General features: G+C 37.5%; 2 protein-coding genes across 2 annotated transcripts; one reads left to right on the plus strand and one right to left on the minus strand.

Annotated features, from left to right (window-relative positions):
- Positions 1-23,436: 23,436 nt before the first annotated feature.
- Positions 23,437-30,231, plus strand: LOC107807680 (uncharacterized). Its single transcript, XM_016632111.2, has 13 exons — positions 23,437-24,342; positions 25,749-25,886; positions 26,146-26,227; positions 26,372-26,448; positions 26,576-26,682; positions 27,975-28,092; positions 28,208-28,324; positions 28,430-28,521; positions 28,795-28,861; positions 28,960-29,038; positions 29,188-29,279; positions 29,693-29,836; positions 29,930-30,231. Exons 1-13 carry the CDS (start codon positions 23,998-24,000, stop codon positions 29,960-29,962), a joined length of 1,491 nt encoding a protein of 496 aa, XP_016487597.1. The 5' UTR covers positions 23,437-23,997; the 3' UTR covers positions 29,963-30,231.
- Positions 30,232-31,778: 1,547 nt separating this feature from the next.
- Positions 31,779-35,363, minus strand: LOC107807679 (xyloglucan endotransglucosylase protein 2-like). The gene is made up of 4 exons (XM_016632110.2): positions 35,067-35,363; positions 34,303-34,403; positions 33,418-33,611; positions 31,779-32,344 (listed from the first exon to the last, which is right to left on the minus strand). The coding sequence occupies exons 1-4, from the start codon at positions 35,242-35,244 to the stop codon at positions 31,918-31,920; spliced, it is 900 nt and encodes a 299-aa protein (XP_016487596.1). The 5' UTR covers positions 35,245-35,363; the 3' UTR covers positions 31,779-31,917.
- Positions 35,364-72,089: the final 36,726 nt, after the last annotated feature.

Below are 72,089 nucleotides of genomic sequence, written 5' to 3' on the forward strand. Positions count from 1 at the left end.
TGACTTCAACTTCACTAAAATGATTGAGATACCAGCGGAAGAAAGGTCTGGTGGGATGGTCATCCTTTGGGATCAAACATGGTTACAGTTCACAAATTTACTCGAAGAGATCATGTCATCCATGCAATAGTTAAGATACTTTCTAAACGCATTTTTGGGTTATTTAGTGTCATTTACGCAAGTACTTGTAAGACTACTAGAAATATTATGTGGGAAAATTTAGAACATATGTCTGCTACCTACGATGGACCATGGCTAATTGGAGGTAATTTTAATGATTTTTTTAGCTCTAATGAAAAGTTCGGTGAAAGTCTGTTAGCCTAAATAGATATTCAAAACTTTTGTCTAGTATTAACAAGTGTAATTTAATTGATTTAGGCTTAAAAGGGTGCAAGTTTACACGGTCAAACCACAGGAAAAGAAGAAGGGGCCTCATTATAGAGAGTTTGGATAGAGTCTTAGCCAACGAAGAGTGGATTAAGTTGTTTCCGCATAGTTCCATTGTTCATTTACCAAAAACCTACTCCGACCACAACCCCATATTAGTTAAACTTTTTCCTAACACCTATAGATCTTCGATAAAACCTTTTAGGCTAAAATTTATATGGTGCTCATACCCTGAGTTCATTAAAGTTGTTACTAGTAGTTGGGAAAATAGAGACATAAATAGTGTTATTTATAGGTTCAAGTATAATGTCAATATTTGGAAAAGGGAAGTTTTTGGGAACATTTTCCATAAGAAAAAGAAAGATATAGCAAGAGTGAATGGTATTCAGCGATCTAACAATTAATCCACTATTACCTTCTTCCAAAATTTAGAAGCCACCCTCAAATCTGAGTATAACAATGTCCTCAAGCTCGCTTGAGGATTATTGAAAAAATCGATCTAGGGTGTCTTGGTTAAATGATGGCGATGCAAACACAAAATTCTTTCATCTTATTGCTACGAACAGAAATATAGTTTCTTTCTTTAAGGATGAGCAAGGCAATTTGATTGATGACCAAGAGGCCATTATGAGTAATACTCTAAGTTTTTTCAAGGATATGTTCACAAAATCTTACATGTATACAAATTGGAGGAGTATATGTACAGACCCAACGACTTTTGACCACCTAGATTTATCTATCTTAGATAATCACCTATAAGATAGTGAAATTACTATGACTCTTTTTTCTTTTAAACCTTTTAAGGCCGCAGGACCGGATGGTCTCCACCTCTTTTTCTTTCAAAAATATTGGCACATCGTAGGGAGATTAGTTACGGATTTTTGCCATAAGATTTTTGATAGTCAACATGTCCCTGAACCTGTTAATAATACTTTCATATGCCTCATACCAAAAGTTTTCAATGCTAATAATCTTAAGAACCTTAGGCCAATAGGATTATGTAATACTATTTATAAAATTATTATCAAAATTATTGCCAATTTAATTAAACCTTTCCTAAACAACTTAATTGGTCCTTACCAATCAAGTTTTATAAAGAATAGAAGGGCTAGTGATAATGTCATTATTATCTAGGAAATTATCTCTAAGTTTAATAAGACGAAAGGGGCAAATGCTAACATGCTTTTGAAAATCGACCTTGAGAAAACATTTGATAGGCTTGAATGGTCTTTCATTTATCGTACCCTTCGTTACTTTAAATTTACTCCAAAAATTACGAAACTTATCATGTCGTGATCTCTAGTAGTAATATATCTATGCTGGTAAATGATTCTAGAACAAATTATTTCTCCCCTTCTAGAGGCATTAGGTAGGGCGATTTGATGTCACCGTACGTTTTTATATTGTGCATGAAAATAGTTTCTCGTCATATTTGCCATCAAATAAACATTAAGGTTTGGGACCCTATCAAACTCACCACAAATGAGCCCTATTTTCCTCACCTTTTCTTTGCGGACGATCTGACTCCAATGACAAAAGCTAATATCAAATCTAGCATGTCTATTCATAGATGCCTTAATTATTTTTGTGAATTATCTGGTCATAAAATTAATTACTCCAAGTCAAAAATCATGTTCTCCAAAAATTGCAAAGATCATATAAAAAATGATATTACAATTATCTTTAATATGAAAGTCAGTAACACTTTTGGAAAATATCTTGATTTTTCAATCCTTGATAAAAAGCCTAACACTACTGATTTTCAATATATTATAGATAATATGCGCACTAGACTCACTAATTGGAAGACAAACTGTTTGAATATTGCTGGTAGAACTATTTTGGCTATAAGTACTTTAAATAATATACCAAATCATGCAATGCAATATACCCTCTTGTCGACAAAAATCCACAACCTTATTGATAAAATTCAAAGGGATTTTATATGGGGCTCCACCTTATTCACAACAAGTCAAATTTAAACATTTGAAATTTGTGTTGGATTTCGAACACTCCAGCACTCCAGAACCTTATCTATGGCCCCTTAAATATCTCCGATCACAATCTAACAATCAAAGACCTCAGGCTCAATAATAACTGGGACTTCTCTAAGTTGTCTTTCACTCTTCCAAACAATATTATTGACCTCATCAATACAATTTCTCTATCCATGAAACCTACTAATTGTAACACTCCCTTGTGATCTTTAAATAATAGTGGAATGTTTACTACCAACTCTTGTTATGAGTTAATTGATAATAATAATAATAATAATAATAATAATAATAATAATAATAATAATAATAATAATAATAATTGTGAGCAAAACTTCACTTGGATCTGAAAGTTACATTGCCCAAATAAAATGAAATTCCTTCTATGGCAATGTTATCATGATAGACTTCCTGTCGTGCTTAGTCTTGGGAGTTTCCAACCTATCGCACTTGAGCAACAACCACTGGCTCATTGCCCTAAAAAAATATGTTTATTACCCCCTCGTATACGCTTATTAACTAGGAAAACATGTTTCTTTTTGTAATTTGGAGGTTGTGGATCAATAGAAATAATAATAACCAGAACAATATGGTATGTTCTCTTACTCCCTCTAACGTTATCAGGCATGTCATTGAATATAAATTACTCACAGAAAGAGAATCAAACTTGTCAAAAATAAGAACTCTGAATGTTAAGTGGTGTAAACCATCTCCTGGTTGGTACAAACTGAACATTGATGGTGCTTATAAAGGAAATTTATTGTATTGTGATCTTGGTGGCGTTCTTAGAAATTATAATGGCAACTGGATAGTTGGTTTTTCTAAATGTGCTTATGCAGGTTCGGTAACTCAAGCTGAATTACTGGCTCTTATGAAAGGACTCCAGCTAGCAGTGAATTTAAATCTCACACCTCTTGAGATTGAGACAGATTCCACGGAGGTAATTAGAATTCTTGAACAGGGTTATCCCACTCTTGACATATTAATTTGCGATTGCAGATCTTTAATGTTCCAGTTGCATAAGGTGGTAATCAAGCATAACTTTCGAGAAGGCAATAAAGTAGCTCTTTTTTTGGTAAAAAAGCTTCTAGTCAGTCCAACATCAACAAAACAACTCACTTTATAGTTCCCCCTCCACTAGTAGAATCTATAGTTCGTTCTGATAGAGAAAGAACACATACTGTGAGAACAATTAAGGATATTATATGCACCAAGTTGGCTGAACTTGGTAATCAAAATGCTTTATAGCCTGTTTGGCCAAGTTTTTTTGGGCCAAAAGTGTTTTGTTTTTTGCCAAAAACACTTTTGGCCAAAAAATGAGGTGTTTGGCCAAGTTTTTGGAAGGAAAAAAGTGCTTTTGAGGAGAAGCAGAAGCAGTTTTGGAGAAGCAGAAAAAAATAGCTTCTCTCCAAAAGTATTTTTTTGAGAAGCACTTTTGAGAAAAATACATTTAGAAGCAGTTTTTTAAAGCTTGCCAAACACTAATTGCTGCTCAGAAGTGCTTTTCAAACTAATTAGACAAATACAAATTGCTTCTCACCAAAAGTACTTTTGAAAAAAATAATTTTGAAAAAAAGTACTTCTCAAAATAATCTAATTTTTTCAACTTGGCCAAACGGGCTATAATTATAAGGCATTTCTATAGTTTTGTAATATCTCTGACATCTTTAAGCATTAATATAAATATTTCTTATTCTGTCAAAAAAAATCATTTTCAAAGTAAAAAGGATAGCGATTTTCATATAAATCTCTCTTAGAGTGGGATAAGAAAATAGTATAGCTTCTTTTTTATCTTTTTTTAAATAGCTACATTAAACATATCTCTTCTGGATAAGAAACAAGAAAGCGTTACCTTTAGAATTCCCCAAGGGGCAGTCGTGCAATCATCAAGGGCAGAAAATATCAACTTTTCAGTTTCGATGTGTATACGTATATACAGTGGTGTAGCCACAAATTTCGTCAAATATATTTAATTTTTAAATAATTCAATAATTGTTTTTATCAATGGTGTATCAAAATATTTAGATCAAACTATGCAATATTTAATTAAATAATAAAAAAACTTTAAGTAGAACTATACTTTTATAAATCAAAATTAAAATAAAAAAAAGACAACATTAGAAATTTTACAAATAAAAGCAAGCATAAAATCAAAACAAAGAGAGAACAGAGGATTTGTAATTTGTAGAGAACTTTTATTGGTTTTTTTTTTGTAGAGCTTGACTTTTAAAATATAAAATTTATTTAAGAAATAACTTTTAAGTACAAAATTACTTTTAAGATTATTTGTTTATTTGTACACAAATTTTAAGTTTTAAGAGCTATTTTATTAGAAAATTAATTTTTTGATTGAAAAAGAATCAAATAGACAACGATCTCCATTTAACTTTGACAAATAAAATGGGAAGAACTTTAAATTCGTAAACAAAATGTTATTTTGAACTCCCTGAAACATTGGATTTGTTCACTCAGCGGTATTAAGGGTGTTCAAAATATAATATATATAAACCATATAAAGTAATGTCTAACTTATATTTATAGTATAATTTTTAAATAAAGAGTGTGCACTTGACCACATCCTAGGCATAGGGTGGCTAGGCCACTGCCGCCATATAATATTAAAGTTATTGTCTAACTATTGCAAATTGAAAAACTAAAAAAAAAAAAAAAAAAAAACACTTTCAAGTGTTATTACATGCTTTCTATTTAGTTTTAACAAGTTTTAATGCAAATAGATCTTAACCAAGTTGTTTTTATATATAATTACCACGGGTGATGATTTAATTAAGTGGAAAGCACGATCATTATAAAACATTGAAATTAATATGGAGTGGCTACGTCATCTCTGACGTTAACCTGTTTTTGCACCTTTTTTAGGGGTAGTTTTTTATTGTATATTCATTATTTTGTTCCTGGTTTTTATTATTTAAGTATTTTGTTCCTTGTTTTTATTACGGAAAGGGCCAAATATACCCGTATACTATCAGAAAATATTTAAATATGTCATTCGTTATACTTTGAGTCCAAATATATCCCTATCGTTATATTATTAGTTCAAATATACCCTTTTTCCGTTAAGTTTGTCCAAATTGGACATCTAATTCTACGTGGCACTAACATTTGATGAGGTAGATGCCACATGACTTGCCACCTCATCGCCCCTAACCCATTTTATCCCTTCCTTTTTATTTTTTTCACCACTAAAATTTCCTTCTCCTCCACCACTATTGCCACCATTATCGCTAGCATAAAATATATTATATTTTAAATTTTAGTCTTTTATATATGGATTAGGGGCGCTGAGGTGGCATGCCATGTGGCATCCAACTCATCAAATATCAATGTCACGTAAGATTGGATGTCTACCTTGGACAAACTTAACAAAAGAGGGACATATTTAAACCAATAATATTATGGCAGGAATATATTTGAACCCAAAATTTAACGAGTGATATATTTAAACTTTTTCTCATAATATAAGGGTATATTTGGCTCTTTGCCCTTTTTATTATTTAAGAATATGAACATACATATATGTTTAGATGAATGATGTTACGTTTCTACTAAACATGCTTGTGTTTTGATATTTGAAAGTACTTTATTCACTAATGAAATAATAGATTATACACTTTAAAAGTAATTTAGAGGTAATGGTGTATACGGTCGAAATCGGGTTCGTCTATTAAGTGACCAATCGAGGCTGAAACATGGCAGGTCAAAGCTCGAGCTCGGGTTATATCGAACCAAGGCGCAAAATTAGATCGTCAAGCTCGTGACCCCGGGACCGAACAAGATCTAGAACGAACAAGATCGAGAGAAACTTGCCGAGCTAAATAACGGAAGGCCGAAACATCTGCAATCGGTCAAAGATTACAGCGAAAATCTCGGCACGTATCAAAAAGTGGCCGATTAATTAGCAAATCATGAGTTTTTTTTTACCTTGTATAGAATTATACTAAGAGTAGGACACCCTTACTAAATAAAGGGGGGTTTTGATCATTTGTAGGACACGTCATTTCTAGTTCTTATCATCTTGTTGTTCTGTTATAACATTTGTTGAGGTATTTCTTAGCTTGAGGGTGATCAAACTCAAAGGTTAAGACTGTTCAATTTGTATAGTTTGCATTTATTTTCTTATCATCAATTTCAATATTAATCTGTTTGTATCAAGTTATATCACGTATTCTTAAAATCGCGTATAAATTCCACTGTTATCTGATTTTGAGGGTGCACGATTAAACAAAAATCTATAGGCGGTGTTGATTCAGAAGAAAACTAACTTTCCCAGAAGAAGATAAAAAATAGGAGTAATATTTATTTTAGAAACCAAATTATCCAACTTAAAATAAACTTCAAAAACATGTTTCATTAATATAAACCAACTATTCTAGAGAAAATAACCTAACCGCAATTCCCCCCCCCCCCCCCAATAATTAATCAAAAACAAATGGCACCAAAAAGTAAAAGGTTCAACATGAAAATGACACGACATCGTCATGAAAAAGAACGATGTTTAGGCAATCCAATTTAGGTAAAAAAAAGAAAGAAGATACATCTAATCATAGAATAATGCACGAACTTTACAAAAGTTCATATTTACGTGTATAAAATGTATGGATCTTTTTATTTACTTGCACCCTACAAGTTGTCTTTTGATTTAAGGCTTTAAAGCTTATTAAACCACATACTCCATATCCTCGTATCGAAGCACCTCCACTATAACATGGTGGGAAATAAGTATTCATTAGTCACCACATAGTACAAAAAACTTCTCCAATCTTATTTTTGTTTATCTCGTAGTGTCTGGTGTTCGTATTTAGGGGCGGAAGGGTGTTCACTCGAATTCCCTTCATCGGAAAATTACATTATAAATATAAGGTAAAATTTAGTTTGTACCTCTATATATTATATTTTGAATCTCCTTAACACAACCCAAAAGTATAGCTCAATGGTCAATCAATACTAAAAATCCGGGCAAAACCGGCCAAAATTGGTCGGTAATGGACAATAACCGTCCAAAACGCGACCATTTACGTGTGGACGGTATTTTGAAGGCCGGAAGGGTATACCGATCAAAGTTGGTCGGAAATTACCGACCAACTTTTGTTGGTCAATTAAATTCAAAAAAAAAATGTTGCCGAAAAAACCGACCAATTAATTATGTAATTAAAAAATATACCATCTAGGAATCGAACCGGGGTCTGTACTGTGGCAAGATACTATTCTGCCACTAGACCATTGGTGCATTTTGTTTTAAGACTGTCATTTATTTTATTTATACTCTTTAATTGTATGTTCGCACGAAAATAACCGACCAAAGTTGGTCGGTTTTAAAACAAAATAAAATAACCGACCAAAGTTGGACGGTTTTTTAAAATGACCGACCAAATTAACCGATCAATTTCGGTCGATTTTTTTAATATTAATTTTAATTTATTTTAAATTAAAAACCGATCAAAGTTGGCCGGTTTCGTAAAAAAAAACTAAAAACTAAAAACTAAAATATTTTGAAAAATCGACCAACTTAGTCGCTTTTTTGGCCCGTTTTTTGACCGACCAAAATTGATCGGTCGACCGTGATCGGTTTTTGTCGAATTTTTAGTAGTAAATGAGGTTTAAAATCTTTGTTAGGTTCCTAGTTCGACTCCCACTAGCCATAGATTTTTCTAATTTTTTCAACTTTTTTCTTTTTTTGATTTCCTTTAGCGAAAATTTTGCCTCTGCCATTGTTCGTATTAGAGCTCGACTAAATCCAAATTCACTCTAATAAAACTACAAGCAACTTCTCCAATCTCATTTTTTGTTTCCCACGTGGTGCTTGGTATTCGTATTGAAGCTGGACTAAATTGAAATTCACTTTAATAAAATCACATCGTAGGTAAAGTGCTCTCTAACAATGTTACACACACTTTTGTCCTTAGCGACAGAGAAGCTATAATATTAAATATTATTATTATATCGTTATCGTATTACCTATTCTTTTATTTTTATTAATACATGTTATTTCTTGCTTTAATTATCTTATTTTTTTACTATTTTACTGTTATTATTGTTCTTGTTTTCATTATTTCAATACAGCTCCTTCACTATTGTCTTTCAACATGACTTTTCTTTTAATTCTGCTTAGAAATTCTTTTCTTGAGCCGAAGTTTTATTGAAAATAACTTCTCTACATCTTGTTTTCTCTACCTTCACAAGATAGAGTAAAGTCTAGGTATACACTGTTAGTAAACTATATTTGTAAAATAATTTTGGAAAATATAAAATAACATAAACAAAAATATAAACGGAACAAAAGTTAATCTGAGCCCACTGAATTCACAGTATTTCCTTAAGAAATTTAATCCCTTCCTAGTCCCCAAAGTTATGGATTATTTCCTCCCAGGATAGAATGAATTACACAATGGTTTAGTGGTACTTCAAACCCCCAGTATTTCAGCGAACACAAAGTTCGGTAGCAAATCACACTTATTGTTGCTTTCTTTGAAGTTAAAACAATGCAGAAGAAGGAGGAGAAACTCAGAAAATTATATGGAAAATCTGAAAGAATGGACTTGTATTTATAGCCAATGTTGGGCTGAAAACTGAAGAGGTGCAACTCTTCAGAATGACTGTTTATGCAAAATGGTCATAGCATAAATGCCATAACATAAATGGCTATTTACTCAATAATAAGCCGGGAGAATTGAAGAGGGAGGTTAATTTTCAATTACAAAACTGAAAACGAAAAACTAATAACGGAATTGGATTTAATATTAATATTGTTGGATTTAATTAATATTCTATTATTAAAATAGATATTTAATAACATTTCTGTTAATATTTATTATTAACAAATAAATTTGGTCCAAAAAATTAACCAATCAATCATTTGACCGAAGCCGAAGCCGAAGCCGAGCGAGCGACGGCGACGACAGCACGAGGCTTGCCTTGTTCTCAACTCTTTAAGAGCTAGAAGAAGAGCAATTGCTTATATACCCATTAAAAACTTCTTTCTCTTCCAATATGGAACAATGTCCCTTCATCAAGGAGGGAATCTCAAATGAAACTCAAATATTTCATTTTCTCTCCATTTTTCATTCACCATCTTTTAAGCTATATTAAGCTTAATAACCCAACATACACTACCCTTCCGAGACCCCATTTGTGGAGATATACTATGTATATTATTGTTGTTGTATTTGGATGAACCCAGTAATTTTTGCTTAGGTACTCCATATATATTTGTATTGGAAAATACATTACATATGCATGATATTTAATTGCCAACACAATAACTACAAAGAGCTTGAGTTCGATGACAAATTCAGAACTCATAAACTTTAAATTCTGACTCCATCTTTGATCTTTATATACATAGCAAAAATATAGCTTTAAGCATCTTATTTTATTCTCAATGACATAATTTTTATAGCGGTACAAAATTCATGTGACGACCCGGCCAGTCATCTAATGAGTTACCGCTCAGTTTTTCCCATTTCTACTTTTTATTGCTTTGTATAATGGTTCTACATGTGATCGGGTTGATTGGTTAGGGTTCGGAAAGGATTTGGTAAGGTTTGAGACACTTAGTCTCTTTTGAGGAAGGTTAAGTTGGAAAAGTCAACCGGATGTTGACTTATGTGTTAGAGGGTTCATATGTGAGTTCCGATGGTTTGGTTAGGTTCGGGAGGTGATTTGGGATTTAGGAGCATGATCGGAATGAGTTTTGGAGGTCCGGAGTAGATTTAGGCTTGAATTGGCGAAATTGGATTTTTGGTGATTTCCGGTTGGTATGTGAGATTTTGATATAGGGGTCGAAATGGGATTCTGAGAGTTGAAATAGTTCCGTTGTTTCATTTGGGATGTGTGCGCAAGACTTCAGGCCATTCAGACGTGGTTTGGTTGGGTTTTTTATCAAAAGCGGAATTCGGAAGATTTTGAAAACTTAGGCTTGAATCCAATGTGTTTTAGTTGATTTGATGTTGTTTGAGGTGTTTTGAAGATTGGTACAAGTTTGAATAAGGTTTTGGGATATGTTGATGCCTTTGGTTAAGGTCCTAGGGGCCTCGGGTGAGTTTCGGAGAGTTGAACGGATCATTTTAAGTTAAAGAAAAGTTGCATATTTTGGTTTAAGGTGTTGCAGAGTTTTTCCTCTTAGCTATCGTGTAGGGGGTCTCGCGATTGCATAGAGCTGTTGTGGGGGCAGTACAGTTTGCTCAATGCGTTCGCGAAGCTGGGGATGCGATCGCATAAGGTGGAGGTATTGTTGATCGCGAACGCGTGGAGAAGGTCGCGTTCGCGTAGAGTTAAGTGGACCAGGGGGCTTGGAGTTTGTTCTTTGCGAACGCAGTAGCCAGTCCGCGATCGCGTAGTGTAAGATGCCTGAACATCGCGTTCGCGTGGGATTTTACGCGTTCGCATAGGGTTAATTTTGAGTGCTGAGAATTTGTGCTTCGCGATCGCGAAGGATGTCCCGCGATCGCGATGAAAGATTTTAGGCCTGGACAGAAGGTTTAAATAATCGTCTTGTTCGTGAATTAGGGGTTTATTTCTTCCATTATTGGTCGTTTTTTGAGCTTTTTGAAGGGGATTAAAGAGGGATTCAAGGGGAATCACTTGGAGGTAAAACTTTTGGACTTAAAACCCGATTCTAATGTGAAATCTACCTAATAAATCATGGAATCTAAGCCTAAAATTTAGGAATTAGGGCTTGAGATTAAGAAACTTTAAAATGAGAATTTGAGGGGTCATTTGGACTCCGATTTCAGTATTTTTGGTATGTATAGACTCGTGGGGGGATAAGGATTCAGTTGATGTGATTTTTATCGAGTTTCAAGACGTCGACCCGGGGGTCGGGTTTGGCCAATTTTAGGATTTTTGGTATTATTTGATTGTTTTCGCTTGAGCTTCGTTCCCTTAGCATATTTTGACGTCGTGATTCTGATTTTGGATAAATTCGACGCGAGTGGAGGCCTATTTGAGGGGCAAAGGTGTCGTGGAATTGTATTTTCACCGATTTGAGGTAAGTAACTATTGTAAATCTGAAACTGAGGGTACAAAACCCCGGTATTTGACTTGTTTTGATAAATGCGGCGACACACATGCTAGGTGATGAGCGTGTGGGTGTGAACCGATAGTGATTGTGACTTTGTCCATCCCGTAGCGACTGTTAAGCCGCGTATTTGATTTGGAACCTTATGATATTCCGTACTTTAGTCATTTAAACTATATTATGGGTTATATGCCATGTTTGGGCCCTTGTGCAAACCTGTTGAGACCCTTAGGGGCATTTTTTTTACTGTTTTTCCTCACTCTACTTGTTGAAAGCATATTCTCAGTCATGTTTTACCTGCTTAAATGCTTAAAACTGGTTTTATCACTCTACTTCTAAATGTGAGGACTGTTTGGACTGAGTTCCCTAATTTCTACTGTTGTGCCTGAGAGGTTGTGAGGTTAATGACTGAGAGAGATTGAGAACCTAATGGTGAGGGTATTTATATATGTAAGAGTTATGGATCGGGTTGCACGCTGCAACGATACTTATATGGATCGGGCTGCACGCCGCAGCGATATATATATTGGATCGGGCTGCACGTCATATCGATATGACGCTTGGGCTGTATGAGCCCATCCGGAGTCTGTACACCCCCAGTGAGCGTAGTCAACTATAAACTATGGATCGGGTTACACACTGCAGCGGTTGCTATGATTTCTATTATTATGAGATATTAATGAGCCTAAGTGCTAAGAGTGAGTACTGAGTGACGAGAGTTGAGTCACGAGTGACTGAGAGGCTGCCCGAGAGGCCATATTCTGAGTGATACATTGCCCAAGGGGCCTAGTTATGATATTTCCACTGATTTCACTCTTCTTTTAAAATAAGCCACTGTTGGAAAAATTGCTTAGTATATGATTTCAAGTATTTAAACTGAAATTGATGATTTTACGACGAAACCGATTTTAAACTGTGAAATTTGGTTTGTTATTCTGCTGTCTATTCATTTATATGATTTTTAACTGCTCGTCACTGCTTTCAAACCTTATTTACTCTAGTTACTTACTGAGTTGGCGTACTTATGTTACTCCCTGCACCTTGTGTGCAGATCCAGGTGCCCGAGCGGTAGAGTGAGAGTCCTCAGCTGATCCAGAGTTTGTCGGAGATTGCAAGGTAGTTGCATGGCATCCGCATCCCTGTTTTCTCCTTCCTATCTTGTTCTTTTACGCATTTTCTAAACTTATGATGTATTAGACAGTCAGTCATGTATTAGAGGCTCTAGACTCGTGACACCAGATATTTGGGGTTGTGTAGTTTCATGTTTATTTGACTTCCGCATATATTCTATTGTTTTAAATGCTTATTATAAAATTTTGGTATTTAAAACCTGTGTTAGAAAATGGCTCATTATAAGGAAAAAGGATTGTGATAAAATGTTTGGGTTGGCTTGCCTAAGTGATGTGATAGGCGCCATCACGACTGGTATTTTGGGTCGTGACAATTCATAGCGTATTTAATGCAACAAATTTCAAAAGTTAGCCTTTCTTTTTCATGAGTTATGTATCCAATCAAACACTTCACATATAATTTTATGTATGTTTGGTTTTAGAAAGATTATTTTCAAAAAGTAATAAACTAAAAAAATCAAATTGTATGTTAGGTTTTGGAGGTTTTACATTTGTTTGGAATGAAATCAGCTTGTTTTATCTGGTTTAAGTTTAAAAATGAAAACAGTTTGCTTTCACCTTATATTTTTAATTAATCGAACACGTTTTAGTTTTTGGTTTTATAAATATTTTCAAGATCTTTTTAAAATTTAACTCCATCTAAAGTTGAAATGACCTTATAAGCAACCCAAGGGTCATGGGGTTAAGGGTAAGCTAATAAATTGCTCTACTTAAGCCACTTAATTAGTGAAAATCATAAGTAATAATGGAACTGTTAAATGTACTTTGCTGATAAATTAAAGAAATTATAATGTCATAAGTATTAATGGAGCTGTTAAATGTACGTTGCTGATAAATTAAAGAGTAAATTACAATGAAACGATTGGCTGGATACAACTTTTTATTTTGTATTTGCTACATCAAATTCACACCAATAAAATCATTTAATTAAACATTTCGTACAAATCTACGTAATCAGAATTTTATTCAAGTCCCATTCAATTACTATATCCAAAATTAACAATTTAGCCAAAAGTTATACAACAAATTAAATTACTAGGAACAAAAAAAAAAGACAAATAAAAAAATTGGAGAAAAAAAAAGGTGAATAAAGCCTTGTGACCCCAGCGAGAAGATGTGAGAGGTTAGCAATAACGGGTATAACGAGAGATAGAGATAGGCTGAAGAAGTATTGACGAGAGGTAATTAGACAGGACACGACACATCTTTAGCTTACTGAGAACATAACCCTTAATAAGAAGATGTGGAGATCGAGAATTAGGGTAATATGTTAGTAGGTAGTCGAGCATATTTCTTTTCCATACCAACAACATTAGTATTACTGCATGTTGTTTCTTGTGCTTCAATTATCATATTATCTTGACGTTGTTATTGCTCCCTCTTCTCATGACTTTTCCATTACCATATTTCTTTTCATAACTATTGCGATCATGTTTTTCTTAAGCTGAAGGTCTATTGAAATAATTTTTCTAACTTTACAAGGTATGAATAATTCTGTGTACACATTACCCTCCCTAAAATTCACTTGTGAAATTATACTGCATATGTTGTTTTTATTGAATAAAGCCTCGCAAAAAAGGAGAACTAAAACGGGCAGAAACTCACTAAAAAAATTGAAGCAAAAGTTGACGAGGAAAACAATATAAAAGTCTAAAGAAAGTTGAAGAGGAAAATGGAGGATAAATATAACGTATCATAAGATACGCTGCTTATGTAAGTTTAAGAAACAAAAGGTCAGCGAATATTAAAAAGGCAATAGCACCTCAACTTCAACTCTCTATATTTTTTTAATATTTAAAGAAAGAAAAGGGCGTTTGATTTCTAGCACAGTTGAGCCACAGAAGTTGGTGCCTGTTCAATTTTATGTGACATAAATTGATTTTGCATAAGATAGAATTTTTTTTCAAAATACTTTGATTTTAAATATGTCATAGACTCATAGCCTTTGTATAACTATAAAAAAAAAATTCATTAAAAATTAAAATTTAAAAAATCAAATTAGTTTCAAACTTTTATTTTTTTGACGAATTGGAAGGAATGGCGTAAAACATAAATTAATAGACGCCAAAAAGTAATACTTCTCGGAATTGTAAAAAGAAGATAGGTAGTAGAGGCCAAAAAGAAAAGGTAATCTGCAAGAAAAAGCAGCTCAATTCATTCTGTCTAATAATCTATGGTGATGTAATAGAGAAGTACTAAACGTCGGGAAAAAGAATGTTAAAGCGGTACAGTAATAAGTACTCCACTCTTATTATATTTGCAATTTGGCTTTTGGCAAGATAAATGAGGGAGGGAAAAGAGAATTAAGGAGTAGGCCACCAACAATGTATCATACAAAATAATTCTCCTACTATTTCACCAATAACTATTAAATACAATAACAACATACTCAATGTGATTTCACACCTGAGGTCTGAGGAGGATGGAGTGTACGTACACCTTACTTTTACCTTATATAAGGTAGAAAGATGTTCCAAAAATAGGGTTGAAGACATAATTACTTAATATATTAGTATTAGTATTAGAAAAAAAAATAGCAGGGATACGTACAAAGTCTTCAATGAATACCGAGAAACTGAACATGTATTACTTCACTTTCTCTTAGTTATATGCTTTAGTAATTGCTCATCGTCCACGACCCGAGGCCTCCAGAAAGAAGACGCATTCTGTTGCAAAACAAACTTTTTCATGTTTTGGTTCACCTTTTTTCTGGATAAGCCAAATAGTTGATTGAGAAAGCACAAACCAAAGGCGTTTATTGAGCTGATTAGTTGTGTGTGATAGTAGGCGATAATTATGTAGTTTAGCTATCATTGACGTTGTGACTTAGCTGCACTTTATTGATAATTGAATGTTAAATGATAACAAATTGCTCTAATTAAGAACTTTATGCTTTGTAGGAGCAATTTTGGGCTATGAGAACATTAAAAAGTATTTTGAAATTAATATGGAGCAATGAAGGCCAATCGGAGGTAAGCGCGTGCACAAGAAGAAAGAAAAATGAAGGCAGAAATCTCCTCCAGGTGCGTGGTCGATCCGCGGCCTCGCACTGGCCGCGCTCGTCAGGCAGAACACTGGGCAATATGTGCGGTCTATCTGCGGTCGATCCGCAACCTCGCACTGGCCGCGCTCGTCAGGCAGAACATTGGGCAATATGTGCGGTCTATCCGCGGTTGATCCGCGCACCTCGTCTCTCCGAGCATTTTTATTTCAGGGGTAAATTTGTAAGTTCAGAGGCGACTCTCCTTGATCTATATGAAGCCCAGCGCGCCCAAAAAGAGGGTATCTTGGTTTTTGGAAGGATTTTAAAGGCAAGAAGCAAGAGGGAAGATTCGGCATAGAGTTTTTATCTTTCTTCCTCTTGTTTTTATCATTGATGATGGATTTTATTGTTATGATTGTGAAAACAATTATGCATAGCTAAACTCCTAATCTACGGTTTTGATGGAACTTATTGGAGGATGAATTTCTTGTTATGTTAATATAGATTTGCCATGGTATTTTCTCTATTTGTTCAACTATGTTGTGATTGTTGTTGATTGAAGAGCCCTCAATCGACTGTGCCTATTTAGTATGTATTACTCGGGAGAGAGTATATATTTAGGTAGTTGTTGAACAACACCACTCCTAACGTATATGAGGTATCAATACGAAGTGTTTAAAGGTGGGATTAGGGATAAAGAATCCTTGAATGCGATCTAAGTGAGCTGTACTTAAGGCTAGCTAGCGTAATTCGGGAGAATATGTCTAGTATATTGTTATAATTACTCAGAAGAGAGTTACGACAGTCAGAGTGCTCATGATCGATAAAGAAGACTTAGGCAGATTTGTTACAAATGTAGCGGAAAGGATTCCGACAATAGGGAAAATCAGAACCTTAGATCAGTCAAATTCTTGTCTACAACCCATTCGTAGTTAGCTCTTAATTACTGCATTGTTATTATGTAATATTTAGTTAATAAATATCCATTCTATTACTTAAATATCTCCGAAGATTGAATACGTGAATTTGTGTAAGTCCAATAGCTGTGATTGATAGGTTAATTCCCTGTGGGATTCGACTCCGGACTTGTTAATCGGAATATATTTACAGCGACCGCTTTGTCCTTTTTATAAGGCATAGTTGGGGGTGATCAAATTTTTGGCGCCGTTGCCGGGGACTTAACGGTGTTATTAATTGTAGCTAAAAGGAGTGCTAAAATTCTTAGTGTAGTCAATTTTCTTCAATTTAAACCGAATACATTGAAATTCTAACGTTTGTAGTCTTGGGTATTACATGTGCATGCCTAGAAACTCCTCAAGAACTGGTGAATTGTTTGAAGCATTATCAAATCCTGAGAAAGTTTTCAAGGAATTGAACCGTGCGAACAAGAAAGGCAAACAATAAGAGAATTCAACGGAACAAATCAAACTAGACATGGGAGACGAAGTAAACAATAGAAATGGCCCGAACAATCAAGGTGTGGTGCAGCTTGTGCCAGAAGCAGCATTGTACGATCAGGGTAAATTTTCTAAAGAAAAGGGAAGTAGTAATTGTTGAATAGTACGTATAGGAGATATAAATTCCAAAAGTGCAAGTGTTGATTTTAAATTTGAGTCTTTTCTTTTGTGGGATAAGACCTTTAATCACTATGATAACATTGCAGACCGAAATTAATAATTTAGGTTTTACGTGTTAGCCAAAATTATTTGAAGCTTTATTCTGCTGTCAATAGTTCTATTTCTAATATTCTAGATTATTTTGCATATGTCTGAATTTTTGTCACAATATGTCTTTAATTAATATTGAATTATGGTTATGTTTCAGTTTTACCTTACATACTCGGTATATTATTCGTAGTGACGTCCTTTTGTTGGGGACGTTGCATTCATGCCTGTAGGTATAGATAATCAGTTTGACAAGCCCTCATAGTAGACGAAATTGGTATTCAGCGAAGGATCGGTAAGACTCCACCTCATTCAGAGTGCAGCCGTGTCTTTTTGAGTCACCATGTCAGGATATTGTTACACACTTATGGGTAGGCTGGTACCCTGTCCCGTTTGATGTCAAATAATCTTAGAGGCCTTAACGGCCCATATGTATTCATGTTTTTAAAAATGATAGTTTATTGATACAGTGTTTCCCACTTACAGTTGTATATTATGAGTTGTGTTCATGTGTGCCCATGATAGTTATAAAAGGAATGAGTTCAGCTAACTCGACTTATATATGTTCCAGTTTTGGTCGAACGATCATGAGTTACATAGTGGTTCGCTCGGGTCAGCACGACACCGAGTGCCAGCCACGCCTCCCCAGGTTTGGGGCGTGACAATCAATGTGCATTATTTATAGACCAACTCTGAAAATTCGAACTGATTCGTGTTATTCCGATTGGCTTGGATTGAATTTTAGCTCTTTGGATCGGATTTCGGGTATTTCTTATTTAATTATTTTGGATATCCGATTGGATACGGTTTGGCTCAATTTACATTCAAAGTGATCTGAAACCCAAAATTTATATTTTACATATAGAAGTAAGGGGTGCTCTTCTAAAAATTCTAGTGTTTCTTTGTTATTTCTCTCGCTGTTTTTGTCTTTTCTTTCCATTCAATATTAAAAGTGAAAGATATGAAAATGAATGAGCTTTGCTACTGAAAATGGTAAAAAATATCATATTAAAATTATTTATTTTAGCATCTTAATAAGACGCACAATCTGAACCGAAATCCAAAATATTTATTCGATCAACACATCAAAATCTGATCTGATCTCTGAGTTTAATTTTGTTTGAATTCAAATTGCAATTTACAAAATCCGAAATCCAAAATTATGATCCGAAAAATACTAGATTCGATTCGATCCAATCCATGAAAAAGTCTAGAGCTGATTCCTAGTGGCTAAAATCATCATTTAATAATTTTGATGCAATAAAATAAAACTAAGTAACCAAAATTTTGAACTCCTGAAATTTAGTATATAGACATTTGGCTTTATCTCTACTGAATATGGTTGGGCCATTTGCATCTATACTCGCTTTTTGTGTCACGTTTTAACTTGTGCCCGCTTTGCAAAAAAAATTGCAATCATTCCCGCTTTTTCGCATAACTTCAGCATACAGGGTTGAAGTAGCAAAGACAATCACGCAAAACTTCAGCATTCTAGTAGCCAAGCCTGAAGTTCAGCTCTAGAGCTGAAGTTTTTGTTTTGTAATTGTCGAACTTCAGCTCTAGAGCTGAAGTTTTTGTTTGTAACTGGCGAACTTCAGCTCTAGAGCTGAAGTTTTTGTTTGTAAGCTTCAGCTCTAGAGCTGAAGTTTTTGTTTTGTAACTGTCAAACTTCAGCTCTAGAGCTGAAGTTTTTGTTTGTAACTGGCTTTTTGTTTGTAAGCTTCAGCTCTAGAGCTGAAGTTTTTGTTTTGTAACTGTCAAACTTCACTTCTAGAGCTGAAGTTTTTGTTTGTACTAATATTTTACTTGGCTCTCCACTTCTGGAGTCGGAATTTTTTTAATCACTTGACTGTTTTCCTGTACTTAGCAAAGACAGCTATAATCACGGGTGATTTCATATGTATAACTCTTTGTACTTTTTGTAGCCAAGATGAGAGTAGTTAATCTGTCATTTATCCTTAATTATGGTGGTTATTTGTTTAGGTGAAAAGTTGCTACAAATTACTTGGCCTACTTGTCATAGTTGTGTTTGTGTACGTATATCTTCCCTTCAAATATGTTACTCCATTCTACTTCATCACAGGTTACCGTTTTTGAGCTCAATAGATGACTCGTTCCACTTCATGAAAAGTCTGAACAAACAGTTAAGTTAAATCCATAACTATGCTTACGTAAAAGAATATTAATTGAGACAAAACGAAGAAGAAATAATCTGCACCAACAGCAGCAGAAGAAAGAAGAAGAAAACGAAGGAGGAGAAGGAGGAGGAGAAAAGAGGCTGAAGTTATTTAAAAGTGGGTACAAATTAAAAAAATTTAAAAAAATAAATATAAATTAAACGTGAGCGATCAAATAAGGTGCCCTGCAATTTTTACAATATGGTTCACAATCACTACTTTGACCTCATCAGATAGTTATAGTCATTGGCCAAATAGCCGATAAGACAATATACCCATCAAACCGCCCCTTCATGTATTTAATATTTAGCCAAAGCCTAAGTCATGCAACACAACCACATGACTCCATGATCCATGACTAAACGCTACTGCCACTACTGTTGGACATATGGGTTTGCCGGCCAAATTAGATATTTTATAATTTGACTTTAATGGGTTTAATATTTAAAACTCTTAGGATTAAACTCATTAAATTGATGGAATCATGAGTACGAAATTTAATTTTTATAGATTTTTAGAGTTTTTTTTTTCCATACACATTTATGGGAAAGATAAGTTTTATGATCTATTACATGTATTCTTTTTAGTTATCTATTTTTTTTGTCCTTAATCAAAGGTCTCGAGTAGCATAAAGTTGCATTTGTTAAGGAATATTTTACCCCTTAACGTGGGACTTTTTTCGCCGCGAACTCTAACGGGACTTCAATACAGATACCGAACATCACATGAGAAACTAAAATACTGTGTGTGTGTGTGTGTGTGTGTGTGTGTGTATATATATATATATATATATATATATATATATATATATATATATATATATATATATATATATATATATATGACATATTGATGGAATATTTACTTTTCATGTGCTAAGCTAGTTGCTCGAACTCTCCGAAAATGTCATTGGGTGCGTGTCGGATCCTTCTATTAATAGATCTCTCAATTTTATATCTACATTAGTGAATTGACTAACAACAACAACAACAACATACCTAGTATAATCTCACAAGTGGGGTTTGGGGAGGGTAGTATGTACGCAGACCTTACCCCTACCTTGTGAAGGTAGAGACTATTTTCGATAGACCCTCTGCCTAAGGAACACTAAACAGGGAACAACCAACAATAACAACAACAAAAGAAAAAATAAAGACACTACGTGTAGTAGCAGAGATCTAAGAAAATAAATTATTTACCTGTAAAAAGGTACAATTGAATCTATGCGTGATTTATAGACAGATGAATTAATTTGATCCCAAAATGATAATTAAGCTAGATAAAAATGTAATACTTAGCTTTAAGATGGAGATAAAACAACAAAAATTGTAATTCCGGGAGCAAGGCTTCCAGGGAGCATAACAACGATATAAATGGACAAGAAAATAAAATTATATTGAGCTTTGAACAGAGTGTAGTGCATGTTTGTCAGAAATTCGTATCTTACAATGATAATATAGCTCACTATTTATAGTTGCACATAAGGAACAATGTCCTAGGATCAACCCCCTCTTTAATGACAATTATGAGGGCCATTGAAGAATGTGTAACAGTAGTTAATGAATGCCATATTCTTTGTAACGGGTCGCGTACTTAATGTTGTAGAATATTCTTCATTAAATGCTACCGGGTGACAGATATTTAATTTATCTTTATAAGTATCATTCTCTCCGACAACAGACGTGATCTTTTCATGTGCTAAGCTATGTTGCTCGCTCTTTGAAAATATTACCACGTGCGTATTAAATTCTTAAAAAATAGTATATTTTTAAAACAAATACGAAAGAACTTTGAAGAGTCCGCGCAATACGAGTGATAAGTATCCAACCCATTTGGCGTAAAGCTTTGTAGAAAAATACCCCCCCACACACACACCTCTAACGACGCGTTTCAGAGAACGCTCCTATCTGAAGTAAAGCTTTAAAAAAAGATATTACTCCCTGAGCAAATTGTAGGCACCGTTATTCCCTACCCACTCCACCGCCCATCCAACCATTCTCTTCCTTCCCAATTCACCAAATGGAAACCAACACAAGAAAAGAAAAAAAAATATATTCAAAAATTTACCAAGTCGGAGAGATAAAAAATAATGTAATAATATTACGCCTTAATTTCAAACAAGTTGAGATTTATTAAATTCGTACGGATCGTGTCGCTTAATTAGTTTAATGAAAATTCGTTATAACTTAACTAATTTTAGATCGACTACAATTAAATTTCTGTATAACAGCCTTATTTGTTCGGGATCTTTTTGACCGCTATAGCGAAATATTGTTATAGGGAACAAATAATATAACTTAACATATAAATTGGTTCCATAAAAAGTTGACTTTTATAGTGAATGAATGACAGTTATATCGCGATGTTGCAGTAGCGAAGCCACATGGTCATAAGGGTGGTCAACTGACCATCCTTCATTGAAAAATTGCACTGTGTATAAAGTAAAATACAACGTTTTAGAGGTAGATAATATATATTAAATACCTTTTGTCGGAAAAATCTTTTTTACTTCTTTCAAATTTAAATACCCTTAAATTTTTTTTAATTTCGTTACTACAATACTGTTATAAAAAATTCTAACTGTATTAACTTATTCGAACCTTTTTCTTTACTTCGGAATTGAGATCAACAATGTGAAGAAACATACAGGCACATCTTCAGAGATCAAAAACATTGATAGATCTAAAATTTTGAGTCAATACAAAATATGATCACATTTTTTCTTAAATGATGAGTTCAAAAAATTTGTTCCAAGTTCCAACAACTGTGAAAACCTTAAATCTACCAATGGCAAGGCGACAGCATATGCTTTCCTTGGATACCATTCATTATATGCTCCATTTTTAATGCACGTACTATTGACCGAGCAAAAATATCAAAATAATACACTATTAGGGGTCGTTTGGTTTGAATACGGTTTATGCTGAGATAAGTTCTGTTGTAATTAATTATTTTGCTATTATTTTTTATTCATTGTTTGGTATGCTGTATTAAAAATGACAGTTGCATAATTTCTAAGAAGAAGGTATAAGTTATTCCGGAACTAATTACCCCACCCCTACAAGGTATAAGTTATTCCGGCACTAATTTTAATCCCGATATAACTTATACTAGGTTTGATAACCAAACAAAGTATTAAATTTTTATACCAGCACTATATCTACTTATACTCATACCAAACAACCCCTTAGTAAACTCAATAGTACTATAATTAAAATAATAATTCTTTTGCTTACTTTTACTTTATCACTATACTAAAAATATATTAGCAACTTTACTTATTCATTTTTGCAAACTAAAAAAAAATCAAAAAGAAAAATTTCATTTTACCCTTGTCATTAAGTACACATTCCTTAAATTATTTTCTAAAACTTTTTGAAATATTATCATTTTTATGAGTATTATGGTGAAATATGTAGTACTTCATTTATTATTTCTTAAGGGGAGCGCAAAGTCCATTATGGACAAGTAAAGGTGAACGACTGGTATTCAATATTAATAATTTAATAGTAATAATGTTGGATTAAACCAACCCATAGATACTTTGAGTATGATGTGATATTATCTGCTTTGGGCTAAACCCGTATGATTTTCTGAAAAGGCCTCACATTATTAAGCTTTTTAGTAAGCTCTTAATCTTTTCAGCTATTAATGTGTAACTTTGTTCGCACACCTACAACCCCCGAAATAAGTTACACATAGCCTACTACCACGATCCACGTGTTCCCCTCCCCCAACCCCCAATCAAGTTTCAGGTAACCTATTACCACAATCTAAAGGTCAATTTTGGTGATTCACTGTATGTCGCTCACATCGCTCGCACGATTTTACCTAAAAAAATTCATTGTACTAAGAGATCTATACATTTTATATGTAGTCTTTTAATGTTTTCAGCTAGCAACATAAAGTTAAACTCTCTATAACAATATCGTTATACAACAATCATTCGTTATAAAAATCTAAGTTATTTTTGAAACTAATTTTTATGTTATAAATATATATTATATACAATAGTACTTATAAAGGAACTAGACTGTTATAAGAGACATGAATGTAATACTTTATTCGCATGGAACAAAAGTACCAAAGTGGTAGACTCCTAGGAGAAAAAATATCTGTCCATTTTTAATAGTTGAAGCATTATTATATATAGAATCCGAGACACCCTCTTCTTACCATTCTCTCATCCCCTCTTTTTTCTCTCTCTCTCTGTATATTTCTGCTTATGTGTCTATTTATTACACACACATATACATTCGTGCCCCCTTTACCATTTACCTTTTGGTAATATACAGAGGGTGGGAAATTAAAGGAGAGGGATACATTTATTATCCTCTGTTTGTTGTTCTTTTCTGTGCTGGTTCTTGTATTTCATTTTTTTTTATGTTTGGTGGGTATGAATTCTTGATTTATTCATTTTCTCATACCCATTATACATTTTTTTTCTTTTTATCCTCATTTTTTAGAAACAAATTAAACACCTGCAGATTTCATTGCAGATTTATTACTATTACAAGAATCAAATCACTATTTTGTACCAGATATTCTTTTTCAAGTTTGAGTAGTGAAAATGGCTATATCTGAAAACGCGTAAGAAAAAAAGTTTGCAAAAATAGACAAAAAAGGAGATGGGATCTTATCAGTTAATCAGGGAGAAGAATGAGGTACCAAGATTAAGATGGGATCCACAACAAGTAGGGGAAAATAATGTGGAAATGCAAGGAGAAGTTAAGAATTTTTGTTCGCCGAATAGGATAATTGATGTTATTACAAATGATGGACAAAAGGAGAATAATGATTTGGAATTGATTGCTTTGACATCTCCAAATTTGACGACATTGCCCAAATCAAGTGCCGATTGTGTTGGCCACCATTTTCGCACCAAGCCAAAGATTGGTTCCAGTACTACATCAAGTGGAAGTGCAAGTGGCCGCCTTCTTTCTCTTGACATTTTTCGCGGTATCACTGTTGCGGTAATTTTCTCATTTTACCCTCTTTTGTTTTTTAATGACGGTGGTGTCCGGTAGCCGAGCTAGGATTTGGATTTTTATTAAGGGGCGTCAAGATTTTGAAAAGTTAGTATACAAATAAGTCAAGGGGATGCAATATGGATGTATGTGTATATATATATACACACACACACACACATGTAAAAAAGTAATTTTTACCTATCTAAATAGCGTAATTTTCCGGTGACACCACTTGGAGCTATGTGGCTCCGGCACTTGAGTCAGGTTGGGCGCACCTTGACTATTCCGCTAGCGAAATATTAAGAAATCACCTTAGTCTTTTTCTCATTTATCATTTTTATTGAATTTTTAATTCTTTGTTCTTTTTAATTTTTGTTAATGTGTGTATTACTAGGTATATACAGGATTCATATAGCTAGGGGAACTAGTTTGGCATTGAGGCTTATAGTTGATTGATTCAATGTGTGCGTATTGTTGACTCTGTCTATTTTTGGTTTACTTGTTTTGGCATTTTCTTGGGTTGGAGTTATTTGGATTTGAGGCATTTAAAGTTCACAGCTTTTTGGTTTGGTTCCTTCAACTTTGGCCTGCAACTTGTGATTTGTTTATGCTAGTTGCTCCAGGAGCTCACATACTACAGCATAGATAGCTTTAAAGCTAGATCATTATCCTTTGACTTGGTGTTCTGGTCTACATTTTCTTGAATTGAAACAACATGACCATGTAGGGACCTTGGTGATGTTTAGCTATGTTACTCGGACTCTTCAAAAATGTAGTTGGGTGCGTGTTGGATCCTCCAAATTTAGTGTATCTTTGGAGGATCCGGCACGGGTGCGGTAACACTTTCGGAGAGTCCGGCCAACATAGATGTTTAGGACGTAATATGATGGCTTGATGAAAAAGAGATTTTGACTTTTAAGCAGAAGTTTAATGGATAAACGCACTCCATTATTCTTAATAATGAACAGTTTTTTTAGGAGATTCTTAGTTCAGACTTAATAAACATGTCTAAAATTTTGTACTAAAAGCTAAGATATTGTGATTCTTAAAACCTAACGGCTTCAAGAAAAGGTCTTATGTTTCAATCATAGCAAGATCGAGGAAATTCAGCACAATTTACCATTTTGGAGGTTATAGGACAGTGATGAGAAAATTGCATAAAGGGGAGATGGAACTGAGCACGGTTACTAGGAAACGATGCCAGTCTTATTTGACTTGACAGATGTTAATAATTACTAAGAGGGAAATATAACAACAGATAATTCTTCTATGCACGTGTGAAAAAGGGAGTAAGATTGCCCATTTATTGTTTACGTGAAACTAATTCCTAAAACCTGAATGAGCAATTTGGTTTTTTCTTTTAAAGCTTATCATCTTATCCTCTCTTGCTTTTGGTTACACTTTTGCAGTTAATGATATTTGTGGAATACGCTGGTGGACTTTATCCTGCTATCAATCATTCACCATGGAACGGCATAACCCTAGCAGATTTTGTGATGCCATTTTTCCTCTTTATTGTTGGAGTGTCACTTGCACTTGCATACAAGGTATATATTTTCAACACAAATGTCGGATTAGTAAACTTAGTTTTGTAGCCAGATTTATTTATTTGAGCCAAAGCAAAAATGTGGATATTGATCTTATAGCAAATTTTATCTCTAAATATTTTGTAAATGGACAGTTGTGAATCAAGATGTGAAGGGAATTTGTATGATTTTATATCAGGAGCTTGTTTTTGCAATCCAATGTATTGAGTTTTATATATTTTTGCTACTTATGCTTATATAAGTTATTTTTGGTTTACAGAATTTGCCCTGCAGACTGACTGCGACTAGAAAAGCAATGCACCGCGGACTTAAGCTTTTAATCCTTGGACTCTTTCTTCAAGGTGCTCTTCTTAGTCATCTGTTTAACTTAATATCTTTCGACAGCTGTTTGTTAGGTTTGTCAGGAAGCGGCAAGCTATTATTTAGTCTATCAGATTCGTGGTTTGCAAGTATGAATCTGACGTGCTTTTGTATTATATAAGCAGGGGGCTATTTTCATGGTCTCAAAAATCTAACTTATGGAGTGGACATTGAGAAAATCAGATGGATGGGTATATTGCAGGTATGGTTTCATCAACCTTGACGGTGGTGAAATAAATGATAATTATATTTGTATCTATGTTATATTTTATACTTGTGTTTTTCATGTTCTTAAAGTGGATAATTTATTTTTGAACTTTTTTCCCCAGAGAATTGGGATATCATTTTTGTTGGCAGCGATGTGTGAAATTTGGCTTAAGGGTGATAATAAAGTCAATTCAGGACAATCTTTGTTGAAGAGATACCATCAACAATGGTAAGTTCCGAGTCTTTGACCATTCTGTCCAATAAAGATTATCCGAACATTTGTCACTTAAAGGTAGTCGTTACTAACTTTTTTTGACCAATCTGTCTCACTTATCTTGTGCAAAACATATTATTGTCTAAAGATAAAATCAGCTCGATTTGGTGGTGAAACTTTGATTGTGTTTAGAAGATGGTCCTCAAGTCACGAACTGTTCGAAATCTAATAGTAGAGAAACTTTATACTATATAGCAAACTGTTGTATTGACAGAGAGCCTCGAGGATGATTCCCAATGGCTACACAGCACTAAAATGTGGTTACTCTGTTTAAATCAGGTGCATAAATCCACAAATATGGTTTTTCGTTTTAACAAAATGCCCATAGGACAGTGAGTACTTAGTCCGCATAGCATTCCATCAGAATTGAAGATAGATACGTAAATGTGGATGCTGACACCTTTTAGCTTCTTGAAGTGATAAATGGAGTGAATCTGTAAATAAAAGATCAAGGATGCTAAAAGCTGAGTATATAGAGATTATTCTGCTGTGTGTGTGTGTGTGTGTGTGTGTGTGTGTGTGTGTGTGAGAGAGAGAGAGAGAGAGAGAGAGAGAGAGAGAGAGAGAGAGAGAGAGAGAGAGAGACTGTGTATGCAAACAGTGCCATCCTGAAATCCTTTAAATGGTCTGTGTTGATAGGCAGCAAATGACAATTCTCTACATCATAAGGTAACTCCTACAGATGCCTTGTTAAAAGAAAAAGGTAATTTCTACAGTCATTGAATCTTCACTGTCTACTGGTGCTTTGGTAATCTCCTATATCAGCATCCCAAGGGTGAGACAAGTACCATTAGAGTTGTCGAAATGCAAAGGAGCTCCATTAGTATGTCCAAACAGTATCTTGGTAGGGGAAACAGTGGGACGTGACAATGCTTATTCAGATCTAACAGGATTTTGTCAATGTAAATTTTGGAAATTAAGTTAGTAGTTACTTCAAAGTAAATTATATAACAAGTTACTAATAACAATCAGTTGTTAAAGTCTGTGTAAAGACAGATCCATATCCATAAATGGTATGGGCTGCAGTATTTTTTTTTTTTTTTTTTTTTTTTTTGTGTGTGTATATATATGTTGTAGAAGATAAATGACTTCAAGTATTCCTTTTCTTTTTTGGTTTAATTTATTTTCTTTTGTAGTTTCACATATAACCTTAGTTTTTAACATTCTTCTGTCAATTTTTTTATGCTTAATGTTCACTCTACCGTTTGTTCATTTCCTTTTTCTCTCCTTCATTTTGGTGTTTCCAGGGCCATGGCGATAATGGTTACGGCTTTATACCTTTCTTTGTTCTATGGTTTATATGTTAATGACTGGGAGTATCAGATGCCAATGGATACATCCTCTTCCAGAACAACGACATTCTTAGTAAGTTCACTGTGTTTAGCTGTCTATTTTAGTTTTAGCTTAAAGTCTGGGATCACATCCCATTTCTCAAATGAAAGCGATGGAATTCCTTAACATGATTACCTTCTCTTTGAAGGTGAAATGTGGTGTACGGGGAGACACTGGGCCGGCATGTAATGCTGTTGGAGCGATTGATCGAAAAATATTGGGTATTCAGCACTTATATACAAGACCCATTTATGGACGATCAAAAGTATACTTCATCTCGAAGTCCTTAGTATTTCAGAGTTTCTCTTTTTGTTTCTTTCCATTTTTGGCATTCCTTGATGTTTAAAATATTTGATTATTTCCTTAACAGGAATGCAGTCTCAACTCCCCTGACTACGGTCCCCTTCCTCTAGACGCTCCATCATGGTGTCAAGCACCTTTTGACCCGGAAGGACTTTTGAGGTTTGTTATTGGTACCTCCTCGTCTTTATGTTGGCAGAAACATCGTTTTGTTGTGCCGCTCTGTCAAGCTATGCGCATGACTCTCCAAAATGATGCCGCGACCGTGTCAAATCCTCCAAAAATGCACTACTTTTGGAGGATCTGACACGCACCCGCAGACATTTTTGGAGAGTCTCGTGCAACATAGCTGTCAAGCCCCTTTCCGCTGTCACACTCTTCTGCTGTTTCTTTGGTTGAATTTTTGTGAACTAAGTTCATATTACTTTACTGTAGCTCATTAATGGCGATTGTAACTTGCTTCATTGGTTTGCATTACGGGCACATCATTATCCATTTCAAGGTTAACATTTTTTATTGCTTTCTCTTTGATGTGTTATATTTTTTTCTTTGGACGATAAATTTATGTATTTTTTTGCTCTCTGTCCTAATGTATTCCAGGATCATAAAGTTAGAATTCAACAATGGTTGATACCATCCTCTTGTCTTGTACTGTTGGGTTTAACTTGTGACTGCCTCGGTAATCTTCTCTTTTAATTTTCTGTTCTTTCTCATGCTACAAATTCAGATTTTTGTTTACTGTAAGAGAATAACTATACAGTATTCGTCTGAGATGTAGATCTACTTTGTTTCTTCTATTAACTAATCTTTTTCATTCACTTCATTTAGGGATGCATATGAACAAGGTTTTGTACTCCTTCAGTTATATGTGTGTTACTGCTGGTGCCGCCGGCTTTCTCTTCACTGCAGTCTATATGATGGTTAGACACTATACATCTCTACTGGTCTTTCCTCGTGTATTATCTGAATATGAAGTCAAAATTTTGTAATAATTTTTTGGTAGCTGGTTTTATCTTAAAAATTGACTTCTCCTAGAACTTCTGATAAAAGAACCAACACCGTTGTCTTTTATGGAAAATATAACATGTTGACAACCACCTGATATAAAAGTTCATTTCTTTTATAGTGAGAGAGAACGAAAAGATACATGGAAACTCTCATCACCACTCATTTAAAAGGATACTTTTGGTATTCTGAGGCACTATTTCGATATTTTTCCTTTCCGTACTTCACCTTTAAGACTAGTTGCTTCTGTCAAAAACTCCAGAAATGCTAGGGCTGGTAAATATGTCGTTCTTTTGTTATATAGCTAAACGGTTTGGTCTTTTTATAGGTTGATGTGTGGGGTTATAGACATTGGACGACAGTACTGAAATGGATGGGAACTAACGCATTGCTGATCTACATTCTTGTATCGTGCAACATCCTACCTGTTGTTTTGCAGGGATTCTATTGGAGGCAGCCTGACAATAACGTTGTGAGTACATGCTTAGAATCTAAGCATTATCCATTCGATGAATTTGTGATCTTTCAATAGTTTCCTCTAACTAGATTATTCATTTTTTCGCAGCTCACATTGATTGGTATCGGACATAAGAAGTAGTAGACAAACAATTGGCATGCAGGGGCTTGAGCATTTATCCACAATGCTTGATTATTTTTGCGAAAGTGAGCTTTAAAGCAGGTCGAGGCAACTATCTCCCTCCTACGCATGACACTCTCTCTATATGTAAATTTATGTATATGTATATTAGATTAAGAGTGCACAAGCAACACACGCGCATCACATATATCAGTTCGATTTATTGATTAAAAACATGGTTTAATGAATGAGAAATCTGCTCATAGCAGCAGCAGAGGTATTGCCACTGATGTTGTACTCTTATGCTAAACTGTTAAGACTTTGTTATTTTTCAAGCGTCGATGCTGGAGACGACAGCTTAGGAAGGCGGATAGTATAGCAACTGCAGTGCATACTGTATGAGTAGTTAGTTGTAGGCTTGAATGAGATTGGCTCCCATTACACTGCTTCTTGCTGTATTGTTGGCCGGCCATAAACGTTTTAATCCCAGATTGGTTGGGGTCGATTATATGATTCTCTTTTTTCTCTTTTTCTCTATTCATGTTTGATATAGCTTGTGTTTAGGACACATTCCGATGCATGGGCGGAGCAAGAGGGGTTGGTCGGAAATCAGACAACAAAAGCAACATACGCATTTTCGGTAGAGCCGAGGAAAAATTTAGAGTATCGACAGCATAAAACAATAAATTTTAACCAAAATTAGAGGAATAAGGAAAAATTACATGATACAACAAACATATACACTAAAATCATTTGTACCTATATTTTTAGAAAATTGCCACTCGCAACTATATTTGAATTTTATAGCAAATTCACCTGTAGTTTTGAAATAAAAGATCAATTGTTTTAAACTGAAATAAGAGAGCAACAAGCTCTCGTAGCTTAGTTGATTGGAGCACACGCTTAGTGAGCGGAGTTCCTGAGTTTGATTCTCAACAAGAGCATTCTATATTTTTGCATTTCTATATTTATGATATATTCGTTATGTGTCTGAATACAAGTGATATAAGTTGATAATAATTGAACAGTACCTACAAAAGGTAATAAAGCAAATTATAGCTACTATTGTAATTAGGCTTTAAACTGTAGTGCTTTACAAAAATTCCTCAATAAATAACAGTAGTAATAAAATTGAAGGTATATTGTTTTTTATAATATACATATAGTAGATGATGAACCCCTTGGATTGAGTATTTAGGTGATTCATCGCAGTTGGTAGGAATACTAATTTCCCGTTGGTTTTGAACATATTATAATTTTTTTGTTGTTGTTATTCGAACTTACCTGTAAAGTCCAATATAATGTCATTTTGAAGAGTACTAGAATAGTATAAAAGTAGGTGCATCGACACCATCTTCCAAAACATACATTGGTCCCTTGTATGTAAAGACAAAATTAGTTCAACAATCGAACAAATTTAAAGTGAGAATAGTATGCGTTTACATAAAAGGAAATCTCAGCAAAAAAGTTAAAAATGCATAAATCAATCAAGCTTTTTAATTGGTATATATATATATATATATACATTTATCAATTTTGGGAAAAATATGTACATACGTACATTTATCAAGCAAAGAAAGAAGTCTAAAAGTAGAGGAGAATATTTTTCATTATTTTCCCTCTAAATGTTGAACATCATTAAGTATTGAATAATCATGTATTTATATATGGAAATTGAAGCTCCTTATATGCAATACTTTTCCTTTTTGAATAAATATAGGAATTTATTAATTATTGAGATTGTAACCTTACAACACATACAATATATATATGTGTGTGTGTGTGTGGCACTATAATTTGAACATTGTGAATATAACCTTCATGCATATAATAAACACATAAATATATCATAACCTAAGTAGAATTTTTTTTTTCAAAAAAATAAAATAAAGTATTTTTCACTGGTACCAACGTCGCATGAGCTTGACCGACCTAAAGAGCACGACCAAGTCTAAGACGAGCACGACCGTCGCAACCTAAGGAGACTTCTTTGATGATTTTCTTGGCACATCTCTATTCCTCCTGCACTCTTTTGGCAGAGTTGCAAACCTCTTTTTATCAGTGCAATAGTTATAAATAGTGTATTTATCCCTTACTCTACGTAAAAGTCTCCATTGTTGTTTATCCAAATCTTGAAATTCTTTTTGATCCCACCATTTTTTGCCTTGATTTGCACATAATTTTGCATTTACTGAAGCTTCACATCCATCTATGTGAAATCCTTTGTAAGAAGCAACAAAAGGTGCATTTGACCAATCTATTTTTTCAAGTCCACCTCTTGTTGCCCAATCATCTGCTTCCCATAGACTTGAGTATATCTTCATTGGTTGATCAAATGGGAATTTGACACCTAAATCTTTGCTGTTTTTGAATGTTCTGATTGGGTACTCATCTACAAAAAACCTGCATATATGCATAAAGTGTTTAATTTTCAAGTAAAAGCGTCAGTCCAGTACGTGAAGTATCCCGTGTTCATGCAGGGTTTGAGGAAGGGCCGCACCTCAAGGGAGTGTGAGGTAGGCAGCCTGTGTACCCTAATACAAGTATTAATAACTAATTCCATGACTCGAACCCGTGACCTATAAGTCATACAAAGATAATTTTACCGTTTACTCCAACAATCCCCTTCATAGTGTTTAATTCCAAGAAAAATAACAGTCCGATGCACGAAGCATCTCGTGTTCACGTAGGGTTCGAAGAAAGGCCGCACCCCAAAGGATATAATATAGACAACCTACCCTAATGCAAGCATCATTGGCTGTTTTCACGAGTTGAACCCGTGGCCTATAGATCACAAGCAGAAAATTTTATAGGTGGTCCAAGACTCCTTTTCGTAGTGTTTAATTTCAAGTCTCAGCAAATATTGCATGCCCTTAATTTGTTTATCATAAATTATTACAAGAGGAGGTGTCAAATAGACGGATTTGGGTCAGACAAGTCAAATTGATAAACAGGTTATGATCCAACCCCTCCAAAATGACATTTTAATTGATTTGACATGGTTATTTGGCCCGAAAATATTTAATGAGTTATAACCAACCAAAAGTTCAGTAATTTTAGATGGGTAATGAAAGGGTTGGGTTAAACTTGGACGCGTCAAAATGGGTCAAATTAATAAAGGGGTCGCAATGAAACACGTCCAAAGTTTGCTGGAGTCAAAATGACGTGCCTACTTTAGCAGATTTGACATGCCTACATGGCATCCCGATCATATTTAATGAATTTTTTAAGTAACCAATCAAAAGTTAAGTGATTTTAAAATAACAAAAAATAATTTAGTGTCTTTTGTAGAAAAAATCATAAGTTTGATGGCCTTTTGAGAAATTAATATTAAAATTAGCGCTAATACATGGAAGCAAATGTCAATGTAAGAGTAGATTAGCAAAGATTGTGACAGGACGGATAGAATCTATCACCCTCGAATTCGATAAATGAATAAAAGGTAGGAGTAAAATATAGAAAAGAGAGTAGCTTACACAATCTGGTGGAGATTCCACAAAACAGAATAGGTGTGGTAATCTTTGGTTGGATCAAACCATAAGTAAATCCTCTGCTCTTTGTCACCTTTCCCTCCTGTGTATATATTTGTTTGTACCACATATGGTTCTCCTGTTTTGTTCCCCAAAAACTCAAAGTCTATTTCATCATGCTCATTATTTTGTGAAGACAGCTGCACATAAAGGTAATTATAGCGTACGTAAATACTTATTTGTATTGAATATTTACATCCGATCAATCATTTTAACCTTAGTTAACGAAAAGTGAAGAATACATATCAACATGCAAATCATGGTGAATGATAAATTTGTGCGTGAAAGACATGTGTCTTACATACATTGGTTGGATATAAACACCCGATATGGATAAGTTTTTACCGTAAATATAATTCCCAGGTAAGACAAACAAAAACCAATAAATAAGCCAAAAACATAAGATTTTATACAAGTGGCTTTGGCTTATTATTTTGTACAAGTGGTGTCAGCTTATTATCACAACTTAACTCGTATATGAGTTTGAGTTGGGATCTGTAGAAATTTTTACGACTTTACTTTTTGTCGCAAATTAATATTTACTTTATATTATTGTCAAGCGATATCGATCAATTATGTTATCCATTTATTAATATACAATATTGATATACTCAAGGGCGAAGCTACAACCTATCAATGGTGGTCAATTGATCAACCTTCGTCGAAATATTATATTATATATATAGGTAAAATATTAGGTTTTAGGGGTATATAACATATATTTGTACACTTTTTATCGGGAAATTTTTTACTTCTTTCAAGTTTGAGAGTACGCCTCCGAATAAATTCCTCGCGTCGCTATCGAATATAGTACTATATGTTATGACTTACATAGAAAGCAGTGACAGTGCCTGCAGAATCACCAGCAACCATCTTTATGTGCATAGCAAAGTGCCCAAATAGGTAAGATCCTTTTGACTGGAATCCAGTACCTATGTCCCAAAACAAATGCAAAATCAGAACTTTGGGGTTTTTGATACTTTCACATTGACATTAATATAAAAAAAAATAAGGAAAATAAAATAAAATATAACACAACTTCTACATAGAAGATGTAGCAGATACTTAGAGCGTGTTTGGTATGACCGAAGTTATTTTTCGAAAAAATATTTTCATGAAAATTGTGTTCCAGTGTTTGGTTGGTCGAATATCTATTTTAAATAATATACATTAAATTAAAATTAATAATATTATTAGCAAATCGGTAAGGGCCTTAATGAACATTTTGAATACTAAAGATTAGTAATAATGTTTAACTGTAGATCTAGCAGAAAGTCACTTTTTTCTCATAAGAAAGCAAAGTCATTTATCCCATTTCTGTGGAAAATATTTTCTAATATTCAAATGCTAGATATTTTCCTGAAAAATGACTTATGTTATACCAAATACACTAAAAAGCACAGCATAGTGCACAAGACATCCCGTAGGGTCCGGGAAGGATCGCAACCTAAAGAATGTGACGTAGACTGCAGTCTATACTAATGCAAACATTAGTGGCTGATTGCACAGCTCGAACCCGTGACCTATAAGTTACACGGAGAAAATCAAACTTTAACGGTACTTCAAAGCTAATACACTAAGAAATAGTATTTTACCAGTGCGGTTGTCAAGGAAGAGCTGGATCTCACTGCCACCATTAAAGTATTTGACATGATCAGGAGCCCAAGTATTCTCATAGTTTCTTCCAAATGGTACATCCATTGGCTTCTTTGGCGCAGCAGCCATTGCTCCTACGACAAATAACACACACACCAACAACATATTCATCCCCATAATGTTTCTACTCTAATTTAATTTGCTCTAGCAGAAGCAGAGACGAATAGAATCCCGACACCCTTATTCAGTCGCTATGAGACTAAATAGGAGACTTGTTTGTTTTGGGATGAGAAAAATGTAAGTCATAGGCTGTTATATATAGATACCTAACGTGAAAAGGACTGTAACTTTGATAGTGTCGAAGCTGAATACTGAATAGAATTTAATGAGCAATTGATTAATGTAATATCTTATGCACATTCGTATCTCGAAAGTTTCGAGAGAGAGGGAAAGGTCAATGACTGGCATCAGACGCACGTGCACATGCATGTAACTTGCATAACTCTTTGAGTCTTTGGTACGAGTATTTTTACCTATAGTTAGCGGCCAGAATTTAAAGCTTATAAGTTCAAAGTTCAAAGTTAATTGGTTCGACCGAAATTGTAAGCTATACTCTAGCTAATCCCTGCCAGTTGTACAATAGTTTTACATTAGAAGTGTATTTTAACATGTTGAAGTATCCCTCTACTCTTAACTAGAGGTCTCGAGTTCGAGCCCTGAATATAAAAAAAATCCTGTTAGAGAGTGCTTCCCCCTTAATTGGGTCTTACGCAATGCGAATTCAGATATATTGAGGCTCCAATACGGGTATTGAATACTGGGTGGAAAACAAAAAAAAAACAAAAAATGAATTGTTTTACATGCGTTTCTTGAGTTGATGGTTTATCGGAAACAACATCTCTACCTTCACAAGATAGGGGTAAGATCTGCGTATACACTGTTAGATGTTTATCTAGATTTTCTTACCATAATTGGTTTTTCTATCTTATGAAGGAAAGGACAATATATTTACCATAATTGGATTTTTCTTTTCCTAGAAGAAAAATATAATTCTTTCATATTTGGCTAGTCATTTTTCTTGTAGGAAAAGGTTTGAAGTTCTATAATTGAAGATCCGACCTTCTCATTCAGCAACATCCACAATGTAGCCATAGAGAGCTTGAGAGTCTTGTTCAGGGGGAGAACTTTACGAAACAAGTGTTAGTGTGTCACTTGTGTTTGCCTCTTTGTGAGGTTGTTCTCTTGATATTTTGTGTTCATCTCCGCTGTGGACGTAGATCAGTTGACCGAACCACGTTAAATGTATGTGTATCTTTTGGTATATTTCTTTGTTGTATGATTTATCGTCGTTCAAGGTTTGCTTTACTAGCGTTCACATGACATCTAATTTTTTCGATCCAAACATACACTATTTTCCTTAGACCTCACTTATGGGACAAAGACTAGGTATGTTATTGGTTATTGTTAGAAGCACTTAATTTACCTTATTTTTTCATATCTCTAATCATACTTTTTATAAAAATTAAATGTTATTATTTTTTGACGAGCTGATAATATAGAAGTTCTTTTACACCGTTAATGAATAAAAGTTAAACTCACTGAGGGGTCGTTTGGTTGGAATAGGGCTTATGCCGGTATAAGTTATGTTGGAATAAGTTATGCTGGGATTGTTGTTTATTCACTGTTTGGTATGTTGTATTAAGAATGACAATTGTATAATTTCTAAGAAGAAGGTATAAGTTATATCAGTACTAATTACCCTACCCTCTATAAGGTATAAGTTATACCAATGTTTAAATTAACACCGAAATAACTTATACCTAATTTGCTAACCAAACTAAGTATTAAAGTAATATTAAATTTTTATATCATCCATATACTTTCTTATACCTCGTACCAAACGATCCCTGAATGAATTGATAGAAGAGTAGGGCACATGGCATTAACTTTGACACTAGCAGTGACCTCGTTTGACCGGATCCGACTCCAATTACTGTTAAATGCTCACCAATTTCACTCTTTTTTTTTTTGCACGATTACCACCACATTAGGATGGGTGAACGTAGTCAACATATTGATCTCGAGGTTGAATTATTTATTGACTTTTATTTAAATTATGTATATACTTGAAAATAAATAAATATAATATTCATAATAGGTGCGCAATCGTTGTCACCAAAAAGTAATTGCAATGGTTTCTTTTGATTGAAAAGTACTCCTTTCATCCACCATCAATTTTTTTTTTAATTTTGGTCCAAAATAAATGTCCATTTATATAATCAAGAAAGAATTCAATTTGTTTTTACAAAATTACCCTTATGTATATATCCCTAAAATATTTTCTTACTCCTCACATTAAATATTTTGATTAAGGGTATTTTAGTCATACCAGGTATTTTTGTATAGAATTTAGTATTTTCTTAATAAGCGTGCCAAAAGCAAATTGGTTACTTATTGTGAACCGGAGGGAGTAATATATGTTTCCTCCCACCAACACATATATCGAGCAAGTTTGCCGGCCAAAGATTAGGAATGAGAAGAAATTACTTAGCATATTTTACCTGTGCTAGAATTTGAATATGAAACCTGGTAGTTCTCTCCCATTTCATTGACCATTAGGACACGCCATTAACTGCCGTGGTACTCGACACCCTCTAACATAAAATTTGTATGTGCCTCTGATTAGGCTAAATTAACCGAGGCATTAGATTAGATGCTCTCTTTTCTTGTTTCTTAAGGCTTAAGTACGTGAGTCCATTCCTCAAACATTATAAAAATAACAATATCTTCAATCATTTTCTGGTCGCGCCTTTATCTGGTTGCTTCCCTTAATTAGGTTACTTGAGTTATTGTTCTTTCTTTTCTTTGTCATTAATATTGCTATTAATACCTGGTGTCACAGTGAACCACGGCGATGATGAGGGCGAAGCAAATAGATAAAAAAAAAATGCTTATTTTTATGAGCCGAAATTTATACAAGGGAATTCAAAAATATACTAGAATGTCACACATAAGACTTGAACTTGCGATCTAAAGCAATGTTTGAACCCCTTTTGCCACTATTAGGGTGTACAAACCGAACCGGAAAACCGCACCAAATCGAAAAATCAAACCAAACCGATTAAAAAACCCGACTAGGTTTGATTTGATTTGGTTTGGTAGTGAGTTAAAAAATCCGAACCAAACCGACATATAAATATATAATTTTTATATATACTTTTAAGATTTTATATAGAATTTTTTTTAAAAATGTCTAGAAATATTTGGGATTCTCTTACGGGATATAATATTTAATAGTATATGAAGGGCTACATATTTATTAACCTTAAATAATGTGTTGTATGATCACTTTATCATCAAGTGTACTGAAATGCGTTAATCTCTTTGTTCTTCCATATTCATATCATATATTAAGATCGATTAAATTCTTATATCTTTTTCGAATATGAAGTGATTATTACTATTATTTAGCTATCATATTGATTTTTATGTTTAATTACCAAATTTGGTTAACCCTGAAAGTGTACATCAATGAATCATTATTGTCAGACGACTAAAAAAATAAGTATTATGTGTTACTAAGAAAATTTTCCCATAAGAATATTTTAATAGATAATATGTTTGTCAATTTTTATATTTTTACTAAACATATATTTACTTATAAAAAACTTAAAAAAGTAATATTGAAATAATATTTAAGTAACAAAAAAATTCGAAAAACCCGGCAAAACCGAACCAATCCAAACCGATATAGTTGGTTTGGTTTGGTTTTGATAAAAACCAAACCAACCCGGTCCATGTATACCCCTAGCCACTACACTCAATTCTCCTCTTATATTAAGAGAGTTCAACAATTTATATATACCAAAAAAATTATTTTTACCCTAATTACGGTCTAATTTTTCCGACGGAGGGGCTTCAAACCCCCTTGGCTCTACATAACCTGACGGAGGGACTCGCCCATTTGCCACCCCTATTCAGCTATCAGAACATAAAAATTTAATCTATCAAATTTAAATCCGAAAGTCCTTATGTGACAAGCTTATTTGCCAAAACAAATTCTTGCTTCAGTTTTGCAAAAAGCAAAAGCACAAGGGCAGACGTGCAATAAGAGGTGGGTAATGGCAACAGATTATAGCACATGACATGTGCCACTGTGCCAAGTCCTGGCAACAGTTGTGTCAATCCAGGGCACATGAATATATATATGATCATGCAATTATTATATAATACGTACTTTGCAAGATCGTCAGATCAATTAAAACAACTGGACACAGTTAATTGTCACATTAAGTGCAGAATATCATATATCCATCTGGCTTTAATTTCCCAGTTCATAACTTGGGAATATCCATGTATATAGCTGCCATTTAATGCAGCATCTGGATCCAACCCCATTGTATTAAGGCGGTCCGGTGTATTAAGCTTCCGCTATGTGCGAATCCGGGGAAGGAAGACCACAAGGGTCTATAGTACATAGCCTTAATCTGGTGCAGAAATTATTTCCACGACTCGAACCCGTTACTTCATGGTCACATTGTTTGACTAAAAAGTGTCAGATCTTTTTATTAAACTAATTAGAAAGGAAGATTTAAGCCAAATCCTAGCCAAAGATAATTTATCCTAAATCCAAGATAGAGAATAAAAATAAGTAAGCATAACTGAACATAAAATTTAACCGTAATAATGATTGGATTCCACAATGTAAGGAAAGGATGATCATTTTCATAATATTAAATAATAATGAAGAGTATACAAATAAAAAGGGTCACCGTTCTTTAACAGAGATGACCCCCATACATTTAATATAATACAACTAATGATGAATACTGAGGATTTGGGCTTCCTTTCTCCTTGGCCAAGAGCCCAAGATGAAGATCCTTTCTTCTCTGTCAAAAAAATATGTCTACATATGTATGTGAGTTTTTGTCCACCCCCTTTGTTATTCTTTCCTCTGATATTTATACTAAAGCACTTTCTTTACCCAACGGTCCTTAACTGGAATACCTTAGCTCTTGAAATATTCTGTGGAATATTCCTCTAAAATGTCTAAGTATTTGAATCAGCCGCTTAGGCCGAATTGAGTGCTCGACCTCGGCCGTAGCTGAATCGCTCGTTAGTATATTGCTTCCCATACGTGAGCTCGGCTTGGTCGGCTCTCGGTTGTCCTCCCTTAAATGAGATTTTCCTATTCGGATTTCGACCCATACAGTTAGTCCCTTCCGCCTGTTGAGGTCGCCCATGGGCGAGCTCGGCGGGTGGACTATGCCAGTTGCGTTTTTTGAGAAATCTGAGAAACGTTGGCCGAAGAGTGATTCCCCTTTGTTGGGCAGGTGGAGAGGAGACGATTCAAAAGTCGTACTTGACTGTTATGTCAATTTGAAATGACACCTTTTTCATGCGTCATTATGGGGCACGTTCCCATACGTTACATCGTTTCCCTTGCTTCTTCCGTTTCGAAATTAATAAGGCGGCGTTTGGGATTTCTTGATTGGGGTGCCTGTGTTCTTATAAATAGGGATATGCACTCCTTATTTGAATTATTGTATTTTAGAGCCCTTGAAGCCCGAGTTCTTTGTCTCTTCGAGTTTTCGGCTTCTATGTTTTCTTCCTCTCCTTAGTATCCTTTGCTACTTTCACCTCCTTCATCTTTGTACTTCTTCTTCACACACTCAGAAAAAAATGGCCAATGCTTCTTCTGACCCTATGAAGTTGGCTGCGGATGTTCCTCCTCGTGAGGAAGGGGTGGCCACGGTGGAAGATGAAAACTTGCCCACCGTGGATGAGATAATCCCACGCTCCGGGAAGGCTAGATCAAACTTCAAAAGCCTGTCTGAGAATGAACCTGAACCTGTCATCTCTACGATGGATGCGGCGGTGATTACTGCGTTTAGAGCTAAGTGGCGAATCCCGACCCACGTTGAGATCATTCCCGCTGGTAGTGATGTAGTCCAAACACACCATCCGGGGTACTACGCATTTTATGCGTACCTGTTTGTCGTTGACTATAGACTTCCTCTTCCCTCCTTGGCAGGGGATTTTTGCGATTTTACAATGTGTGCCTGGCTTAGCTCTCTCTGTACATTTACAAGCTTTTCCTTATGCCAATCAAATATGCGGAGTTGCCCAGCCATGGTATTTCTCTATGCCATGTGCTTCACCTCTTCGCCCCAAGTTTTCATAGGGTTACGGTGAATCAAATGCGCCATCGAGGGACCAAGGGGTTGGTAGTGAAGATGGACGATAAAACTAATCATCGTTTTTGGGAAAATTTCTTCTACATGAAGACATCGCATGTTGCATCGAACCCCTACGGATTTCCCGAGGAGTGGAACTTTGCTCGTAATCTTTTTCTTTCTAAAAATGGTCGTTTTTTTGGGGTAATCTTATCGTTTTCCTTCTTCCTTTACAGCCCAGCGGGATCATCCTTCACTGATCATTGACATTCGTGACTGGGTGATTCAGGTCCTACCCCATACTATGGGGATTCGTGAGTGGTCTCACTTCAACGAGAGGTTTGGTTGTAGACCTGCGGCCGGTGAGTCGTCGTTTGCTTCAACTGTTGGCTTTTATACTATCATTTATACCCTCTTATCTCTCTTCTTTGTTTATAGATCGTAGAGCAGTAAGGTGGGAGATGGCTCCTACGCCTTCTTTTTGCAAGTTGGGTATCTTACCCGAGCCCGTACTTGCTGTGGCTGCAAGCAAACCTGCTCAGAATGCCGCTATCCCGTAGACCTCGACTTCGCGCTGGCCTGGCCGCCTAGGTGCTTCTTCCCTAGCAGGGGTTTCGTCTCCCGCAATTCATTTGGTGGACAAGTCACTGGGGGACGACGGCGAAGAGGTTCCATTAAAGAGGCGAAGAATAATGGCTGAGACCGAGGGGCCTTTGAGGGGTAAGCTCGTGTTGGTGGTGCCTGAACCGGGCTGGGGTATTGGTTTGGGCATTGAAACCGTGCCTTCTCCGATTGTGGAGATGGCTTCTTTGGAAGGGGCAGAGCTCGGAGGCTGCTGCGATCATTCCGAGTGGTCCGTCGGCTTCACAACAGGCCCATGCTTCCTCTTCTGCTAGCGAGAGGGTAAAAGGAGTGGTTATAGATGACTACGAGTCCGATTCGGATATTGACCCTGAGGACATAAGAATGTTTGGAGAGGGGTTCACTTGGGTGGAATCGGGAACGGACTGTTCTTCCCGCGTAATCGAGATTTCCCCAGACTTAGATTTGTTGGAATACATAGTAAGTCTGGTGCCCCAATTTTGTTGTTCTTTGTTCCGCTACCAAAAACATGGCCCTTCAGGAGGCGTAGCCGGAATTGCTTTGAGGGTGAGTTCTTTAATGCTTTCTTCGTTTCACGTCTTCTATTCTTGCTGACTTTTCTCTATCCTCTTTTCTTTCTTCAAACTTTCATTTTGGAGACTGAGAGTCTCCACCGCGAGGAGAGGTGGGTTGCTATTTTCCAGAAGATGGCTTCAAAGTACAGCCAGTACCGTGACAGGTACCGCGAGATGCATGCACGACTTAGGGAGGGCAGCAATCTTCAGTCCCTTAGGGAGGAGTTGGAGCGGAAGGACGAGGACCTGATGCGGTCCATGGGCAGGTGCAGCGAACTTGAGGGGCTGCTTAGGGCTAAAGAAGAAGAGCTCGAGGTGGGCAAGGGTGTTGCGACTGAGTGTATTGATCTTCAGGCGAAGGTGGTCTCCTTGAGGGTGGAGCTTGAGTATAGTGATTATAGATTCGCTGGTCTAAGTGTTGAATTGGCGGAGAAGGCGACCGAATTGGAGGGGAAGGTGGTTGAATTGGAGAGGACCGAAAGAGCCCGAGTAGCAGACTTGGCGAGGAGTGCGGCACTGGAGGATTCTATCCGCGTTCATAGGTTTGAGCCTGCAACTGAGATGGGGAAGACTGCTCTGAGGGAGGCATGACTTGATGAGAGAATTGGTGATCTCTAGAGAGAAGTCTCGACCCTGGGCGATCAAATTTCTGTTCTCTAGGTTGAGAAAGCTCAACTGTTGGCTTCGACTCTTCCCGCGTCCGTTTCTCGCCATTTGTACGAGGTGTGGATCCACATTAAGGCTCAGTGGGATATAGATAAGGGTTTGTTGGCAGCGAGGAATGTTTCGGAAGCTGCTTTTGAAGAGGTCCGTGTCAAAGCGCGTGAGGCCCGGCTTGCGTGTGCTATGACCCCTACGACACCGGAGGCTGATGGAGATGATGAGGCTGAGGATGGACTTGCCTTAGATGATGAACATTCTGATGGAGAAGGTGATGGTGGAGGTGAAGATGCCGAACCAAGTGGTGAGAGAGATGATGGCGTGGAAGATGCTGAGTGAAGCTTTGTACTTTTAATTTTTCCTTTTTTACTTAGATTTTTCTTCTCTTTTTTTACTTGGTTGGGTTGGTGGGGGCCCCCTTTTGGCACTTTGTAAGATGCTTATCTTTTCTATTTTCCTTTGAATGAAATAGTCGGCTCGTCTTCGTTTGTATGTTTTTGGTTTTATCTTCTCTTTTCTTTTCGAATTTCTTGGATTTTCTCGCAATAAGTCCTTGACTTTTGGTAGTCGATTCGCGCGAGATCGAATTCGATCTGCTAATTCGGGCGAGGTTGAACTTGACTTTGTTAACTCGAGTGAGGTCGAATTTCAACTTGCAAATTTGAGTGAAGTCAATTTGGACTTGTTAATTCGAGCGAGGTCGAATTTTGTCTTGCCAGTTTGAGCGAAGTCACTTTTGACTTGTTAATTAGAGCGAGGTTGAATTTTTCCAATTTGAGCGAAGTCACTTTTGACTTGCCAATTCGAGCGGGGTGGAATTTTATCAATCTGAGCGAAGTCACTTTTGACTTGCCAATTCGAGCGGGGTCAAATTTTATCAATTTGAGCGAAGTCACTTTTGACTTATAAATTCGAGCAAGGCCGAATTTTGACTTGCCAACTTGGATGGGGTCAGTTTTGACTTGTAAATTCGAGCAAGGTCAAATTTTGACTTGCCAACTTGGACGGAGTCAGTTTTGCCTTGTGAATTCGAGAAAGGTCGAATTTATGTTTCCTTTGCATTGGTGCGATTGTGTACATTTGGCGTTGTGTAAGAATGTCATACTGCTTTGTTTATTCATTGGAGAATATTAAATGTTTTCGTTCAGTCCATGCATGCACTCGAAGAGTCCCAGTCTGTCGAGTCCCTTCATTGCTCGGCCTAGAGAAGTAGTCGATAGGCGGGGCGATAAATGTCTTGCTCAAGCTTTGGGACATCTTAATGTATGGAACACCCTAGATTTTAGCTAGTTGTATCATCGCATAGTTGCTTTGGCGGGCGCGTGGGTGAGCTTGTCACGTGTGTTCTGTCTACAAGTTGGAGAGATTAGTGCATTTTCCAGGTCGGTGACCCAGTCTCAGTCTATGTAGATTTTTCCCTTTATGGCGTTAAGTACCAACTTGTTGGAGAGGGGGTTTCACTCGACCGTTGCCCGCAAGATAATATGGGGCGGAATATTTTCTTGGTGTGTTGTTTTGATGGTGTTTGTTTTTATTCGCGTATCTGGGAGAATGCTCCTCTTCTTGTCCCTATCTAAAAGAAAGATAACAAGTTAAACCTAAACGAAATAATTTGTTACCTCGACCTTATTGATATGCGAAGGGAGTGGGGCGCTATGGAATGACTTGTTTCGACCCATACTCGAATGTTGGATTCAGATTTGATCCCGGCCTCGTACTTAGCTTCGCCGTTAGTCGAATCTGGGCGTCTTATGAACTGCCAACTTACTTCACCAGTTGGGATATCAAATTCGGGTCCCGGTCCGATCCAGTCCCAGGTGCACAAAAATAAGGGGAACATTAGTCATATCTCAAACGCACATGCAGAGTAAGCTTGTTATTTCAAAGAATTACACGATAGGATATCATTCCTTCCTAAGAAAGAGAGGGCAATGTGCATAAAGCATAGATCGGTAGCTGACGTTAATATAACAATAAGATGGTGGGCGTGCTTGGTGTGTAGTGGCCATAATCCTATTTTGACGACTCATGCCCATGGCATACCAGACTCACCCCTACAACAAGACGCGACTTTCGTGTAGATATCAAAACATAATTTCGATTTCGTACAAAGATCTGACCTTGTTTGGTTCGGTTATTTCAAGATCTTGTCTATAGATTTTCAAGTTGGTGTGTGTAATGAGGGGGCGAGGCTATGAAAACCGGAAAGTGGAACTTTGGCTGACTTTAGATCTAGAGGAAACTAAAACTTTGGCTAGAAAATCCCTACAGACAGCGCCAAATTGTTTTACTAAAACGTGTTAGACCTTTTTATTAAACTAATTAGAAAGGAAGATTTAAGCCAAATCCTAGCCAAAGTAATTTATCATAGATCCGAGATAAAGGATAAGAATAAGCGAGCATAGCTGAACATAAAATTTAACTGTAACAATGATTGCATTCCACAATGTAAGGAAAGAATGATCATTTTCATAATATTAAATAATAATGAAGAATATACAAATAAAAAAGGTCACCGTTCTTGAACAGAGCTGACCCCCATACATTTTATATAATACAACTAAAAATGGATACTGAGGATCTTGGCTTCCTTTCTCCTTGGCCAGGAGTCCAAGATGAAGACCGTCTCTTCTCTGTCAAAAAATATGTCTACATATGTATGTGAGTTTTTGTCCTCCCTCCTTTGTTATTCTCTCCTCTGATGTTTATACTAAAACACTTTCTTTACCCAACGGTCCTTAATCAGAATACCTTAGTTCTAAAATGTCTAAGTGTTTGAATCAGCCGTTTAGGCCGAATTGAGTGCTCGACCTCAGCCGTAGCTGAATCACTCGTTAGTATATTGCTTCCCATATGTGACCTTGGCTTGGTTGGCTCTCGGTCGTCCTCCCTTAAGTGAGATTTTCCTGTTCGGATTTCAACCCATATACACATCTCACATGACAATAACTTTATCAGTTACGCCAAAACTTCCCTTCATAAAACAACATATATCACTTGAATTCGAATATTGATATTATAGTACTATAGAGCTTTAATCCTAGTTTCATATTAGATGATATGATATTTAGACCGGTGTTATGCAGATTACTTTTATATGCTTTTATGAATGTTCCTATAAGAAAGCCTTGTTGAAGCACAATATGATTAATCAATTACTAACTAACTATCCTTAATATCATCTTAGATGAAGTTAATAATATGAACTCTCTATTTATATGGGCGAAGTGCACTATTAGCCATTTTTAAGCCTACTATTTAAAATATATCTTCAATTTACAATGTATTTAAAGATCCTGAATGTTTACATCCTCAATTTTTGAGCTGTTAATTTGAAATTCAGGACTTAGTATAGTAAACTTTTGAGAGGCTAATTTGAAATTCAGGACTAAGTGTTCTGAATTCTGAACTGCTAATTTTAAATTCAGGACATGAGATTCGAATTTCTGGATACAATTTTCGAACTTTAGGACACAATGTCCTAAAGTTTGAACCTTGAGGTTTAAACTTCACGACGTTGTTTGCCGATGTTTGAGCGAATTGGCTAATCTTTAAATACATTATTGTGAGCATGTGATTTTTGCCATATTAGAAATACTCTTACAAAAATAAAGAAATAGATTTTTCCAAGTTTATTTTCAATTTTATAGGATTTTTGTAGGTTTTATTATTTGTAAGCATTTTTGTGCACGTTTAATTTTGTTAAAATCATGAAAAATGCCCCAAAAATGTTAAATATCATGCACTGCATATTAGATTTTGTGTTCATATTTTAGGATTAATTGGTTAATTAATTGCTTTATTAAAATAAAAATCACAAAAATATTGTTCATTTTTTACATTTTTAGCTTTAAATATTAGATTAATAATTTCCTCTTTATTAATTTAGGATTAACTAATTTTGTAAGTATTATGAATAGGTAATTAGTCTGATTTTATAGGTTAGATTAATTTAGGATTTAATTTAGGACTTAATTAATTTAATTAGGGTTTTAAAATTAAAGAAAAGAAAAGAAAAAACAAAGAAAAAAAATGGAGAATTGGGTTAGCTGGTCTTGAAGATTTGGGCCACTCAAAGACAAAATCCAATGGCCCAAACCCAAATTTAACCGCCTAGACCAAGCCCAGATCTCCCCATACCCGGTCCAAACTCAACTAACCTAAACGACGATGTTTCCCCGTCTTTCAATCACAACCATTGGATTCTTTTGATCCAACGACTCAGAATTAATCGCCCATTACCTTATAAATGTCTGAAGCCCCCCCCAAACCCCTAAGACCCAGTTCATTCCATCTCTCAAACTCTCTCAAACGAGAAACCCTAGCCGCCCTTTTAGCCCCCACCGTCTCCGCCGTATTCCGCCGCCCGGAAATCGCCCCACAGCGGCGAACCACCTCCAAACTACACCAAATTAACATTAGACAATCACCATCTCCTCCTCTTTCCATTTCTCATAACCATTCCCTTCAAACAAGCCCAGAAATTCCCAAATCTCGGATCTAAGATAGAAACCCTAGTTTGTTCCGCCTTCAATTTTTGTTCAATTTTGGGCCATTTGAACCCAAGACCTTCATTAATCGATTGCTCTTGATGATAACAATCGATTGATGATAGTCTAAGTTCATTTTACCCCACCGAAGTTTGTCCGAGTTCGTGACTGGTCCAGTTCAAAGCACGCTTTGATAATTTCTTTTCCGTTTTTCTTTTGTTTATCTTTTCTTCTTTCATAATCATCTTCTTTTTATATTTAGCTTGCATGATTTAGGTTTAATTGCAGCATTTGTCCTTTTTCTTTGTTTTCTTTGTGTCTGTTTGTTATAATCTTGCATGTAGTCATTGTCGCGCCCCCTTTCTTCCTCCCTTTTGACGGGGAAGTCCGAATTTCGACATTCAAGGGGTGTAATGACTCATCTCCTTTTGGGAATTGGGTATTTGAAGAGTCGCCACCTAACGGATTATGGTGCGTTAGGGCACCTAGAACGATTAACTCTTGGGTTGGTTTGCATTACCAGATATTAGGGTAAGGGCTCGAAGTAACCTCGAGGGGAAGGTATTAGGCACCCCTCTTAGTCCACAACTGTAGGTCCCGACCAAACTTATATTCACAAATTAGTCCATTACAAGCAAACAATTGAATCAAATAGGTCGCAAGCAAAGCACGTTGGGATAACTCAAGTAGTAAGATTTGGACAAGTTGTAAAACAAAGGTTTAAATAAAAAGGGAATCTGGTAAAGAGGCGTCCTAGGTTGGTTATCCTATAGGATCACCCCACACAATGTCCGGTAAACACTCCTCAATGAGGGGCTACACGTGACATTAACGCGTAGTCATCATATCCCATATCTACCCTTCCCATCCCCTTATTGGTCATGCAAAGTGAGTGTTTGGTCAATGATTTCTATTACGTGCTGCTACTCGTCCCTTCTTAATGGACCTGGAGGGAGTTAGGACCTCTACCTATAGTTGGTTCTAGACGTACCCCTAAGGTTTTAAAAGGCAAAAATTCTAAGGCGACAATAAAAATATATTTAGGACTTTCAACACATAAAGGGAGCAATTAGAGGCTTAGAGTTTCCTCCTCAAACAAACACATAAGCAACACGACTCAAGCACAATTAAGGTCTTTTATTAGACAATGTCCTAAAGCAGGATATCTAGGTGAATATGCAGAAGACAAATAACCTCTTTGAGACTCAGAATTTATAACCCTAGCAATTGCGTATGGATTTTTAAAGCCTGTTAGGATCAAAAAATATTAAGCAATAGAGATAATTTCAGAGATGTAGTTTTGGAAACGCCCTAAGGTCTTGCCTATACGCAGAGTACTGATGTCTATATTAATACAAAAACAAAGTAGGTTTTGAAACAGACTTCTTTAATACCTATAGGCTTGATATCTAATGAGATTGAGGCAGTTTGAAAGAACTTGTTTCAGGAAATACTTGATACTTAATAAAACCAATTCAGAAATGAACTAGGCGTGATCAAGTTGACTTATTTAGACTAAATTAGATTGAAAGGCAGAATTTTGAATATGATTCCCTATAGGCATGATATCTAAGTGTAATACTGATTTTAATGATTTGCAGGCATGGAAACATGCATAACACTCGTTGCACCAGAATCCGAATTAAGTCCTATAGGCATGGTATCTATAAGTTAATATGATTTTTAAGACATTGAAAGCATGATTCTTATTACGAAATTATCTGAATCCTATAGGCATGGTTTCTAGACGTGACAAGATGTAGAACCTTATAGACATGATTTCTACTTAGTAGAGCAAACATATTTAAAAGTAAGATCCTAGGAGCATGATTTCTACCTGTATTACCCCATAAAGCATATATCTACCCACCCTTTTTAAATAAAAACCCCAATATTTATTTACAAGTTATTACAGACTAATGAATGAATTACACAAGTAAATAAGAAATCAAGAAGCTATTCTATAGGGAGCCTTCAATTAGGCCCAGATTCCCCAAAGTCTCCAATGACTCATATGCCTCAATTCCATAGACAATGACATAGTCTAGGTGTATCAAAGTTCCCTAAGGATCTCAAGGATCTCGAGCAGTGCTTACACCTAGACTTGGTAACCAAAATTGAACAAGTGCAGTGTGGAAGGGCCAACCTAAGTATGCCAGAGTTCAGAGGGTTCTCAAGAGGATCCCAAGGTAGTACACATACTGGAGGGGGCAGAACTTATTGACTAAGAGTAGAGTGAAAGTGATTTACACAAGTTAGAAGGTTTTAGTAAAAAACTGTATTAAAACAAAAGTCTTTTTGAAAGTAATTTAGTAAAGCAACAGAGACTGTTTGAAAAAAGAGATTGGAGTAGTTAACAAAGTCCAAACACCTTAGGATAAGTTCATACACAGCCAGGAGTCACAACATCAAGGCAGGTTTGGTAGTCACAAACAGGGGTAAAGGGGGTTTGGGAATACATATGACACATAATTAAGCAAAGACCTGAGAATTAGTATAGTCATGCCTAGAAGTTACTAACTAGACATAGTCACAAAATCAGACATAAAGAATAGACTCACATGCAGGAGGACAGGGATTTGGGGAAGGAATTCATGGTGGTAAACATATAACAAGTAAGAGATGATTGGTGTAGACATGCTCAAAAACAAACAGAAGGGGAAATATACTGATCTCAAAGGAGGGGAAGACATGATGACATGCTAATAATGTAACCCTCAACTACAAGTTTCACAACAAAACCACAAATAGAAGCAAACTAGAAACAAGATGAACTGAAACAATAAGAGAACCATATTGTTGTTGGAACTTTGAATTGAAACTAGGACATACCAGTAAAGCGGATAGTGGGCATAATGAAAGAACAAGAGAATACAAATGGTTAGCCTTGGCTTGCAGCCGGCTAACTTAAAGTAGTAGAAAGTAGCACAAGAGAGAAAGCAGAAATTTTTAAGTATGGGAGATAGTTTTGAACCAAGAGTTCGTGTCTGTGTGTGTTAATGAGAGAGCATATATATAGGTTGAAACTAGGTAGAATAATAAGGTAAGAATAAAAATCAAGCAGTAATTATGGAACTAGATATCAATTAATATAAAATTAGTAGAAGTACTCCCTTAATTAAGGGAGTTAATTTCAAACGGTAAGGACAAATAAGGAAAGAGATCACATAAGACTGGAATATAAAACACAAGGAAATAGTTTCAGCATAGTGCAAGTGTAGAACATATAATTAAGGCTAAGTACATAATATCCCAATTAAGGAAATAACATAAGATTCGGTTGACAGTATACTTGACCATAAAATAAGGCACGGAAAATAACTTAGAGGTTGAAAATCAGTAGAGAATATTACAAGAGATTAGAAGGATATCAATCACAGGGAATCAAGGATTCCGATGGATAATAATACTGATTTAGGGGGGAATTACCATAAATTTCTATGAACAAACGAAATAAACACACGATAGGCAAGAAGAAGCAAAATCAGAAAACCTAATAGCACAGTAGGGTAAAAATCACACAAAATCAGGGATTCACATGGAACATAGTATTGATTAGAGGAGTTTAACAGAATAAACATAGTTGAGGTGGAAGAAGCAAAAAAATTAGAAACCCTAATGAGCATAGTAGGGTAAAATCACAGAAAACTCAAGGATTCATGAGAAACAAGCAAGCATACGAACATATCATCAAATACAGACTGAGAACCCAGGGTTAAGACCAAGAACTAGGGTTTTCATATAGACGAGTTAAAAAAGAGAGTAGAAACACAGAATCAGTTGAGATATGCAAAGGATAGAGGTTTAAATATAAAGAAAAATCGGTTTGAACTAGTGTAGAAGAAACTCCGAGAAACTCTAACTTTAAAGAAAGTAAAAATAGCTTGAAGTCGATGATTTTTCAAAAGAGGTTTGAGAACAGTGTAAATTAGAAGGAACAGACTCTAATCATTAAAAATGGCCCAGATCTAAGAGATACAAACAAAAATTAGGGTTTCAAAAGAAACCTAAATGGAAGAACCTGCTTAAAGCTTCAAAGATCGTAACAAATATAGTATGACTTTGCCAAAATCACACTGGAGAAGCCATGAAAATCCAAACAGCAATCCTAGATACAAGTCGGCATAGACCATGGCCATTGAAGGCCTCAGAGAGGATGAGCAAGGCAATGGAGGAGTCATTGGAGGCTTGGGATTGAAGAGTGGTTGCCGGAGAAGACCGGAGAAGGGAGGCAGTTGAAAAGGATTTAGGGTTAGGTTGAGAGAAGAGAGGAGACGAGAGGATTCTGAGGCGGATGGCTATAAAGAATGACTAGGGTTAGGGGGGTATTAGGATTAAAAAAGGAAAGAATGGGTATGGATCGTTGATCTGGGAGATCAATGGCCAGGATTTGATCGGGTAGATGGGTTTCGGGTTTGGGTAAGTGTATATAGGGTCTGGTTCAGGTATTTTAATAAGAAATTTGGTTGGGGTTGGGTCCAATTTGGGCTGAAATTGAAATGCCAAATCCGATTATAATTTAAATAGCCACTTTTATCTATTTAATTTATAATAAGTAATAAACAATTTATGAAAAATAATTTTCTATACCAAAATGATTTTAAATATGTAATTATCATTTTATAAATATAGGGACCAATTTTGTTGCATATAAAATGTAATTATACATTAAATGGGCTAACATTGCAATTATATGCAATTTAGCTTAAAAAATACCAAATGCAATTTTAAAAATGCATAAAAAATATATTAACCATATTTTGGTATTAGTTTAGAAATTAAATGAATAAATCATCATAACAATAATTTGGGAAATAATTATTGGGATTTTATGAATAAAAGGGGAGAAAATAAATCAATTTAAATCCTTAAAATTATGAATTTTTTTATAAAAACCTTGTGCATGCTTATATATGCATATATATGCCATTTGAAGGTATTTATGCATATTTAAAAATATATAGGAAAAAATTGGGTATCAACAACTGCCCCTCTTTACCCGGGAAGGATGAAAGAGTTTTCGGGTAAAGAAATGACGACCAATTTTGACCGGACGGGATGCTTTGAAAGATAGAGGCCGAACTCCAATTTTTGAGTTGCCTATATATCCCTGGTTTTACAGGAATCATGCCATGTGTAGTTCTGGATTCACCAGCGGAGTAGGCCGATGAAATTATTGCAAGAACGGACACGAGATGCGAAAGCGACTACGATGAGCGGTTAAGGCTCAGGACGGTTAAAAGGAACTGGAGCGAGATTTCTCCTTCTAGGATAGCGGTTGCTTGCTGGTTACCTGCAGATAAAAGATGCTACAAACGTATTCGCGAAAATTATGCAGATTCCCTTCGGACCATGAAGGTTGTCTTCAGACGATTGAAGATGACGTCCTTGGACCATGACGTCCTGGGCCATGAATTGGTTAGTGAGGGATTCGCAGGCCGTGAAATGGTGTTCTCGGGCCATTAAAATGGTGCCTCCGAACTATGACGCCTTTGAATAATAATATGCAAGTTCGATAGATCCTCAGGCCATGGCATGGTGTCTTCCGGCTATGAGAATGATGCCTTTAGACTATGACGCCTTCGGATAGATTGGCAATGTTTCAGCCCATGATATACAATAATATGATGTAACAAGACAAGGCTTAGTCTTGTGAAATGGAGGGCAGAGCTTAGCCCGATTGAAAAGCAAATAGATAGTAGTAGAAATAAAGCAATATATGTGCAAAGAGGGACAATGCTTAGTCCCGTGCAAGTGGAGAGTCAAGGATTAGCCTTATGCAGATGGGGAGGCAAGGACTAGCCTGGTGCAAATATGGAGTCAAGGACTAGACTCATGCAAATATGGAGTCAAGGACTAGACTCATGCAAATATGGAGGCAATGACTAGACTCATACGAATATGGAGTCAGAGATTAGACTCATGCAAGTATGAGGTCAAGGATTAGACCTATGCGAATATGGAGGCAAGGGTTAGCCTCATGCAAATATGGAGTTAGGTATTAGACTCATGCAAGTATGGAGTCAAGGATTAGACTCATGCAAATGGGAGGCAAGGGTTAGCCTTATGCAAATATGGAGTCAGGGATTAGACTCATGCAGATATGGAGTCAAGGATTAGACTCATGCAAACGTGGAGTTAGAGATTAGACTCATGCAAATGGGAGGCAAGGGTTAGTCTTATGCAAATATGGAGTCAGGAATTAGACTCATGCAAATATGGAGCCCAGGATTAGACTTATGCAAATATGGAGGCAAAGATTAGCCTCATGCAAATGTAGGGGACAGGGATTACTCTCATGCAAATGTGGAGTCCGGGATTAGACTTATGCAAATTTGGAGGACAGGGATTAGTCACATGAAAATGTAGGGGACAAGGATTAGTCCCATGCAAAGAGTGAATAGTAGATAAGGGTAGTGTATGTCTTAGCTGGAGATATATTCAGTGTCTAATGGCCGGATGGATGGTGAATTTGCTTTGTGTATACATGTTCGCGAATGCTACCATTACGTCAAATGTGCCTGCATTCAAAGAAAAATTGTAAGTTTTTGAGGGGAGGTTGGTTCTTGCTTCGTCTGCCAGCCTTGCTCTGCTCCCCTCTAGAAGCCCCTTCGAGTTCCCTTAGGTAGCGCCTGACTGTTATGGAAAAAGAATTTTCCAAAAATATGCAACATTGATAAAAAAAAAAATAGAATTGTTTTGGAAGTGTATTGATATATCAAGTAATTTTGATGAACTAGTAACTGTGACACATTTCAAAGGCATTGCAGCTCTCTTATGTTGAAATTTGAGGGTCCTCCTCAAAATTTTGCCCCAGTTTAGTAGATGATTTTAACTGTTTGTGGATGGCGGACCCTGCTGAATCTTCTTCGGAATTTTGAGAATCCTTCTTAAAATTCTGCCCCTATTATTGACTGATTACTGACTTCCTGACGTGTGTCGACGGTGGCTGAACTTGCTCCAGAATTTTGAGGACCCTCCTCAAAATTCTGCCCTAGTTTCTGATTTTTTGGGGGAAATGAAAATTTTATTATGATATGACCGAACTCATAAGGCTACCTACGTATCCCCTCTTAAACGTGAATCAGGCCAAGCGTAGTTCAATTACATAAGAAAAGAAATGTGAAATAATCTAGGCATAGTATCTCTTGACTGCGTCTGAATTGGTTGGTTTTGGCTAGCTTTCCCCATCCATTTATGCAAGTATGAGTTCTCCTCCTGTCATGACCCTGTGAACTATGTACAGACCTTGCCAGTTGGGAGAGAATTTCCCTTTGGCTTCATCTTGATACAGGAAGATTTTCTACAATACCAGATGCTCTGGTGCGATTGTCTTGGTTTGACTCTTTTGTTGAAAGCTCGAGACATTCTGTTCTGGTAAAGTTGGCCGTGACATACCGCATTCATCCTCTTTCCATCGATAAGGGCCAATTGTTCATAACGACTCTTTATCCACACTACATCGCTGAATTCAGCTTCCTGTATGATTTTTAAAGAAGGAATTTCCACCTTGGATGGGATGACAGCCTCGGTACTATAAACCAGCATGTAGGGGGGTTGCCCCGGTGGACGTGCGAACTGTGGTGCGGTGCCCTAACAGAGTAAAGGGTAACTTTTCATGCCACTACTTGTGATTCTCTACCATTTTTCTTAGTATCTTCTTAATGTTTTTGTTGGCGATTTCTACGGCTCCATTCATCTGAGGTCTGTAGGCGGTGGAATTCCTGTGCTTGATTTTGAAAGTTTCACATATAGCTTTCATTAGATCACTGTTGATGTTGGCAGCATTGTCAATAATAATGGACTCAGGAACTCTGAATCGGCAGACAATATGATCCTTGACAAAATCTGCAATGACTTTCTTGATTATAGCTTTGTAAGATACAGCTTCTACATATTTTGTGAAGTAATCAATGGCTACCAGAATAAACCGGTGTCCGTTCGAAGAAGTGGGCTCAATCGGACCAATAATATCCATTCCCTAGGCGACGAATGGCCAAGGTGAGCTTGTTGCATTGAGCTCGCACGGCGGCACTTTTATCATATCGGCATGCACTTGACATTGAAAACATTTGCGGACATACTGAATGCAATCCGTCTCCATGGTCATCCAGAAGTAACCGGCCCTACGTATCTTTTTATCCAAGACAAAACCATTCTTGTGCGGACCACATGTCCCAGCATGTACCTCTTCAAGTAATTTAGAAGCCTTTTTTGTGTCGATACATCTCAATAAACCCAAATCAGGAGTTCTTCTATACAAGTTCCCTCTGCTGTGGAAGAAGTGATTTGACAATCTCCGGAGTGTGCGTTTCTGAGTGTGATTTGCATGCTTCGGGTATTCTCTTTTTGATAAGTACTCCTTGATGGTCTTGGTGTCTCCCAAGTTTACTGCTTCTATTCGTCCAAGTTGGACTTAGGCTTGTTCTCAAAATTCTTGACTTTTCTGACAATTTCCTCGAGTATTTCATCTTCTTCCTCTGAGTTACTATTCTCATGTTCCGTTGCCTCATTACATGTCACAGTTACTGGTTCATTAGGAAAAGTAATAATAGTATTGTGGAAAGAAAAAGTGTAAAGACAATAGTGAATAATAAAGAGCAAATACATTTGATTAAGCTTGAGAAATTGTTTAGACAAAACATGGCTCGATGAATCGCGCATTTATTTTGAAATAAGTAAAGATTAAAATGAAACTACAGGAAATTTTAAATGCCTAAAACAACTATCAAAGTAAATCCTGCCAAGCTACCCAAGGACTCGGCGGGCTCGGGATGGTGTGACGGTCCAGTTTCTGAGAACAGCTCCCTTTGCCACAGTCTGAATGGTGAGGCCTTCTTCCTCCTCCTCTTCAATTATGGCACAAAAATCCATGTCCTCATCTTCCAAGAACAAATCCTTCAGCCCAGCTAGTGCTTCTTCTTCTGCAGTTCCCCATATTGTGTCGACCTGGTGGAAAACTTGTTCCAAACGTGGTACCGGTTGCTCAAGAGGGTAATATGATCCGCGCTATGGAGGCGAACACTCCCTGTACTCTTTCCATGTACACTGGTATCCGAGCCCAAAGGTGGTACCATGATTTTTCAGCCGTATCGGCTTGATAATACCCTGGAGGTTCTTTCTCAACCCTTTACCGTGTTCATATCCGGACCATGCTAGCATGCTTTCTATTTTGTTACTCCACCACTTATCCTTCTCGACGGCATTGACCCGTTCAATATGATGATAGGTTTCCCCTCCTAGCCTTCTTCTATGTCCAATGGTCGGGATGGTTTGACTAGTGTAGGTGGGGTTACTCCCATCTTCATGAGTGATTACCTCCTGACGGTTCCATTCAAAATTTACGGCTTGATGTAGTGTGGAGGGCACGACTCCAGTAGCATGGATCCATGGTCGGCCCAACAGAATATTATATGAGGCTAGTATGTCAAGCACTTGGAATTCAACGTCGAACCAAGTTGGCCCCATCTGCAAGCAAAGGTTGATTTCCTCAATCGTGGCCCTATAGACCCATCGAAAGCCGTCACATTCATGTTGCCTGTCCGTATTTCATGGAAACCTTTGTCCAACCTTTTCAGGGTGTTCAATGGACAAATATTTAGACTCAAACCTCCATCAACCAGGACCCTGGCAATGAACTTGTCTTCAAATTGTACCGTAATATGCAATGCTCGATTGTGATTCAGACCTTCGAGCGGCAGCTCATATTCATGGAAGATAATCTTATGGCTCTTCAGCACTTGACCGGCCATGTTGGCCATTTCTCCACCAGTAATATTATTGGGTACATAAGCCTCGCTTAGTATTTTCATCAAGGCGTTCTTGTGTGCCTCTGAATTTTGTAATAATGACAGGATAGATATCTAAGCAGGGACTTTGTTCAGATGGTCAACAACAGAATACTCTTTTGCTTGTACTTTCCTCCATAGGTCATCTGGCCCAGTCTCAATGATAGGCTGCCTAGCAGTGGCATCCTTACTTGAACCTCCCAGGTGTTCAGGTGTATAGACTCTTCCAGTTCTAATCATTCCTTGTGCGGCATCAGATTCCTCTATCTTAGTCTTCCCTTTTTTTTCGAGCCTCGTCAACATAATCCAAGGGTATTGCTTTTGAGTTGAATGAGGGTGTGGTTGACACCATCACAATAAAAGGTGTGACCACTTCTACTTCAAATGGAGAGGAGGTGGCTACGAGCGGAGCTACTTCTACCTCGAATGGAGCTGATGTAGTTACCTCAACATCAATAGGTGCCTGAGTCTGAACCACGATAGGAGTAAGTGTGACTGCAACCTTAAAGTCATCGCCTTCTCGAATGAGCCCGATTGACCCCTTAGGGTCCCATTCTTCATTTGTTTCTATAACATGTACACCTTCACCTCTATGATCAGGGAAGGGATTGTTGCAGACATTAGGTGTGGCTTCATTTTCTTGTATGACCTTATTGTCAATGAGTGTTTGGGTCTTATCCTTCAACATTCGGCACTCAACAGTGGTGTGCCCTTTTATACCGGAATGGTACACATAAGTTTTGTTCGGATTGACCTATTGGGATGGATTTTCTAATGCCGCAGCGGGAACAGGAGTGACGTAACCTGCAGCCTTTAACCTTTCATACAATTGGTAGATGGGCTCAAAAATGGTGGTGTATTGTCTGGGCGGCTTGCGGTCGAAGTTGGGTCTTGGTCTTGGATAATTTTAGCGAGTTGGTGGTGATTGGAAGTGGGATGGTTGAGAATTATAGGTGTGATAGACAGTGGCTGGTTGGGACTATTTGGGAGATGAAGGTTGATATGTAGGTGGCGATGCTTGGTATGTGGGTAGATGTGTTTGATATGCGGGTGAAGGTGTTTGATAGGTGGGTGGAGGTGTTTGATATGTGAGTGGAGTTTTTGGGCCCTGAGCCACCATTATTGCCCCAACATCTCTCTTCTTCGATATGCCACCTAATTGTAGTGCCTTATTTGTGGCCTTCAGTGCCTCGAAATTCATTACCATCCCGCTTTTGATTCCTTCCTCGATCATTTCCCCAAGCTTGATGATATCAGAAAATTTGTAATTTTTGATGACCATCAAGCTCTCATAATATTGTGGATCCTGTGCCCTGACGAAGAACTTCTTCATCTGTTCTTCATCCAAAGCGTGCATGACCTTGGCGGCTTCCAACCTCCAACGAGTAGGATATTCGCGGAAAGTCTCAGTAGGTTTCTTCTTGAGATTCTGAATGTAGAAGACATCCGGTGTATTCTCTGTGTTGAACCTGAACCGATCCATGAAATCTGACGCCATACTTACCCTATTGGATCATATCTTGGGATTCTGGATGATATACCAAGATAAAGCGTCCCCAGTAAGGTTTCTCATAAAGAGCTTCATCGGAGTCTTTTCATCTTTTCCAACCCCGACATGCTTGTCAAAATAGGTCCTTAGGTGAACCCTGGGATCACAGTACCATCGAACATTTCGAACTTGGGAGGTTTGTACCCCTCTGGCAATTCCACATCTGGCTGTATGTATAGATCTTCATAGTTCAAACCTTTTATTCCTCTATCGCCCTCGACACCTTGAACTCGGCTTGTTAACTTCTTGAGTTCTTCGGCCATGTTCTTAATGAGTAGGTCCTTCTCGGAGGGTTCCGGTGCACAGGAGATTGGTTGGGTAGAATGTGGTATAGTTTCCACATATATGGGGTTGCTCTGATGAGTTCCAGGGACTTGGGTATAGTAATGGTCATTGGTGGAGTTTTGTGGATCGGGAATTAATGGTGGTGTATTTTGGGGAGTGTGGTAAGTAGTGGTTGTTGGGTACGAAATTAGTTGATGATGATGTTATGGTGGATTTGGTATTGGCAATGGATTGATATTTTAGGGTGGAGTTGCGTATTGATTTGGTGCGGTATGATTTTATGGTTGTCTGTTTTGTGTGTTCTGAGGAGGTGTTGGGTTCTTTGCGTTCTGTTGGTAGATATTAGGGACATTGCAGGTGAGTGACAAGTTTTCCAAATTGCGGACCTGCTCGATTTCTCCTTGTAATTCTAGTATCTTTTGTTCAGTCTCAGAACCAGGTCATTCGAGGCCGAAGTACTGCGGCCGTCGGAAGTCTCTGCGTTCTCAACATTTTCCTTTAGGATTCCACTTAAGTCATCCATCTTTGATTTTCTTCTGCCTTTTGTGTTGGTTGGAGGAGGAGGAGGTAGAGGGCCTCTAGATCTGGTGTGATACGCTGATGAGGCCAGTATGAGTGAACCAACCTAAGCAGATGGGAATAATAATAAAGATAAGCAAAAACAAAAAAGTAACAAGTTAGTGAGGATTCTGAAACGTTTGCAGTATTTAAACACATATTGCGAAATGTAAACTCGTATCCTAATTTGGGAGCCTCGTTGTGCCCAAGGTAGGCTTAGCGACAAACTAATTTGGAGAACTTCAAATGCCAATAAATATTTCATTTCATAATATAAAAGTAGACGAATCCAAAAAGACACTAATATAATGATAAAATAAGTCACTACTGGTACTTGGCGTTATTACATTTTAGTTAAAGCAAGTAAATCTAATCTATTTGGTCCCAGAAGGACCTTCCTCAGGTTGAATGCTCTCGTTGATCAAATCCTCCAGTTCGCGTAGGTTCACCAGTAAAAATGCCTTTGCCAAATGTTCTTTTTCATTTCCCTCAGTGTTCTGGCAGTCGGTGACTCTCTTCTTCACTTTTCCTTCCAATTCCAGCAGGTTGTATTCCAGATATTTCAGCTTTTTGCTAGCTTTGATGGCCCTCTCTTTCCATTCATCGATTTGGTCACTGTCACACCTCCTTTTTGTGCGCCCGGCCCCGAAGGGTTAAATGCGCGGGTGGAGTTTTTCCAATTTAAGTGACAATATTCGAAATGAGATTATTTATTTAATTTAGAGTCGCCACTTGGGAAAGGTTTGGCTTTTGGTGTCCCAAGTCACCGGTTTATCTTGAATCCCAAATCGAGGAAATTTTCGAATTTTCCAAATGAAGTCTGCGAACCAGAAATTCTAAGTAAGGAATTCTGTTGACCCGAGGGAAGGTGTTAGGCACCCTCGAATCCCGTGGTTCTAGCACGGTCGCTTAAATTGTTATAATGGCTAAATATCTGATTTAAATACATGTTATGACTTATGTGCTTTTATTAAGTTTAAACCGCTTTTATTATTATCATTTATTTTTATAGAATTGCAACGTCGTGAAAATGTATCTCGAACTACGTTGCAATCAATGCACCCGTAATTGTTAAACACACTTCGACTCCGTTGAGATTTGGATTCGGGTCACATCAATGTGCACCCGGGTTTAAGAATGTAATTTAATTAAGTCGCGCCTAAAGAGTCTAGCGCATTATTATTTTGTAGGAAGCCATGAAATTCACTAAACGGCTTATTCTGAATTCTAAATATTTATTATGATTATTTATTGAGGGCCCCGCAATTTGCATTTTTGTTTGGCGAGGCTCGTCTCTATTTTAGAAAGGATATCCTAAAGTGGCTACATTTCTAATGCATTTGTCCCTAAAACTAAAAGAAAAGGAACATGCTAATTTAATTATATGTTTTTGCCTAATCCGGATTCTTATCAATTTCTGATTAATTATTTACAAAGTGGAGAGATGTCATAACTTGTGAAACATGCTTTAATTGGACAAAGAAGTTACATTCGAGACTGACCCAATGTTATACTTGCGTCCAAACGTTTCTTGAATTGAATTTAACTAGACTTATTTAGGCTGAATTAAGGGAATTAACTACTATGTCTCATTACTGACGGGGATTCGAACGCGCTTCTGTATGCTGCCTAGCGGGTTCTGATAAGGAAAACTAAAAAGATGAAACCGAACATCATTGTGTAAAAAATGGAAATACTCTATCGTATGCATATCATTATAGCTAACAGGAATCCGGTCATTTGCTATGTCAATTACCCATTCATTCTGTGCACTATACAATCACATATCAACGAACAACTATAAACTAAAACGCAAGAGACTAGAACTCAGTTAAACATCTACTAATCTTTTCCTGCTATTGAAATTTACAAACTAATCAATTATATAGAAAGAAATCAACATGCCAGGAGTATTACAATAGACATTTAAACTTCTCCAACTTTTCATTTCATACTTTCAGACTGTTATAGTTACACCAATGTGGGACTTGAAATGTGTACCTGGATACTGAAATGCAAAGAAGGAGTGGAAGCAGAAGAGTCAGCAGTAACAGCAGAACAGCAGCAGCAGCAACAAGCGAGGCAAGTAGAATTAAGAAAACAACTAGACCAAGTTCTCGAGTAGAACAAACAACAACCAAGCAAACTCAGTTGGGATTTGGGAGAAATCAGTGTTGCACAAACAGGTCCAGATTTAGTGAAATCAAAACAACAGGAAAGAATGCACTTTCTAGTTTTGTCTGTCTGAGTTATCAAACAAAATTCTTTTCCAGTTTCCTGTTTTCAGAACTTCACTCTTCTAAAAGTGTTCCCTCTCAATTCCCTCTATTCTTGTCAATGTCTGTCTGTGTGTGTGTGTATATCTCTCAATGTGTATCACCCTTTCCAACTAATGGAAGTCTGTGTCTATTCCTAATCCCCTCTCCCTCTGTGTTCTCCTTCCCTAGTATCAGGTGGTGTCCTCTCTTTTTTTTACTCCCTTCTGTGTATCTATGTCTCCCCCTCTATCAGATGTCCTCCTCCTTTATTCAGCCTCAAATCATCCCTTTAAAACAGCCTCTTTAGACCATTCGAACACCCTCCCATGTGCTGCCCTCTTTTCAGTTCCACTTAGTCATTTAAGTATAAACAAACCCCCCCCCCCATGATATTCCCTGGCAGATTCACTTTAAGTAATGTTTATTATTTTTGAGGCTAAAGTAGAGTATGGGCAGCAGAATGTAGTCTGACAGCACATGCTGTCAAACTATTTAATTCAAAAAGCCTTTAGGCAAGGCTCAGGCTGTTCACAAAGAATGCACATGTTGTGTATAAGTGCACATGCCCCCCAATTTCAGAACTGTGACTAACAGAACATTGATTTTTACATTTCTGATTACTAATTATAAACACTAAACTCAGTTCCTAAGTGATTCAAGCCATGCTTATCAAAAGTAAATCGATTTGTTATTGTGCAGGTAGCTGAAACTAATTGACGACACATGTCAACTCGACTATATTAGTTATAACACATACAATCGTAGCCAAAAATCAGACATTTAACAGTATCGACCCATGATTTGAATTATACTGACTAAACAAAAGGTACTCGAGGAAATCAATCAGTCAGTTCAATTTTGAAAATCAGCTAATTGCACACCACTTACATACACATTATCAGAGCAAATAGAACGACTCATTCAAACAAACAGAGGTTCAGGCAAAGTGGACCGGGCACAGTTGATAAAATTCGGGGACACAAACAAAACATGAACAGACCTTTACCACAATCAGATGGACCCAAACAAAATAAAGAAAAGAAATAACTCACCTTAAACCTTGAAAAATCGAAATCTTACTTGGATTCGAACATACCCTTTTTTAAGGCTGAACGGACTTTAATCGAAGTGTTTCTCAGATGAGAAACACTTCGATTAAGGTCCATTAGACCTTAATCTCTTTGGATCGAACGGACATGGACCAGTGTCGAGGAACCCTAAGGTTCCAAAAAATCAGATCTGGGATTCATGCTTCCCTGATCAGATTCGGACCAAACCAAGCATGGTTTAGTCTCGAGGGGGGTCAGGGGAGTGTCTGGTATGAATTTAAAGCAGATTGGGGTAGATCGAGTTTAGACTCGAATCTTCAAATGAAGATTCGAGAAGGTGGGATGGGATTCGAGGTGTGTGGTTGGTGGATTTGGGTTCAGGACGGTGAGGAGCATCTATGGTGTTAAGGGTAGGGTCACCGGCATCCATGCCGCCGGCTTTCATGGTGAAGGATACAGGGGCGGCTCTAGGGTTTGATGAGGAAGACAGTGAAGACGAGAGCTGGGGTATTGGATAGGGGGGGCAGGGTAAGGTTAGAAGGTTATGTATGGGATGGGTGGGCTGATCTGAGCCGTTGGATCAATCAAGATCAACGGCTTGGATCTGAAGGTTTAGAAGAGACGGTGTCGTTTCATCTAAACGGGGTTTGGGTTGGTCTGGGTGGAACGGGTCGGGTTTTGTTCGTGGGTATGGGAAATGTGATCTTGGCCGTTGATCAATTTGAGATCAACGGCCTAGATCAGACTGGATTAAAACGGCGTCGTTTGGACACCCTGGGTATCAACTTGGACTGGACCGGGCAGGCCTGGTTTTGGGCTGAGTTTGTTTGGGCCAATTTATTTAAAATTGGCCCAAGTCCGGAAGAAGAAGATTTTTTTTTATTTCTTTTTTCTTCTTTATTTTAAAAACAACCTAAGCAAAAAATCAAATTAAAATTAAATACACACTTAAATACGATTGTTTGCACATACATTAAAATATTTCAAAACAGGTAAAATCAAACAAAACAAAATCACGGACGAGGATGCCTATTTATGATTTTCTATTCAACAACCGGATTACGGTTCGAATTATGCATGACACACACATTTTTTGTATTTTGTTTTAAATAAAAATAAAAATGGGCAAAAGTCACAAATAATTAACAAAGTGCCGTACAGAAATCCGAAAATTGTACAGCAAGACCAATTGTTATTATTTTTTTTTTATTCATTTGGAGTGATTATCGCGCAAAACAAAAATCACGTGCTCACAGTCACTTGACGGAAGATTCCTACACCATTCTAGCAAGAGTGAGGGTGTGCTAACCATACCGAAGCTGGGGACCTCGTGCCTCATTTTCTACAAAACAAAAGGGTTAGACCTTACCCCCACCGGACTCGACTATTTATACATTTATGATCAACATATCAGTATTTAGTTCTCTAAATTAATGCACAAAACATGGTTGCGTCCATTGGGATTATAGAAAACCCGATGGACTTTGGATAAGGCTTATCTTAAAGGATCATTATGTGGACAACAAACTGATCCAACTAGGTTTGACCATGATGCATGCACAATTTAAACAGTGTAAGGTTTTTATGGGGTTTTAGACTGATACCCTCACGCTTGAGCCGGAAGTCACGGAACCGTCGACTGCACCGATGATCGACTGGTTTTACCGCAAATAAGCCTTTCCGAATTTAAGGGTAGTAAATAGGAAGAGCGCAACCACTCATTAAAGCGTTGCTATAGGATTTGTGTCACGACCCCAACCCCGGTCGTGATGGCGCCCAATACATTTCTAGGCAAGTCTGACCAACTATCAACCACAACCCATTTTCCTATAAAATTCAATATCAGCTAACATAGTTTAATTATCAAATTAACATAATAAGGTTCTGAAATAGCAAGTTAAATATGCGGAAGTCAAAAGATAATACTACTACATAGCCTACACCGATCCGGTGTCACAAGTCTCGAGCCTTTAATACAAGTTCAACAGCCTACTACACAAACAGTCTAGGAATGCGGAATACAATAAAAAGGAAGGGAGAAATCAAGGTTGCGGATGCCATGCAGCTACCTCGATACTCCCAGATAATGCTGATCGACTGGAAAGCTCTTACTCAGCCTCTGGAACACCTGGATCTGCACGCAAGGTGTAGGGAGTAATGTGAGTACTCCGACCCAGTGTAATACGCATAAATAATGACTGAGAGTAAGAAATCACGTATACACAGGGTAATCTATAATGCAACAGTTAAACAAGTAGTATAAAAGCAATAAACCAATGAAAAGCGGAATGAGATAATTCTACAACAGATAAGCAGTTAAGAGACAAACAATTAAAGAAAAATAGACACGTAGAACAGTACCAGCCCCTCGGGCTCTCTCTCTCATATCACAACTGGGTACCCGCGCTCACTGGGGGTGTGCAGACTTCGGGAAGGGTCCCTAACGGCCCAAGCGCAATATCAAGCCATCTCGTAGAATCAAATCTAGGCCCTCGGCCTCATATCAGTATCAGCAACCTCGTGGCGTATATATGTATCTCAGGCCCTCGGCCTCATATCAGTATCATTGTATCCTCACATCTGGCCCTCGGCCATACTCAATTCAAAAATCACATAAGCCCCTCGGGCATTAGTAAAACAGTAGTCCTCAGCCCAAAATATCATTTAAAATATCATTTTAGTTCCAAAACCGAGTAAAAAGTGGTTGAGTTGTAAAATAGTGGAAAACAGTACGACTAAGTTCAAGTAGTAAGTCAAAATAGTTAGGAAATACTGATAAAAATCCCCGGAGGGTTCAAATAGTTGGCACGAAGCCCAAATATGACAATCAGTCCAAATAATGATGATACCAAATAAGTTTCAATCAAATACATGGTAAAATCATCAATCGGGACGGACCAAGTCACAATCCCCAATAGTAAACGACCACACGCTCATCATCAAGCGCGTGTCTCACCTCAATATAGCACTACGATGTGTAAATCCGGGGTTTCAAACCCTCACGACATCATTTATATTCATTACTCACCTCAAACCGGCTAAATCTCTAGCTCGCGATGCCTTTGCCTCTCAAATCGGCCTCCTCGCGCATCGAATCTGACCAAAACCAGAACGAATACATCACAATATGCTAAGGGAACAAAGCCCAAGCGAAAACAATCAAAAAATATCAAAAATCCCGAAATTATCAAAACCCGAGCCCCAGGACCACTTCTCAAAACTCAGAAATTTTCACATCATTAGATTCCTTATCTCCCCACGAGTTCATACATATCAAAACACCAGAATCGGAGTTCAATTGACCCCTCAAATCCTTAATTTAAGCCCTATTAAACTCAAGCCTAAACCTCCATTTTTAGTCTATTAATTCCTTAAATTTCAGTACTAATTCATGAAATACCACCATAGAAGTGTGTTTAAAGTCCAAAATCCTTACCTTATCGAAGTTCCCTTGAAATCTCTCTTCAAAATCGCCCAAAAACTCTAAGTCCGAAGTTAAAAATAGTTAAACCCTTCAAATATCGCGAAGAAGAAACATATATACCTTCTGCCCAGACATAACCGCATCTGCGGTCTAATAGTCGCTTTTGCGGTACCGCTTCTGCAGTCATTTCTCCACATCTGCGGAATTTCACTTAACGGACCAACACCGCATCTGCGATCCACTCGCTGCTTCTGCAGCTCCGCAGGTGCGGTCCCCCCTTCCGCATCTGTAGTTCTAGGCGTTCCTCAGCCTTTCCGCTTCTGCGACCCAATCAACGCATCTGCGATACCGCACCTGCGGTTCCCAAACCACAGGTGCGAAAACACCAGAAGCAGTAGAAAATCTGCAATCATTCAAGTTCCAAAACTTACCGTTAGCCATCTGAAATCACCCCGAGGCCCCGGGGACCTCAACCAAAAGCACCAACACAACCCAATACCTCATTCAAACTTGTTCCAATCATCAAAACACCTCAAACAACGCTAAATCCATCAATTCACATCGAATCCAAGCCTAAGTTTTCTAAAAACTTCCGAAATACATTTTCGATCAAAAACCCAACCAAACCACGTCCGAATGACCTAAAATTTTGCACACACATCCCAAATGACATAACAAAGCTACAACAACTCTCGGAATTCCATTCCTACCCTCGGATCAAAATCTCGCCAACCAACGGAAATCGCCAAAATACTAACTTCGCCAATTCAAGCCTAATTCTACTCCGGACCTCCAAAACCAATTCCGATCACACTCCTAAGTCATAAATCACCTCCCGAAGCTAACCGAACCATCGGAACTCACATCCGAGCCCTCTAACACATAAGTCAATATCTAGTTAACTTTTTCAACTTAAACCTTCTTAAAAGAGACTAAGTGTCTCATTTCTTACCAAATCCGCTCCGAACGCAAACTACTTAATTTGATCACATAAGACACAGATAGCAAAGCATAATGAAGCAGAAATAGGGAAAATAGAGAGGTAACTCATGAGACGACTGGCCGAGTCGTCACATCCTCCATAACTTAAACAAACGTTCATCCTCGAACGAGTCAAGAAACATACCTGAAGCCTCAAATAGGTGAGGATATTTGCTCCGCATCTCTCGCTCGGTCTCCTAGGTAGCCTCCTCTACGGGTCGACCCCTCCACTGCACTTTCACTGAAGCTATATCCTTTGACCTCAACTTCTGAACCTGACGACCCAAGATAGCTATTGGCTCCACATCAAAGGTCAAATCATCATCCAACTGATCCGTGCTGAAGTCCAAAACATGAGACGGATCTCCAATATACTTTCGGAGCATAGAAACATGAAATACCGGATGCACACTCGACAAGCTGGGTGGCAACACAAGCTCATAAGCCACCTCCCCAATCCCCCGAAGCACCTTAAAAGGCCCAATAAACCGCGGACTCAACTTTCCTTTCTTCCCAAATCTCATAACACCCTTCATGGGCGAAACCTTCAACAAGACCTTCTCACCTACCATATAGGACACATCCCGAACCTTTCGGTCCGCATAACTCTTCTGATGTGACTGCGCTGTACGAAGCCTCTCCTGAATCACCTTCACCTTCTCTAAGGCATCCTGAACCAAATCTGTCCCCAATAGCCTAGCCTCGCCGGGCTTGAACCAACCAACGGGAGATCTACATCGCCTTCCATACAAAGACTTATACGGAGCCATTCGAATACTCGACTGGTAGCTGCTGTTGTAGGAAAACTCTGCAAGTGGTAGAAACTTATCCCATGAACCTCCGAAATCAATAACACAAGCACGCAACATGTCCTCCAATATCTGAATAGTACGCTCGGACTGCCCGTCCGTCTGAGGATGAAAAGTTGTGCTCAACTCCACCTGAGTACCCAACTCTCGCTGAATAGACTTCCAAAACTGGGAAGTAAACTGAGTACCTCTATATGAGATGATGGAAACCGAAACACCATGCAACCGAACAATCTCCCGGATATATATCTCTGCTAACCGCTCTGAAGAATAAGTAGTACACACAGGAATGAAGTGCGCGGACTTGGTCAGCCGATCCACAATCACCCAAATAGCATCGAACTTCTTCCATAGTAATCCTCTCCCACTTCCACTCGGGAATAACCATCTACTGAAGCAAGCCACCCGGTCTCTGATGTTCATACCTGCTGACAGTTGAGACACCGAGCTATAAATCCCACAATATCTTTCTTCATTCTTCTCCACCAATAGTGTTGCCTCAAATCCTGATACATCTTCGCGGTACCCGGATGAATGGAATACCGTGAGCTATGGGCCTCCTCCAGAATCAACTCTCTAAGCCCATCCACATTGGGCACACAAATTCGGCCCTACATCCTCAACACTCCATCATCACCGATGGTCACATCTCTGGCATCATCATACAGAACTCTGTCCCTAAGGACAAGCAAATGCGGGTCATCATACTAGCGCTCTCTGATGCGATCATATAAGAAAGACCGAGAAACCACACAAGCCAACACCCGACTGGGCTCCGAAATATCCAATCTCACAAACCGATTGGCCAAGGCCTGAACGTCAACTGCAAGGGGTCTCTCCCCAACTGGAATATATGACAAACTCCCCATACTCACTACCTTTCGGCTCAAAGCATTGGCCATTACATTGGCCTTCCCCAGATGATACAATATGGTAATATCAAAATCCTTAAGCAACTCTAACCATCTTCGCTGCCTCAAATTAAGATCCTTTTGCTTGAACAAATACTGAAGACTGTGGTGATCAGTGAATACCTCACAAGATACGCCATACAAGTAATGCCTCCAAATCTTAAATGCATGAACTATGGTAGCCAACTCCAAATCATGAATGGGGTAGTTCTTCTCATGGGGATTCAACTGACGAGAAGCATAAGCAATAACTCTATCCTTCTGCATCAATACACAACCAATCCCAACTCTCAAAGCATCACAATACACGATATATGAACCTGAAGCTGATGGCAAAACCAATATTGGAGCTGTGGTCAAGGCTGTCTTGAGCTTCTGAAAGCTCCCCTCACACTCGTCTGACCACGCAAATGGAACACCCTTCTGAGAAAACTTGGTCAAGGGCGATGCGATAGATCAGAATCCCTGAAAAAACCGACGATAATAGCCTGCCAACCCAAGAAAACTACAAATCTCTGTGGCTGAGGACAGTCTAGGCCAACTCTGAACCGCCTCTATCTTCTTTGGATCAACCTGAATACCCTTCCTGGACACCACGTGCCCCAAGAAAGCCACCGAACTAAGCCAAAACTCACACTTGGAGAATTTTGCATAAAGTTTCTCCTCCCTCAACCTCTGTAATACAACTCGCAAATGCTCTGCGTGCTCCTCCTGACTATGCGAGTACACCAGAATATCATCAATGAATACTATAACGAACGAATCCTGATAAGGCCGAAATACACTGTTCATCAAATGCATGAACACTGTTGGGGCATTGGTCAGCCCGAAAGACATAACAAGAAACTCATAATGACCATATCTGGTCCTGAAAACAGTGTTAAGAATATCTGAATCCCTGATCTTCAACTGGTGATAACCCGAACGGAGATCAACCTTGGAGAACACCCTCTCTCCCTGAAGCTGGTCAAATAAATCATCAATGCAAGGCAAAGGATACTTGTTCTTAATTGTTACCTTGTTCAGTTGCCTATAATCGATGCACATTCTCATTGTTCCATCCTTCTTCTTCACAAACAGAACCGGCGCACCCCAAGGTGACACACTAGGCCGAATAATCCCCTTATCTAGGAGTTCCTAAAGCTGCTCCTTCAATTCCTTCAACTTTGCTGGTGCCATATGATATGGCGGAATAGAAATGGGATGAGTGCACGGCACCAGGTCAATACCAAAATCAATATCCTTGTTCGGTGGCATTCCAAGTAGGTCTGCAGGAAATACATTGGGAAAATCCCTCACAACTAGTACAGAATCAATACTAGGAGTCTCAGCTCCAACATCCCTCTCAAACGTTAGATATGAAAGACAACCCTTCCCAACCATACGCTGGGCCTTCAAGAAAGAGATCACTCTACTAGGAACATAATTAGTCACACCACGCCATACGATCCACGGTACACCCGGCATAGCTAGAGTGACTTTCTTAGCATGACAGTCTAGAATAACACGACATGGAGATAACCAATCCATGCCCAAAATGACATCAAAATCCACCATGCTCAATAGCAATAGATCCACTCGGGTCCCTAAACTCCCAATAGTCACCACACATGACCGATACACACGGTCTACAATAATAGTATCGCCTACCGGGGTGGATACATGAATAGGTAAGGCAAGAATCTCTCGGGACGTATCTAAATAATGAGCAAAATATGAGGACACATAAGAATAGGTGGAAGCAGGATCAAATAACACAGATGCATCTCTGTGGCAGACTGAAACAATACTTGTATGACAGCATCTGAAGTAATGGCATCTGTCCTACCTGGAATAGCATAGAAACGAGCCTGGCCACCGCCTGATCAACCTCCCCCTCTGGGGCGACCCCTGGCTGCCTGACCTCCATCCCTAGCTGGCTGAGCGGGTGGTGAAGTAACTAGAGCAAAAGTAGAGGGCTGACCCCTATGCTGAGACGAGATGGCAACACGGCGAGGACACTACCTCCACATATGCCCAAACTCTTCGCACTCAAAAAAACTCCCAGGTGCTGGAGAAGGGGACTGATGGGAACCCCTCACACCGGAGTGACTAGTAGATGCACTAGGCGCAGAAGAACCCTGAGCTGATGGGGCACGAGATGAACTCTGAGCTGGGAGGGCGCTGAGTGAAGGATAGACCTGCTGATACCCATGATGACCACGACCTGAAGATGCCCCGCGATACTTTGGACGGGCTGACTGAGCAGGCCTAAAAGACCGTCCTCTACCATACTGGAACTGGCCCCTTGAAGGAGAACCACTATAATTGCCCGATCCCCGAGGCCTCTTGGACTCCCTCTCCTCTCGCTCCCGACGGCGAACCGTCTCAATCTCACGCTCAATATCAACCATCTCCTCAAACGTAGCACCTAATACTCTCTCTAGTCATAAGAATACGGAGATGGTAGTTAAGGCCATCCATAAATCTTCTGATCCTCTCACGATCCGACGGAATCATCCAGATGGCATGATGGGCCAACTCAGAAAACCTCATCTCATACTGGGACACAGTCATATGCCCCTATGTCAACCACTCAAACTGCCTACGCATCTCCTCTCTGTGGGACTGCGGTATATACTTCTCCAAGAAGAGAGCGAAGAACTGTTGCCAAGAAAAGGGTGTTGCACCGACAGGCCTACGCCTCTCAAAATCCTCCCACCAAGTGAAGGCAGTCCCCGAGAATTGAAAGGTGGTAAATGCCACACCACTAGACTCAAGAATCCCTGCGGTATAGAGCATCCGCTGACACTTGTCTAGAAAACCTTGGGCATTCTCGCCCTCTGCACCACAAAATGATGGAGGCTGGAGTCTACCAAACCTCTCAAGACGACGCTGCTCATCATCTGGCATAACCGGCATAACAAACTCCTAAGCTGGTGCAACCA

This window comes from Nicotiana tabacum, chromosome 16, assembly GCF_000715075.1.
Source record: "Nicotiana tabacum cultivar K326 chromosome 16, ASM71507v2, whole genome shotgun sequence".
NCBI classification, from domain to species: Eukaryota; Viridiplantae; Streptophyta; class Magnoliopsida; order Solanales; family Solanaceae; genus Nicotiana; species Nicotiana tabacum.

Bases quoted from the DNA above. Each gene is read 5' to 3' on its own strand.
- LOC107807679 (XM_016632110.2), bottom strand. From the start codon at position 35,244: ATGGGGATGAATATGTTGTTGGTGTGTGTGTTATTTGTCGTAGGAGCA. The intron at 33,612-34,302 runs GTAAGTCATAAC...CTTTATGTGCAG, and splicing joins GCACTGTCACTGCTTTCTAT to CTGTCTTCACAAAATAATGA. The intron at 32,345-33,417 runs GTAAGCTACTCT...GCATATATGCAG, and splicing joins TGGAATCTCCACCAGATTGT to GTTTTTTGTAGATGAGTACC.
- LOC107807680 (XM_016632111.2), top strand. From the start codon at position 23,998: ATGGGATCTTATCAGTTAATCAGGGAGAAGAATGAGGTACCAAGATTA. The intron at 25,887-26,145 runs GTATATATTTTC...TTTGGTTTACAG, and splicing joins CACTTGCACTTGCATACAAG to AATTTGCCCTGCAGACTGAC. The intron at 28,093-28,207 runs GTAAGTTCACTG...TTCTCTTTGAAG, and splicing joins CCAGAACAACGACATTCTTA to GTGAAATGTGGTGTACGGGG.